A 67,084-nucleotide genomic window follows, 5' to 3' on the forward strand; every position below is an offset into this window, starting at 1 on the left:
AATTTTCTGCTGAAGGGAGTAATATCTTCAATTGCGGATCCTTTATCTCATATATTCAATTTATCTCTTTTTTATGGTATTGTTCCTGAAAGTATGAAAATAGCAAAAGTTATTCCTTTGTTTAAAAAAGGTGACAAATTAGATGTTAATAATTATAGACCAATTTCTTTGTTATGTACACTGTCCAAAATTCTTGAAAAAATTGTTTACAAAAGAACTCTTACTTTTTTGAAATTCAATAATATACTCTCAAATACTCAGTTTGGTTTTAGAGAAAAACATAGCACCTCACATGCATTATTGAGTTTTGTAGAAAAAGTAGCACATGCTATGGACAAATCCTCACATCTCATAGGTTTGTTCCTGGACTTCTCCAAGGCCTTCGACACCATTAATCATGATATTTTACTTAATAAATTGCAACATTACGGAGTCCGTGGGAAGGCCTTGGAGTGGTTCAGGAGCTACCTCTTGAACAGGAAGCAATATGTCTCTTTAAATGGTTGCAATTCACAAATGTTAAATGTTAAATGTGGGGTCCCACAGGGAAGTTTATTAGGTCCGCTTCTGTTTCTTATTTATATAAATGATTTCTGTAAATCATCAGATATTCTTTCTTTCATTCTCTTTGCGGATGATTCAAATTTGTTTTTTTCGCATAATAATCCTTTTACCCTAATAAAGACATTAAATTTTGAATTAGAAAAAGTTGCTCAATGGATAAAAGCTAATAAATTATCTCTCAATCTTCAAAAAACAAAATATATGCTTTTCAGCAACTCCATTGAGGCACTACCTGCTGATATTATTTTTGATGGCACACCGCTGGAAAATGTTTCTTATATCAAATTTCTGGGAATAACAGTTGATAATAAGCTCTCATGGAAATTTCATATTGATAGTATATGTAAGATTATTTCTCGAAACATCGGTATAATCAACAAGATTAAATTTTGTCTTCCTTTGTCGTCCCTGCTTACATTATATTCATCCCTCATATTGCCTTATTTAAATTACGGTATTCTTGTATGGGGAAATACATATCAAACTCTTTTGGATAAATTACTTCTGCTACAAAAGAAGTCACTGCGCATTATATGTCACACTGCATATTTGTCTCATACTGATCCGTTATTTTTTGAAAATAAAATATTTAAAATTAAAGATTTGTATTTGTTTAATTTAGGACAATTTATGTATAATTACAATAAAAATAATCTTCCATATATATTTGAATCAATGTTTTCAAAAAATCAATCTGTTCATAATTATCCTACAAGGCAATCGAACGAATTTCATTTACCATTTTTTAGGACCTTGCTGGCTCAGCAAACCTTCATCTACGAGGGACCTAAGTATTGGAACTCACTTCCCAACGACATAATAACAGCACAAACTTTGAATTCTTTTAAAAACAAATTAAAATTTTTTCTGTTGAAATCTTATGATATACAACCAAATTAGGTTCGGTTTCATTCTCTCAATCAAGTCGTTTGTTTGTTTGTTTGTTTGTTTTTACAAGTATTAAGTTATCACACAGAAATCATCTTTTAAGGAAAACAATCTGTCTAACATAAGTTTACCTCAGATATTTCTTTTAGTGTACCAGTAACAGTGAGTCTATTCTCTTTCTCTTTTTTTATATCCGTTCCTATGCATTCATACCGGCATATGCACCCAATCAATCGCAATTTCAAACCATGGAGCGTTGTATTGTTTTGTTATTGCATTTTCATAATATAGTACAGTATGCTTGTGTCCACGATGGCGCGTGTTGTACCATAGTCTCATTTCCCCCTTTTTTTTTTGTTCTTTTTTTTTCTTCTTCTTCTTTTTTCCCCTTCCCAAGTTAATTTCATGTCAGTTGACATTGGTTTCTTTGACTTTGTGTACGTATTTTTAGAGGGTCCCATACCCTACAAGCTTTGCTTTTTAAGTGGGACCCTCCATTTCCATTCTAATCTTTGTATTAGGTATATACCTTAGAAACGAAATTCTGTTGTTACTCGTCACCACTTGTACGTTTTCTTTGAAATTGTTATAAATTTGTTCTGTAAATGTATATATTTTTTCTGTTTATTCAATGGAAATGGAAATAAATTGAATTGAATTGAATTGAATTGAATTGAATTGAACACACACACACACGCACACACACACACACACACACACACACACATACACACATACCACACACATACACAAACTTAGGTGCAATCACGCACACAATTATCTGATTAATGTACAAACATACAAACACACGCATGCATACAAACATAATTATAATATTTTGGCCTATTAGATACTCACATACAAGCATAGGCCTACAATAAAATAGGCCTAAAAACTACATTATTATTATTGTACACGTTACGTACCTGGACATACATGCTTTACGTATGTAAACAGTTTACCAATGTTTCTATATTTTTATGGATATTTTTTCCTTGAGGGCCCTCCAGTGAAAAGACATTCCGTACACCTGCACATACATATTTCATTTCAATACTTGGAGTGCACTTTGCATGTATAAATTGTTGCTATGTCGGGCACATTTCTCGGGCAAACTTTTTGGTGTCAGGAAACCTTTGTCGGAAAGATATGCATAAAATTTGAATACATCAGTAAATTGGTCTATTCAGACGAAATTGCTAGTGTACACACTCAACAACAATTAAGAGTTCCTCATAACGGTTGCTCGCAACCCTCAATGCATCCTGCCTATGTCTTTCCTCACAGAACAGTTAATCATGCGTACATGAAAATGCACAGGGGGGGGGGGGGGGGGGGGGAGGTCGAAGAGAACCAAGGCCTGAAGCGATCTGTCCGAAGGAGACAATTTGATGAATAATGATAAGAATCGATTTATTGTTGTCACCTGTAGTATGCTGAACCACTTCGGATTAGAGTGTGTACATAACAATGGCCGTCATGAACAAATTTATGATAAGCCACTTCGGAGTTACATCATGTGCACATTGGTACAAATTACCTTTCTTTTTTCTCAGTTGGTTAGGCACTTCACTTGTTTTCAAACTGACAAAATGCCTAACCTTGCCCGACATGACAATTTTTGGTAATAGCCAACCATGCTCAAACAAAAAGTGAACATGCGTATAAACAAGGTGACCACAATGGCCTGTCATTTAACTCTTAGGAAACATCCATTTTATCAATTTGCATTGGTTGTATCAACATCTATCAGCAAATCTTTTCTATTTATGCTATCAAATACCAGGCTTGCTGTCAGTTGCATGTGATGGCGAGCACCATTTTATAAGGATCATACGTGAATAAATTATACTACGGGTGTTTTTCTCGGTGAATAAAAAAAAATCCCTGTTGGTGCAAAATGACATCTAACTAGTTTGTGTGACATTTGTCATTTGTCTTCCCAAGGAAATAAAAATTAACAAAAAAATTATCAGCATGTCCGTACTAAAGACTGTCCTTTACAAACGACAAGTGAGTACTGCGTATGTATTGTTGATGCTGTTTTCTATGGAGTATATATTTTTTTTAATTCTATTTTGTTTTGTTTTGTTTATTCTTTTACTCAAGTTGTGGAAATAAGTGAATGAAACGAAAGGAAGAGAAATGAACTGCCATATTGCTGCTTGTAGAAATTTCCGTTGTCTGAAAATGAATCGCGCATCGCACACAAAGCCGCAATGCCCCCCCCCCCCCCATTCAGTTAAAAAATGCAAACTCATCGCTCATTCAGATATGATAATAGTCTAAAATTTCATACCCTGCTTGGTGCATTCATGCATACATAACACCTTCGTGCTATTGAAGTGTTATACCTTTTATGATTAATCTTCAATCAATGCTATAAACAACCATCGTGTTGCCATTGATTTTATTTCAATATCACACATCTATAGATCACCTACACGTGAATTTATTGTGCACAAATATATAATTACCCCTTGGGCAATATGATCATAGACTATTTGTGGGACAAATTGCTGATAACAATGTATTGACCTTCGAAGTACCAGTTTTGCTAGGAGGGCTTGAGCAAATATCACTCCTGGCAAATATACACGGGCAATGCCACTTCCCTCAAATCCATTCCGTCGTTTGGTGTTGAAAGTAGCTCAGCTTTAGCTCGGCAGGTGAAAACCCAAGCCCACGCAGACTTTACATATTACTGCTTGATATCTCCTTGGTTTTCTTCCAGCACCTGAATTACCGGTAAACGTGCAAAATGCCTACCTACAAGCTGTTGTATTTCAACGCCCGAGGTCGGGCGGAGAACGCCAGGATGATGTTCACGCTGGCCGGGGTGGAGTTCGAGGATTACCGCTTCAAGGAAGGGGAATGGCCTACCATTAAGGCTGACACTGCACGTAAGAAACACTTGGGATATTGGTAATATCATTATATAACTTTACAAAATGATAAATCTACTTCCGGATATGATAATGTCGAAGTCTTTTATCATGATAATGACCTTATTTACTCAGGGCAGTCTCTTTACTTTAGTAGAACATTGTTTTCACAAATTACCTTGTTTGTTAGTAATGTCAGACGTCATAGTATACTTTCTCCAAGGACAGGGACGACCTGGAATTCGAACCCTGGACCTTACGCTTAGAAAGTTCAGACACCCATTCTCTTGAAGACAGTAAATACACGTATGTCCTGTTTTGGAGTGTTTTTTTTTTTTTTTTTTTCGGGCGGAGGGGAGGAAGGGGGAGTCGAGAAGATGTCTCTGAGTTCTCTCTCTCTCTCTCTCTCTCTCTCTCTCTCTCTTCGAAGACAATCATTAATTAAATTTGCGTGATGTGAATGTCACGAGTCGAGTTATCATGGGAATAATTGACTCTCACAACATTTGTTAGTCGTACACAACACAGATTTTTACACTGTTTAGGCATGTCGTCGTTCTGTTATGGAGGAATGTTTAGATGGTGAACATGCATATATATTGCATTTACGTGCATGGTGTTTCTGTTATATGTAATTATTAGAAGAAGAGAAGAAGAATGAGGAGGATGAGAGATACAAAATATAGAAAAGAGGATGGAAAACTCGGTTTCATGCCAGATAGATTCTAAACGTAGGTATAGATTCTGAAACAAAAATAGCAATACCGTACCTGGCGAGCGTCGTTGTGCGTGTTCTTTGAATCAGATCAGATGTATTCTTACCGAACAATTAGACACTTTGTCATTAGTGATATCCCGTGTGTAAGTAGTGGATAATATTGCAACGTCTTCAGCCAGCTGAGATTGTGCTACAGGTTTTGAAGAGACAAGACACGCGATAGTTTAACAGAGAGCCAAAAATGTGTGAGACGGCAAGCCAAATAGGCTACAAGAATGCCTGCACGAGTAAAAGTGTACAACTACATGGATATTTATTTTGTGTTTCTACCAATTAAATAGGCCTATAACTGTAGGGAACTTTAATAAGATAGCTTGTTAATATACGTGAATGACCTATCTGACCAGGTTGATCTGGTAGTGCGGAACTGTCTGTATAGTTTGTCCAATTTCTTGGCATGAATGAGATGGTGTAGGTGGGCGTTGTCCGACCACTGGTGAAACCAGCTGAGCCATTATTATGCTGTCCCCTCAGATTCCAGTCCATTTCTTTCACTTGCTCTCGCTGACGCCCCTGGATTCATAATAATGATATTGCCGTGTCATCGGGTGACGTCACATCCGGAGGTTGACCTTCGTACCATAAGGCCCACACAAAATAAACCAAATTGACATTGAGCGAGCGGTTGGAGTTATCTTGACAGTACAGCGGCTGAAATTGTTCATTATGTAAACGCTGTATTATGGAAGTGCTGTGGAAGCTTTTTAAGTAGCACCGACGGTATAATTTCTCGTCTTTTCAACATTTTGAATTAAAGAATTAGAGAAATGAAAGAAAAGCCCACATAACTTTGTTAATTCAAAATGTAACGCTTCATTTGATATAAGCACAAAATACAGATTTAGTTTGACATTGCCATGAAAAATTCGCAAACCAACAATAGCAACATTTATTGTCAACGTGCCAGGCGACACAGGTGTTTATACATCACAGTGGCGACGCACTGCGCTTCTTGCGTGTCAATACAACACCCTCACTGAAACCATGAAGCTGTAGCTCTAAGCTATAACAAATGCGACTCTCTATTAAGGCTATCGAATCCATGACAACAATATTTTACATATTTTAGCACAAATACATAGTTATTCGTAGAGAGGTGCTTTGAAGTAAAGATGCAGGCATTGTTCAAAACGTACATGTGCCATGTTTAAATGGCATGGTTTTATGTACAAGCCAGGTCTTCTGGAGGCTTGTTCACACTCTCCCAACGTAAGCACTGAATATATCTCCCACACTCCGATGTTTGACTGTCTTGTGGCATTCGTAATAGATATGGATGTGAAGTGGAAACGGTGTGTATCTTGCTAAAGGCACTAGTGCCCTTTAGTCAAACAATGCTCTCGACCCAGTGAAGTCCGGAGGCATTCTTCGTGTCACAGCACATAGATAATACTATTATTTATTTTCTCTCTAAATTGTTCGTGACAACTCCCTCTTCTCTTTCTGCAAATAAAAGAATAAATGATATTATTTCGCCAGCGTTGTCGTTTCTATGTCTCCACTGTTCTTCCCAGAGAACTCTGTTTTCACAGCACTGTCACGTATAACCTGCTCCGATTGAGAGCGACAACGGGGGCAAAACATCTTGTCCAGGAATGTATGTACGTATCCGGGTACCATTCCCGCGGGGAAAAAGCATAGCATTATCCAGTCTATCACAAATAATGATATGCAATATATTTGAAGGTGGGATTTTGAATAGCTCTTTTCTAGTGATATTTGTAATTTGTAGCTCTGTGATACGAAAGATTCACCACTGAATTGTTTTCATGTTTGTTTCTTCCCCAGGGTTCCCCCTCGGCCAATCCCCTTCGCTGATCGTCGATGGGAAACCGATTATCCAGAGTCGCGCCATAAATCGGTTTGTCGCCAGGGAATTAGGTAAGCTACAAAAGAATCATGTGAACATCATCACTTTAGGCTTGATTTTTTTTTTTTTTTTACTTTACCAGGAATGTAAATGATTTGAAATTTCTTTACTTTTTTCCCGTTTTTTTTTTTAACTGATGGCTTATAATTCAGGATGCATGGTGCATGAGAGAAGCGTGCAAGAGACATTATTTATGGAAAGCTGTATAGATTTGGCTATGAAGCTATAGCTGACAGCAGTCTGGAAGGCGAACTCGAATTGATCACATTGATTCCTTAATAAACGGCGCCTTGTGGAAAGTAATGTTATGAGCATAAACAAAACAAAACGAAACGAAAACGGATACTTGTAATATCCTATGATTTGCAACGGCTGCTGTCGATTAAAAGAACATAATTACAGAATCGCTTTGAAACATTACTATACCTGAATCAGATCTTTTTTCTTATTAGTGAGGAGCAATGCTTTAAGAATTCTGAATAATAATTGCTTGAAAGGTATCGATTGGTTCCAATCTCATCAAGATAACAATTCAAACAGTTGTGCAAGGAATCAAAAATAGATGTATTTGACTCTCGTCTGGTGTACAATATACCGGGATTGTTGGGTCTTTTGTGTGTGCGTGTGTCAATCACAGGTTTCTACGGGGCGAACAACCAAGAAGCCACCAAGATTGATATGGTTTGTGAAACTCTCGATGACATATCCAACAAGATGATCCCAATCCACTACGAGAAGGATGAGGAGAAGAAGGTCGGTGTCTTACAATTTAATTAGACTCAAGTGTGATATGGTAGATGACCGTAATAACAATGACTTATTTGCCCAAGATATTCACCTAGGGCCAGTTGAAGTCCCTTTCCCGTTTATTCTTTTGCTTCTCTTTTCTTTCATGATTTCTCTCTTTCTCTTATTTCATCACAATCTTTTACCTCTATTTGTCCTTTCTTCTATTTTTCTCTTCCCCGTCCTAGTCCCTTTCTTCAGTGTACCTCTTCTTCTTCGTCGTCTTTTTTCTCTGCTATTGTTTCATTTTTCCCTATTAAACGATGTATCAAGAGTATAGTTTGATATTACTTCAGGAATGAACCATGCAGTGGTTAACTCTTTAAATTTTGGACTTCGATCATTCTGTTGAACGGATGTGGTAATTAACCATTGTGTGGGTTTGTTTTTTCCTACCACAAGAGAGTATCTAATAGATGACATGGAATTTTAGTGTGGCGTACCTTCCTTTATCTGTTCCTTCTTTTTCCTTTATCTGTTCCTTCTTTTTCCTTTCTTTTTTTAAGGTATATTTAATTACCTGTGATCATAATATTATACTGAATCCTTCTTCGACTAGAGGACAGCGCTCTATTTTGTCACTTTCCATTTCTATGGTTAACCGATTGTGTACCAGTATATATGCAGATTTGGAGCCCCTTGGTCCAGGTTGACATTTTGACTGTATAGTATTCGTCTCGTCGATAATGCGTCTGCATTCTCACTTTCCACCAGGCCAAGGACAAGGAGAACTTACGGGACAACGTGTTGAAGCAGATGTTGGCCTTCCTCAACAAGATCATCAAGAACTCGGGAGGATCTTTCTTTGTCGGATCGAAGGTCAGTCGAGAAATATAGTCTATGTCCAGCCCAGATACGAGTGGAACATCCAGCGTACAGGGTATAAGTTGCACTTCCACGCTCATTGATGTCTGTAACTTGTCGTGTTAGTCAATGCATATTTAAACATGACTTGGCAGATCGATAAGGATTGCATGGTACCTCTCTATTTGAAGGTATAAACTCTGGACTTACTGAAGGTTAAAATTATCGTAAACGTATCAGAGAAAACGGATACTAAGAAATCATTACCTCTCGTAAGGAGCCGATGTCCGGTCGTATTTTCGGACATGCTATCGCTTTGCTGTGACAATTTTACGAGAATCGATAAGGTTTTACCAGCTTAGAGATTGCGATAGAGTTGCTTGCCCTTCTTACATATGAAGGAAGACTGTAAGGGATTTATGTTTCTCAATACATAATCGTTGTATTCATTACGTTGTAAAGACGCAAAGTGGCATGGTTTGGGGAAAAAAAGTAAAACACATAAAAATCCCGCCGGGAGAATCAGGTAATGAAGTGGCATCATTTTGATTTAGCCAATACTCCATCTGGACAGATCGAACAATGAGAAGAGATGATTCTCGACATATTACAATAAATCGTTTTCAAGTGATTGATTTTTTTTCTTGCTTTTCACCTTGTCTTGTTCCTTTAGACGAGTCTGGCAGACATCTCACTGTACAACTCGATGGAATACGTGAAGGACATGTTTCCAGACATGCCCTTAGCCGACGTCTGTCCCGACATCGCCTATTTCCTCACGAGCTTTGAAAATATTCCCGCCGTGGCCCAGTACCTCAAGTCGCGCCCTCAAACGCCGTTCTAGATCACAAGTCTCGTTCTTCCCACTAAACGTTGGACGGGAGGACCGTTTTCCTTCTTCAGACAGATCTCAGCCTTTAGGTCTACGTTTGTTCATTAGTGTTGCTTTACAAACTGAAACTGGAAAGAAATAGAACTGTCGAGGTAACGCTATTTTCAGGCTGATTTTATCACCTCTTATAAACACCTGTGAGTTAAGACCTTCAATTTTTGAAGGCTCACGTACGCTGCAGCAAAGGAATCAAAATAATGTGCACACACTCCTCTGATCACAATAAGTGTTACTTCCGCCAGGATGCAAGCTTTTGTTTTTATGTTTGAGCAGTCATACGTAGTTACCTTTATCTATGAAATAGATCAAAGTGATTACAAACATAGTTCTGATTATGTTTCAGTTAATTCGAAAGAAAATGCTTCAATATCAATCTTACAGCTTGAAATGTCAGTGATGCACATAATAAACTAAAGTACATGTATTTGTATCTCACATAACTAGTCTTACTCTGTCATCTCAAACGGATGTCGACGTATGTTGCATAATTCGTTGTTCAATGAGATATTAGCATGGTATTTCTTCCACGCATGCGCAATGTGTAATTCGAGCCAAAAGAGTTCATGATGACAAAATACCGGTGTACCGTCAAGTTCTTTCATAATGTGTACCGGTAAATCACAAACATTGAAATAGAATGGAACGGAAAATATGATAACATATCACCAGGCCAGTTTTTCAAGGAATGGACATACGCATGTGCAATGTGATAATAGTTTTCTATATCCATTAAACACTTGTTTGACGAAATCAAGCCTCAATGTATTTTCTTCAAGATTTAATTCTATGTTTAGTCATCATGGATCTCATTCGTCTTTATTTTGCTCACATTTCCAACCAAGCATATCCAGGACTTCTTCTTTGTTTTTGTTTTTGGTTTTTTTTTTTCAATTTGAACACTGAAGCAGAATCGACATATTTTGTGTTGGGCTTTTAGAATACATTGTGAACATATTGACATTACTGTATTCCTTCCCTGGGATGGTGAAGTACAAGGAATAAAGCATGCCCGCTTTTATTGTGAAAAAAAAAAACAACAACCCATAATCCTGGTATGGTGAAGACTACTTCGTTATTTTCTCTCAAGAAGGGAACAAGAAAAAAAAATCTTTCCATCACTGAACATGGATTGCATTGGGTCAGTATACGCACACACACACACACACACACACACACACACACGTACACACACACACATATATATATATATATATATATATATATATATATATATATATATATATATATATATATAATGTGTGTGTGGTGGTGGTGGTGGTGGTGTGGGTGTGTGTGTGTGTGCGTGTGTGTGTCAGTGTGTGTGATGTTCAGGTAATTTTTTTTTCCTAGAATAATGAGAAGTTTTTAAGCACTTTGTTATTTGTATCCGTGGACTTCATTTTCTTAACGTAGAACACATGATTCTGAATGAATTTTGATATGTGATGATTACATTACGATTTGAATGAAAAGTTGGTAAATATTACGGGGGATGAGGGTGGTTGCTATCTGGAAGAGAAAGATCACTCCCCATTATTCAGTCGTGATTGTCACAATCGACTATAAGGCAATCGGTATAAGCCATTTCATAGTTTTAGTTTGCGCATGAGCAGAAAAAAGGTCATTTGCTATGAATACAGGAATGTTGATTTTTTTTTATACTTTTATTGAGATAAACATCTGCAATGTATTAATTATTCATGTAATCCTCATAAATGGTGCTTTTCACATCAAAATGATCATTAACATAAATTTCATCCAATAAATAATCATACAAGAAATAGCCGACATTATATTAGCATTCAAAATCAATCTTCAAATCGCTCATAAAGACGGCGGCATCGAACCCCAATCATCAAAGGCACCAATGCACCTGTGAAATTCTTTTACGTATCAATAGAAAACCGACAGTTGTTTGAATAATTACAGCCAGTTTGAAACTCCATCTCTTAAACCTCGTTTGGCTAACCAACTGAGAAAAGCAAGGTAATTTTTCTAAATGTGCACATGAGCTAATTACGAAGTCGCTTATTAGAGTGGTCTTTAATATTCATTAGTGTAGTATACAACAAAACAAGCTGGACACCTTTCACATTGACATAAGGTCAATTCTAAGAGAGGACTTTGTGTGTATGTTCTGACACAAAAGTTTCAATGTGAATCATCTAAAACACATTAATTTTCTCGTGGATTTGGAAAAGTCCTTGCCCACATTGCCTGTATATTGCAACATAAAAAAACGGCGAGCAACTGAAACGAATTTCTCTGACTCACTATCGAGCATCACAGATTCAGTGCCATCAATGATACCACGATATGCAAATTAGAAGGATTCATGGAGTAGAAAATAGTAATCATGGATAGAGCAGAGACGCCACGCTCTTTTGCATGGGCCAAACGGTACGTAGAGGGAGACATATAACTTGTTGTCAGTTGACGCATTAGAGTATATCTATGGTTGTCGCCCTCAAAACGTTTTATGAGTGGATCATAGGTCAGTTGGTTAAAGGGAATCAAGTATAATTATTATCATCTTTAGGGTTTTGTCTTAGATACTGTGAATGATTGGTTTAATACATCACATTATCTAACCATAGCATTAAATTCATTCCTTGGTCACTCACGTAATCTGCACTAGTCACAACCGTCGTCAACCAATCACTTTGGCGCCCTCTTACGTTTTGCTTGTCACACCATAAGCTCGCTTTAAAAAAAAAAAGAATTGAAAAAATTGAAAGTATAGAAAAAATGAACCATCGAGAAACCTGCTACTTTGAGGGATAGAAACATAACGAACTAAAATAACATTTCTATCGTTTGCAGAGCTTCAGACAACCAAGTCTTTTATGTGGATTTTATGATACAGTAGACAGAGACAGACAGACACAGAGAGAGACAGACAGACAGACAGACAGACAGACAGACAGAGACGGACCGACACCAGTGCCAGCTTGCCGCTGCCCGGGACCAATTAACCCTTTCCGTGCCAACAAGTCAGAGATGCACAAATTTCATACAAATACCTACGGAAGGAAATAAATGTGGCACACAGTGGGTTAAAATGTAAAATGGGGAAAATTGATATCCCTCAAAGAGCGACTTTAAGTCAAATATAAGTAAAATTCGTTCTATTAAAGGGTCACTAATGTCCACAAATACGAAAAAGTGCAAGAAGCAAAAAGCACACCGTCGAGATTTGAATCTCATTATAGTCTTTTAGATGTTTAGATATGATCTATTGACACACACACACACAAAAAAAAACCTTGCTAAACAGTCATTAAAACTTCGTCATCAATGTCATGGAGATCAAAACCGTGACTCCTCCTCTTCAATATATTTCGTCTTTAAAAATCAAAAGAAATTAATCTAATATACAGCATAATTATAAATGTTCTGCGACGTTTATAACAATAATTATATTGTCATAATGCCTATTCATCGGTATTGTTCAACTTTGTTGCGAAAATATCCAAATTCAAAATAAATTACAGCTCTTGCAGCCCCGGATTCAAGATAACAAATTTTCAAATGCCATAAAAAGGCCTGAGCAGTTGAGAGTAATGACGAATTGATATCTTCAATGTTTGTTTCTCAATATTATTTCGGGTCCCCGATTACTTGTCCCCCCCCCCCCCAAAAAAAAAAAAAGGGGGGGGGGTAAAAAATACGATTATTCAAAGATCGATATAAAAGATGTGGTATAAGACATACACTTTAGTTACTATCACTTCTCTTGCCTTTGCATCTGGGGCCAGCAAGCAATGTATTCCTAAAAGGCATAAAAGAGATATATGTATAGAAGTTCTTGCTGGCACTTTAATCAACTTCATTGATCCTCATGCACAATAAAAAAAAGAAGAAAAATGCATAAAACCGCAGTAAAGCAAAATGAAGCTGCTCAAAAGCACACACACACACACACACACACACACACAAATTGGATTGGAGAGAAACCTTTGTAGGAAAAACTCTTTTCAGTCCTTTTTCAGTAGTACTTTAATAGCATTTTATGAATTTCCGATGCAATATGCCAATGAAAAAAATACTGAAGTAACGAAAGGCACATCTAGCTCCAATATACTCACATCTCTTCAATGTATCTAGGAAAAAATTACGTATATTGTTCACAAGGCCGTTCATTGATCTTCCCCTATAGATTGTGTTTATGTGATGCTCCGTCTAGGTGGCTGGGCTCCATCATTTTTTTTTTTTCTATCAAAGGCACTGTACGAGAGAAATCTCTTTTAGACAGCCAATGCTCATCCTGATTGAGAGTTTCTATGAAAGATATCATAAAGTGAATATTGATTTGAATTTTGAACATTGAAAGGTCATCTTACTGAAAATCTTTTCTGATTCTCTTTTAGTCTCGACACTTGTTTACAGTGTCATGGGCGTCAGTCATATATATATATATATATATATATATATATATATATATATATATATATATAAATCTCTCTCTTTTGGTAGGCAGTTCAGACTTAAAAAAAGACATGAAACAGCATTATGTGGTTGCTCGCAAAAGAGTAAACAGAGATAATGAAATGTAGTCATTATTTTGGCAGGTTTCACAAAATCATACGTCAAATGCCATGTAATGTGTCTACAAGAAGTACGAAAGCTAAACTTGAAATCATATCATTTCAGATTATTTCATAACAACATTAAGATGATTATAAACCTTGATGACTCAAAGAAAGCAAGTTTGTTTGTTTGTTTGTTTGTTTGTTCGTTTTCCATCTGAGAAGATGGCTGGATAGCCCATATTCAGCTACGTTAAGCTGGTCTTCCATGGGGTCCAGTTGGATTATGTTTAGATGTTTAAATGTTTAAAAGTTCACTCAGTCTGACTTATTTAATATCTAAATTGAGGCATAAACATGATTTTTCATGACACAACATATTCATGAAATTATCACATTTACATAATTATTATATATCTATGTATGTGTGTGCGTGTGTATGTGTGTGTGTGTGCGTGTGTATGTGTGGGTGTGTGCGTGTGTATGTGTGTGTGTGTGCGTGTGTATGTGTGTGTGTGTGTGTGTGTGTGTGTGCGTGTGTGTGTGTGTGTGTGTGTGTGTTTGTAATTCCATGTGTTGGTGAAACATTATAGCAGGAGAACTGAAAGAATCATTCGGAGACATTTCATGCTGTACAAGAAACTCTTTATTTCCAATACACATATTTTCGAGCACCTTGCCCTTCAAGGATGTTGAATGTTTCAAAACTCTATAAATGTCCTAATGTTTTATCATCTCCATTTTGTGACATTCTTGGTCTAAATGAACAATGTTACAGACAAACCGACTCGGCTAAGTTTTGGCCGATAAATCCACACAGATCCATTCTTCTAACTACCTACTATCTAGCGTTCATCAATGCAGCAACCATGAATTTGTGAGGCCTTATTAAAAGATCTGTTGCTACACTGTCTCTCAAGACTCAGATACAAAATTTGGGAACATAGAAAAATTCGTTGTCCCGTATGATGGTTACTTCTCATAGATACAAGACACAGTGTATCAGGTTCTCGTTGGGAAAATTATGACTGACGATAATCTTTCACAATATACACATACATGTACAGCTTGTACCTCATCAACACGAACCCAAAGCCCCTGTTTCACTATGCCGCTCTTGTCACGATTTGGCAATTTTCTCAGATCAGGATGCATAACATGAGCCGATCTGGACACTAGAATGCTCTAACACGAGTCTGGGACAGCGTAGGAAAAGCGTAGCTAAAGCGAAGACATCGTAATTAAAGCGGGGACGCAGAGTACTATGAGCGTTATATGAACAGGCCTTAATTTTATACGAGAGTTGAGAATGTAGCGAGAGTGGCGTTGAAGCGGGAAAATCGTGCTTTTATTACGGAAGAGCGGCGCAGCAGCAGGGCCACGTCGGTGTCTAGTTTACTTCCAGATCTTTTACCAATGTTACTGCGAACGACTTTATTACGCTCATCCCGCGGCGTTTACCAAATTTGTCATTACGTTCTCCCCGCTTGTCTTGCTATTCAAATCTGACAATTTTGATCAAGGAGATCGGGAAGAAATTTTGAACATAATCAAAATTTCTTCCTGATCAGAAAAAAAGGGTCCGCTCCCACCTGTCCTCCAAACTTTGCTGCTACGATGCTTCCGATTTAAACCATTTCCCTGTACGCTTTTGCCGCTCTCCGCCGATCTCATAGATGATAGTGATCGTGATAGTGGGACGGGGGCTTTGCTTTGATCAAAACAATGGAAATGCTATCGGTTAATACTCGTCGTGTTAAGCAGCGTTCAAATCTGAATCGAATGCTTTTTGTTAAATGTTCTACTGCATTTATTTTGTTTTGTATGAAAAAAAAAAATGTGAAGAAAACGCGGCATTAAGCTACCTGAATGATGTATGAAGAGGTACAGCTTATCAAATGTTTATTGTCAGTTATTATGGATGATTACCGAGGGGCTTTTTTTTTCAGCTCATTAACACTTCCAGTTTACGTTAAAGAAAAAAAAAAACACGTACACATAAAAATAAAAAAATCCTTGTGATCCCAAACAAGAACACACGGGAACGCATTAATTCATTTCAATTAACCATCAGTGATAAATCAATGGTAAAAACGCGCAGTACTTTTTACGATTTAAAGGGCCTTACGATCGAATGGCTTTACCCCGGGACACACTATGTTAGATCACAGCAAACTATGACAGAAAGATTGCTGAATTCAATGTTACATGATATACAAAGAAACATAACTGCTGTAATGTATATCCATACGTTTCTCGTCAACGATCTGTGTATAAATGTCTGGCTGTGAAATTCCACGAGCAATTCTTAGTATTTCGTGCCTGAAAACACTAACATATTTGTGCGGAAACTTTTGTGTGAAACCATTAATCATAGAGTAACAAGAACACACTCATAACAGCCCTGCTTACCTCGTTTTCTATTGCGATCATTATGTGAAATGATAAGTGCGTTTATATCAATTTAATTGTTTTCATCCTGTTTCATTCTGTATTCTAAAATCCTTCAGACAAAAACAAGAGCATATAGCTACATTACGAAAGATCCGACAATAACAACGTAGCGACGTTTCGTTACGTGACGATCGTTGTGACAGGGTTCGAAACTCGGTGCCTACCGACTTGCTACCTGATATTTAAAAGTCAAAGAATAGCCATAGTTGAAGCATGAAGTGCCGTGCTGAAATAGGATAAATGAATTAATAAATTGATGGAACCTTTATGAAATGTAGAGTTTTGTTTTTACTTTCATATGTGTGCATGCTACCTTGAGAGAGATTGTCGAAGTCATCACTGAAAAAAAAAATTTAAAAAAAAGAAACAAGTACAAGGTTAGAATCATAAGGCTATTTGTTCTCTCTGAATTATTATTTTTATTCAGGATAGATCTATTTCCAGCTCGTCGTTCCCTGTCGACTTATACACTTTTCTTTTTCAAGTGAGCGCAAAAAACAACAAAAAAACACCGACGTTACTAAACTTTACATAGACATTAAAGGAAACTAAATTACAGCAGGGAGGGATTTCGTCTCACCTCCCTGATTACACACTGCCCATTGTACACTGTGTGACTTTGGTATCATTCGGAGGTTCGACCGCTTTCTCAAACAGCGGAATGTCCTTGGGTGAAGTGCAGGTAAACATGTCCCGGAGAGCGGCCCGGAACTCAGGGTAACGTGCAGCATAGATGACAGGGTTGGCGCAAGAATTTAAAAAACCCAACACTGTCAAAACTTGTTGGAGTGGACTGTTGAGGTAGGACACTGGGACCCAACCGAGATTGTATCCAAGGTATGCCGTCTGGTTTGGACTCCAACAGATGATGTAGATGAGAATGACAATAAACATCATCTTGATGACACGATTTCTGGCTACGATATGAAAACTTGGCGTCTGTTTCCTCGCTTCTACTGCATGGGTGTTGGCCGCGTCATTAAAGAAGGCAGAATGCTTGTTGAGCTGGCGAGCAATGAGGAGCTGGGTGATAATCATGGTAAAACATGGAATCACGAGCCGGAGACAGAACCAGTAAATCGCGATCACAGTTCGAGCGTTTTGGGACAAGTAGATTTCCACGCAATTGTGAGTCAACTCGCTAACTCCATGAACGAGAAAGACATGAACGCTGGATAGAAAGGATAACAACCAGACCACAGCGATGAATATTGAGACGCGACGTCTTGTGACGTAACGGTTAAACTGGAACGGAAACACCACTGCCAGATAACGTTCCACAGAGATAGCCATGAGCAGGTAAGAAGATGCTGTGATGCAGTTCCAGAGCATGATGAAAGTGGCTACAAAACGGCAATAGACCTCGCCTCGCAAGGTCTTCGGCACAAAGGATGCCCTGGGGATGGGAATGATGAAGACGGACGTCAAGAAATCTGCCACGGCTAAGCCACCAATCAGTGTGTCCATTGATCGGCTCTTGGCGCGTCTCTGGAACAGGACAGCGATGACCAGAAGATTCCCTACGATCCCCGCGATGGCAGATATCAACTGGACGACGAGGTTCCATGTCCAGCTGATTGGGATCCATTGCCAAGTGACCACTTCGGTTGTTATATCCTCACCAGTCGACAGCATTGCAGTAGAGAAGATTCCTGGGGATATGGATATATTTTCATGTTGTCCTTTTACTCTTGATTGGGCAGTTATGGGTCCTTGATTGCTGTCCGCGGTTAGAGTTCCCGTTTTGGCTTCTTCGGGCCCAGAAGTAACATTGTAAGATAGATCTTCGTCGTGATTCTCATTCGCCAAAGTGCTAGTGAAATCAGAACAGGCGTGCTCCTGGCAAAGAGCAAGAATTATCATCATAGTTACATCCGTCTTCATCATCGTGATTGGATGTATCGACAGACCTGTTTGAAGAAACATTAAAACAAAAATTTCGTTACAAAGATTTAATGAAGACTAAGTATAAATGCATTGATTCTGTAGAAATAAAAAAAGAACAAATTCTTATCGAATTCTATAATATCTTGATAAAGAAAAACACGATGTTTCATACGATGAATCATCAGAATTTCATCAGTTATACCAAGAAGGTACCAAGGAGATAGACACAAAAGAAACAGTTTACAGAGAAACTGAACATTGTATCCCTTCATAGCGAATTTATTTCCGAGCGCCATTGACAAAGAAAAAAAAATGTGCTCCGTTTTAACGAAATGCGGATCGCTTGCAAAAATCACAGCAAAACATTTACAGAGTGTCTTTGCATAGGAAAACGCTTCACAATTCAGTGTCTTTGAAATAGAATAGCTCTGCTCTTGCTCGCTGTGTCATGCAACATTTCCGAGGAGAACTTTCGTTGACGTATCATATTAATAGGAATAAGGTTCGTTAATACGAAACACACAAATTCTGATAAACGTAGGTTTTTTATTTGAAAATGAAGGAGAACTCGTTATCACGAACATTTGTGGCGCTTTTTCGAAGGTTCTCACTACGAAAATGAATAAGGTTCTCATAAACGAAAATTTGGTAATCTAAAAATGATGAGTTTCGTAAATCTAAAAGTGAAAATAAGAAAGGGAGGTGAGTAGACCCTTTACTATCAAAACTTCCCAATTAAAGACTTTATATTGTCTTCGGATAAACGAACCATCGTAATTACGAACCTTTTCATTATCGGATTAACTAACCTCTGGAATGACAAATCTTATATTTCATATTCGGATTAACGAACCTTCGGAACAACGAACCTTATCTCACTTCCGGAATTAAGAACTTCGGAATAACAAACCTCGGAATAACGAATCCTTGGAATCGCCAATCTTTGGAGTAACAGTCTTTCGTAATAACGAGCCTCCGGAATAACGATTCTTCCATGTAACAAAATTTTCGAATAGCGAACTGTACACGAATACTAGGTCATCAAGTTTTATACATTGTGATTTCAAAGTAAGCATGAAAGTACAAACTAACATGCTCTCTACTAGATGTAGGCCTATAATTTAGACGAAATGAGTGAGATAGCATCCCATTAGATATGGCTTTTTAGCGTATGATGGGTATTCAATGAATAGCATTCGATATATTATTGTGCGTGTTGTCATCATAATGCTGTATTGGATGAACTGATTATGACGAAATTATAATAATGATATCAGCATTCTTAAAATTGTGTTTAAAATCAATTTCAAATACACCTCGACACTGCAGCGTTCTAACACACCATTTCAACAAGTCAACGTAGCACAAAATACTATCTAATTCTGTGTAACGATATTCCGACATTATAAGTTTGCTCTTCAGTAAAGAACCAAGTGATTTACAATGATCATGGTGCAATGCATGTTTCAACGAAAGATTTTTCTTTCTTTTTTTGCGGCAATGACAAAAATGATAGTGATAACGATTAACAGCATTGATAATCATATGCCTAATTATGGAGACGTTAATAAGAGTAAATACATTTTATGTAGTGCTTGCCCATCATGCCATGTCGATCAGAGTTGTCTATAGCAATTTATCAATTCGCTAAGCTGCGATGCGTAATCAATCAACTATTAAAAATGTGATTTCACTCAAAAATGTGATTCCATTCAATTAGGCCTACCTTAAGACAAACATCTGCCAGTCTGTAGACAAGTCAGAGGTCCGATGAGTTTCTCTGATAGGTTCGAATCCTCGGTGTCTTAGCCTAGTACCAAAGGCGAATGAGACTACAAACAGATCCATCCCTCACTTATAGCAAGAGGTAAGCTATAGGCAAGGTGGCGCGCATGCGCAAAATTGAATGGCAGTGCGTTTGTAGTAGTCACATGATATACATGTAAAAGATTGACCTGAGTTTTCGATCCTCGAGAATCTTCGTTAGAGGCAATATCATTATTTTTTTTTGGGGGGGGGGAGGGGGCTACCTATTAAAAAGAAAAAGGCAGAGATAACGGTGGAAGGAGAAGTAGAGAGAAAGAGATAGAGAGACAGAGCGATAGAGCGAGAGGAACAGTTACTTCCGATTTAGCGATTCTTGCAGTTGGCTGCATTCTGTTGAATAACACCTCAGAAACCTTTCATTTTATGGATGTCATTGTTAGGGCAGAAACGTTCAGGGGTTGCACCTATGGTCAATGGGGCTGGAAAGGCATTATAACTATCTTGCCATTCTTCTTCTTCTTCTTCGCAGGTGAAGTACTGACCTCTGGGAAGAGTATTTTCGTACTTTGTGCGGTGCTGAAACTATAGTGTGCCATATGCTGCATTGTTTGATGCTGTTTCGTTAAAATTAATGTATGCACACTAAAAGTAAAAAGTTCTCCTTGTGCAAGTGAAATTAGCTCCTCTTCCGACTAGATTTGACGCAGTGTCATCCCAACCACTGCCTCCTACTGTTCTAGGGAGGAAGCATTCTAAGCTGGGCACGCTGCTACGGTAAGATATGTGTCATTGCGTATTGCTATGCTTATTTCCGCTGACTTTTTCTGTCGAATTTAGATGATATCGAGATATCAAAAGCAAGAAGGATATAAGGCAGAAAGATTTATAAGGTGGAGCTGAGTTGTTGTAGAAAAAGAAATAAATGAAGGAAAAATGATAAAAATCCTTGACACACATGTTTTCCAGAGTCAGCGTAAATTCAGTGGTCTCCCTGCTTCTGATAGATCTACTTTCTAAACAGAACCAAGCCCTTTTGATATGAGATACTTGTTGGTGTATTTTTGTATAAACGGATAGACTCCTGAGTTGTAACCATAACTGTTGCTCGTCATTTACATAACGTGATGCCAGAATGACTCTGTGTTTTTTCTTATCGTTTGTTTCAATAAGTATACATGATGTATCTTTGCCCATTTTATTTTCCCCCTCTCTCTTTCAAGGCAGCCGTATCTTCAATCTATATGCTGATTTGACGACAGTCTCCTGCATTCACACTCCCAATACATGTTCCATAATTCAGTCAGATCATTTAATTTTGATTCACTATATCCCGAGTGGTTCCCAACTGACGTGTTCTCTTATTCCTTTCTTCAATCTCTATATGTATATCTATGTTCGGATGTACACACTGTATGTTTTAATGTCTTGAAAATGAAAAAAGAAAGTATATACTACTTTATTTATATATTACTACTATATTACTTATATTCAATGCAGAAAATTCCTCATAAATTCATTCAATTTTGAAGAAAAAAAAAGTAGTATACATATTGGCGTAATACGACTTATTATAGTTTATAGTTTCTTCTCACACTACTGACAAATCTGATAATGTATTCCCTTTAAAAAAGAAACAAAAACAAAACAACAACACAAATCGTCACGAAAGTTGAAACCACGCAGATAAAGAGAATGGACATGAACTTCATTCTGTTCATGACATAATGATACCGTTCGTCAAACAGCGCATTAGGTCATGGAATATAAATCATGTAGATAAACTTAGATTTTCTTAATTACAAATTAATTCAGATTTGGATAGTTACATGGTGAAGAGAGGACTGAGCCTGTTCATAACTTGGTTGATGTGAGGTTATTCTCTGTGTCATGTGAAATGTTGTTGTTAATCAGGTCCACGTCAATCGGCAACCGTTCGTATTCTGAACGTTCTTCTCTTCATTACCAAAGTTTTCTAATCGAAAGTGCTAAAAAAAAAATCGATATTCCGAAGACTCGTTTATCCGAAAATGAAACGAGGTTCTTTTTTTTTTCCAAGGCAAGAAAACTTATCTGTTTACACAACCTTAATTCTGTTGTTGTTGTTGTTGTTGTTGCTGTCGTTGTATCATAATATGTATATTGTATGTACATGCATAATGCTGTATTTTACTTTTATGCTATACTTTCTTCTTTTCTTTTTCCGGATTGATGCGCTTAGAAACATCAGTATTAAGCGCTATATAAATGTTATTCATTATCATTATCATTATCATATATTTCTTTGGTATGATGACAAAGCATAAACTGTGGGCTAATGTATAACATATACCACAAAAAAAAAAATGCCCCCCCCCCCCCCCACATTTCGGCCTCCTACTGTGTTACTTTCACTTTTGACGGACACTCCGAGACAGTCCCCCGAAGCTCTAGGTGCCACGGTCAGATTTATTCGGGATAACCTTGTTTTACTGCACTGTAAATGCGAATCTTTTAGCCTATTTCGAGGGTGCTGAATCCGTATCTGGATCATGATGCAATTACTGCTTGCAGCCTTGAGAATTTTGAGGTATTCACGATTCGGTCATCCCACGAGTGCGACACCTACTTGTCATACCGCCCATGAGTTCGAAAATGAATAAATGTCCATGAGTCATGCAACCCACGAGTCATATTAGCCTATGAAGTCGACTATGGGCAAATAAGGCCCATGAATCCGACACTAAGCAAAAAATGGCCTTCGAGTTCCACACTCGACACTCGCTCAGGTGATCACGTCGCTCTTTTATGTTTAATATATATATATATATATATATATATATACTTATACATTCCACATTTCACAATTTCGATTTTTTTTTTTCAGTTTCACGTAAGAATGTAAGAATATTCACTTTAAATCAGCTTCTGGAAATCTATGCTCTACAAGCAATGCTTCTATGCAGATTCCTAATATTGCACATGTATTATTTCTCTCATTTCTTGTATTCGACAATTCCACTTTTTTTTTTCTCAGATAAGAATATGGAAAATAATACCCCCTCCCCCCCCCCCCCAAAAAAAAAAAAAAAGGTAGAGTAAAAATTTGGGTTTTTTTTTCTGTGTTTGCATTCTTCATCGTGGTCAAGTAAATATTGAGTTATACAATTGGTTTAGTGATAAGTCACATGACAAAATTCTCAAATTATTCACGATGATCGAGACTCTACAGATCTTTAAAGAACTGTAGAAAAAAAGAACTGTAGAAAAAAAATTGTGGTAACTGAAATTCAAACACCATTAGATATTGACGATATAGATCCATTGCTCACTATTCATAAGCGATTAAAATTCAAAATAATCATGATTCTATAAAGCACTAAAGCATATCCATATCACAAGAAGGTGAATTGGTATAGAAGAAATACGAATGCTGCTCAGGCAAATCAACTATTCATTGGTATATTGGGGACAATCACAATGTGGTTGAAATTTCGTAGCTGTAACGTATTGTATCATTGTTTTTATGTATGAATGCTACTTCAAATTCAGTCTTTTGATTTCTAGTAAAATTAATTACTATCAATTACATTTCCAATGAAGAATAATTAATGAATGTGATCATTCCAGAGCACTCATTCTCTTGGATAAGTTAAAGGATTATGTAATGCAAATGAATGTTGACCTGTATTGATTCAAGATACCTTCAATATATTGTGGCGAAACGAATATCTCGGATACACCAACAGAAACCTTCCACAACAAGATTCTGCTCCTGACCTCATCTGTCAATCATTGCTAAAGTACTAATATGTTTAGCAAAAGATGAATTTCCCCTGAACAAAAGACATTGCACGGAACGTACACTGTATAATATTGGATATTCGTTTCGCCATAAAAGTGACGTTGAGGGTATCATGACTGGACATAAATCAACATGTGTTTGCACTGCATAGGTCATTTAAGTTTAGCTGACACAGTACTTTTACACGGACTCATGTTTTTCTGCTGAAGGCTCATTAACAGTGTGACAGCCAGAAATCTTTAAAAGCGTAGGTAATATGCGAATTTTGGTACAAGCGCTAAGTGAAAGTTTCGAGGAACGGGACTTTCTCATATGACATGAAAACGACAAACAAAGGTGTTTTCTTTCTTCTGACGAAGGCTTACGATTCATTATTAAGTTTCATAAATGAATCTACATTTTTTTTTTCTTGGCATGATGGCGGCGGGTTCTATAACGTGTCTTGAACTCCAAAATACATACCCTGCAAGCATTTCATTTTAGAAGAATTTGAAAAAAAAATGAATACGGAAAACATGCCATGAAACCGAACATGATGACGACTTTAAAAGGTGTAAAAAATTTCTATCTTTTTTTTTCTTTTGATCATTCATTCTTTTTCTCTCTCTCGCTCTCTCTCTTGGAGAAAATGAAATGAATGAAAAAGTTTATTAGCAAACTGCCATTCACTGTAATATTCAATTTGATTTTGATGTTTTGTGATTAATCAAGAATGACGAGATGACGACGAAAAACTCTCTTTAAATGCTTTAAATGTTTATCCTCTCCAATTCGTGATACTCTTGGCCTACATAAACATGACGAACCCACTCTGCTGATAAATCCACACGGATCCATTACTCAAAATCCTGATTTTCTACTACACTTTACTTCCCTCGATCGTTCATTAATATAGCAACTATGCACATGCGAGGCAGTAAAAAAAAGAAGAAAAAAAAAAAAGATAAGAGCATTTTCTTTTTTTCTACGATGCCTGTCAGGAGTCCATTACAAACTTTGAAAAGGCGGAGATTGGTGTTCTCCACTTACCTTTCAATTTCCGCCCTGATTCCTGCCCATTAAGCGTAGTCTCCATGATGACGAGATATCCGCTGTTATAATCTACTGTTTGTATAGATCGTCAGTGTAATTTTAAAACCGTTGTTCTGTGAACGCGAAGAGGGAAGCGAGCATGATGTGTGTAGAAAGCAAAAACTGCATTGGACATCGGAGCAACCTGAAACCAGGAAAGTAGCATGTGTCAATCTGATACCAGATGAGTATCTCGATTGCACAAACGGCATTTATCAGTCACGTTGCATGACAATGCAATTAGCACGATCCGTCTGTAACAGTAAATATATATAATTTATATATATATATATATATATATATATATATATATATATATATATATATATATATATATATGCACGCAACGTACACAGGAATGAATACAGTTTTGATAAGGTTGAAAGGTGTGGCAGAACGAATAGTGTTGCCGAATCAATTGAAATATGCACATTACATAAAATCGGGACAAATGAATGGCTATCGGCGCTGATTATCATTTACTTATAAGATATAATTTCTTGAAAATATTCTACTGCGTATATGACTTTCTGCTCTCCTAATTGATGCCATATATGTTATTACAGAAATTTGTTGCTCCCCCAAGAGGTGCAGCTCTCGAAGATGATGACACAACGCAACAGGTTTCAGCTGGTGTGTTGTTGTTGTTGTTGTTGTTGTTGTTGTCTAAAATCAGTTTCAAACATCACTCACACAGATCTTTCTAAACATTGTGATTTAGTGTGACTGTGAATTATGATTAGGGGTGATTTGGTGCCATACAACATACTTCAAAAGTCTAACATTACTCACGTTAAGCTCAAATGAAATCATTGGAAATATTTTAGAAACAAAACACTCGTGGTTCCGCAGAGCGCTAAATTCTTTGTTAAATTGCATAACTTAAGTATTGTGTGTTTGATTAAAAGAAATAAGATGAAAAAAAAAGCATTAAGCTATTTGCATGATGTATCAACACGTGAGGGAGACTTGAATCTAGTCAATACGGTGAATGATTATTGAAGGTAATTTCTCAGCTTATGAAAACTTAACAAAAAACAAACAAACAAACGCAAACACTTACTTACGAACTACATGTATTGTGATGCCGAACATAGAACATACAGTTAAAGCGCATATAAGTCTGATTAAGGTTACCATCTGTTTTGAATAAGTTTAGAAACGACAGCACTTTTTATAAGAAAGTAGCACCAACGCACATACTGACATTTTGGTGCAGAAAATTGTTAACTGCGCAAATCATGTATCTATAGTATATAATAGTATAACGGAACAAGACCACAATTTTTGTCTTATTGTGTCTTAATCACATTTAATTAGCGTTAATCCCAATATGACAATTTCAGTTCTATTTCGTTCTATATCATAGAATCCAACAGACGAAGAAAAGAAAAACATACTGCTGTATATCACAAAAGATCGAACAGCATCAGTGACATTTCATTTGGTGACGATCGTTGTGACAGATTCAACACATGGTGCCTTCCAAGTCCAACTACTACCTGATATTTATACGTCAAGCCCTTATGAAGTTATTTGTACTTTGTACACTGTGTGGCATTGGTATCATTCGGACGTTTGAATGCTTCCTAAAAGAGCGGGGTGTCTTTTGGTGATGTGCACGTGAACATGTCCCGGAGAGCGGCCCGGAACTCAGGGTAACGTGCAGCATAGATGACAGGGTTGGCGCAGGAGTTAAAAAAGCCCAATACTGTCAAAACCTGTTGGAGTGGACTATACACGTAAGACACTGGGACCCAACCGAGATTGTATCCAAGGTATGCTATCTGGTTAGGACTCCAGCAGACGATGTAGATGAGAATGACAATAAACATCATCTTGAGGACACGATTTCTGGCTACGATATGAAAACTTGGCGTCTGTTTCCTCGCCTCTACTGCGTGGGTGTTGGCGGCATCGTTAAAGAAGGCAGCCTTCTTGTTGAGCTGGCGAGCAATGAGGAGCTGGGTGATGATCATGGTAAAGCATGGAATCACGAGTCGAAGACAAAACCAGTAGTAAGCGATCAAGATGCGAGCCCTTCGCGACAGGTATATCTCCACGCATGTGTGAGTCAACTCGCTAACTCCGTGAACGAGGAAAACATGCACGCCTGAGAGAAATGATAACAACCAAATGATAGCAATGGATGTTGAGACGCGATGTCTTGTGACGTAACGGTTAAACTGGAACGGGAACACTACCGCCAGGTAGCGTTCCACAGAGATAGACATGAGGAGGTAGGCAGATGCCGTGATGCTGATCCAAAGAAAGAAGAAAGTGTCTACGACCCGACAGTAGACCTCACCTTGCCAGGTGTTAGGCACAGTGGACGCTCTAGGGATTGGAATGATAAAGACGGACGTCAAGAAATCCGCCACGGCTAAGCCACCAATCAGTGTGTCCATTGATCGGCTCTTGGCGCGTCTCTGGAACAGAACAACGATGACCAGAAGATTCCCTACGATCCCTACGATGGCGGATATCAACTGGACGACGACATTCCACGTCCAGCTGATTGGGATCCATTGCCAAGAGACAATAGGAGGAAAGATTCCTGGTGACATGGATATATTTTCATTGTGTCCTTTTGCTCTTGATAGGCCAATTATGTGTCCTCGATTGCTGTCTGCGGTTTGAGGCTCCGTTTTGGCTTCTTCGGGCCCAGAAGTAACATTGTAAGATAGATCTTCATCGTGATTCTCATTCGCCAAAGTGCTAGTGAAATTGGAACAGGCGTGCTCCTGGCAAAGAGCAAGAATTATCATCATAGTTACAGCCGTCTTCATCATCATGATTGGATGTATCGACAGACCTGTTTGAAGAAACATTAAAAACAAAGCAATTTCATTAAGATGATTCAATGAAGACTTAGTACAAATGCACTGATTCTGGAGTAATATAATCAAGAAAATGTTTAGATACATTAATATCAAATTCGAATTGCACAAAAACTCGTCATAAGAGATACACTGCTGTACTGAGTGAGTCAGGAACTTCAATGAGAACCTGGGGGGCATTTCATGAAGGAACCTGTCGGATAAAATGTCCGACGAGTCAATTATATCCGACAAGTTCAGAGAAATCAGCCAATCAGACTAAAGAATTTCTCAAAACTTGTCGGATATAATTGACTTGTCAGATATTTTATCCGACAAGTTCCTTCATGAAATGCCCTCCTGATTCCACGTATTTACCTTAGCAAACATCTGCCAGTCTGTAGATAGGTCGAGGGTCTGATGTGCTCACTATTTAATAAGCTTGAATCGTCCGTATCCAATGTTATCTGAGTCAAGCACCAAATGCGAATGAGACTACTCAATAAACCATCACCCAATTGTGGCAATAAAGCATTCATCAAAAGTGGTGCGCATGCGCAAAACTGAATGGCAATGCGTTTTTAGCTAAAGCAGTCACCCAATGAAAACGAAATACGAAGAAATAACGAATGATGATGAAGAAGAAGAAGGACGATGGGTGGAGAGAGAGAGGCGGGGTATAACTTCCGCCATATCAATGCTTGCATGTGTCCTTACTCTGTAGCAAACGTGTGGAAAAACCCGTGTAACGCTGGAAAATGACATTATTCTCAGAGTTCTCATTAGGGAAACTTCATATCACTCTTGCCTCAGTTGACAATGACAATTCAGAACCTTCCATTTGATGATAGTCATTGCTGTTTAGAAACGTTCACGGATTGAAAATATGGCAAGAAAATGATTTATGAAAGGCATAAGCCCTACCTGACCATTGTAAGCTGGTCGCTGTGCTCATTTCAGCTGTCTTTTTAGTAGAATGTAGATGATATTGCGATTATGCAAGAAAGATTTCTATAGGACAGATCATTGGTGCTTGAAGGCATTACGTACCATTTGCAGATGAAACAGAAACAGCTTTTGTGCTTCAAAATAGTTCTAACATGTGAGTTACAGATAGAAACACCCAAATATGAAGTTAATCAGTGTTAACAATGTTAAGTATCGTTAGATATACAAAATGTAAACAATAGTTATGATAAAATTCTTTCTAGAATAATCTATCTACAGTTATGGCATATTTGAGAAAATAGTGATATCTCCTTATATTTTTACATGGTAGGATATTTTGTGATACAACTGGCCTACACATACATGACATATGCAACAAATGTGAAAACTGGCACATTTTTTAAATCACTGCTCCTTATCATTCTCACGGCAAACAATACCTTTAAAGAATAGATGCAGCAAAACTGATTGGAAGAATCCTTTGACCACAAGTTCCCCACAATCATTTGTAACAATTATTGTTAGTATATGTGTAGCTTAGATTTACAGCGGTCTCCTATTTTCTGAGAAGAACTTTCTGAGAAGAATCAAGCCCTTTCAATGTGAGACACTTATCAGTTTGTTTTGTCATAAAACAATTAAATGCTTGAGTTTAACCATGTTCTTCGTCACTCACAAAATCATGCTTGCTGATGCAATGCACTTACAAGATTTATGGTTTCTTATAACACTGTTGAATGTGATAACGTATTCTCTACTACACAAACAAACAAACAAAAAGCTCTGCACAGCAGCCAAAAAGAGGCAAGATTAACTTAACGAGCATAGAATTCATTCTTTATGACACGCAAAAATATTCGTCAACCATTTCAAAGAGTCATGGAATGTAAATATTTAGACAAACTTGCAATTTTCGATGTTACGAATTTGAAATAAAATATCGGATAGCGGAGAAATAGTTTGCTGAGAAATTGCGCAAGTGTCGGCGTAACAAATGTCACGGAACATTTGTCGCAATTTTTCGGAGCAATTGTAGGCGGAGCATAATATAAGCCATGGACCAATCTACATGAACCGGGATGAAAACATTACCAAGCCATGCCATTCCAGTCTGGATGATCCTCTTGATATGCATTTTGTGCATTAGAAACTGAAGAAACAATTTGCTCCATGTTGAGTGTTTCATTGATGAGAGGTATAACCTGTTATCAAGTAATAGGCCTACTGAAAGTCACCAGTTTGACATCTGACGTGTCAGAGATGACCATAATTGTTTTGGTGCCTTTTGTCAAACAAATTAATGATGAATATTTCCCACAATAATGACTTGTGACACTGAATAAAGAGGTGAGATATCACCTCATGTTAAAATTTTCTACATACAGTGCTGCTAAATATCTCTAAATTGACAACAGGCTCCCGGGAAACTGGAAATTCTCTTCATATTCCGACAATTGCCTACAAAAGTCCATGATTCTGGTTTCCTCCAGCCTACTGGGTCGCATGTGATACACAAAATTACTTCCTGTTTGCTCCGCGTTATCTTATGTTGGCAGCAATGTGCATATCTAAGCACAAAACATGCTTATAATCATAAGTGCTGTGTTACTTGTTTGTTTTTCCACTTTCTTTTCCTTCATTCTTTCTTGTTTCATTATAGGTTTGGGTAAATCAAGGGAATAGCAACTGACATCACACAGGCCAAGCTAGAAGTGGGGAAGCGGTATGCAAGGATTAGCAGCTCGCTGTCGATAGTCAGGACAAGTGCATACAAAAACAATAGCAAAAAACAATTTAGAACATATTCATTACACTAAGGTCGAAGTATATTGAAGGAAGCAAACAGTGAAAGAGGCTACACAATGGGCAGTAATACCCATAAAGACATAATCGACTACTAGCACCCAAGTGTGATACGCAATGGTAATTTACTAAGATTTCAAAGAGTCCTCTAGATATTTTCCTCCTGTAAAAGCTTTAAATCAGATGATTAGCCACATTAACATCGTCACTCAGTGGCCAAGCTAGCGGTCAACATGATCAAGCAGTGATGTGGAGTATCCGAAACCTTCCAGACAGAGGTTTGTAGAGCACATATTGCAGAGCCCTTTTTTTTTTTCCATTAAAAAAAAAAAAATACATTACTGACTCACTGGTGAACTATGATTGGTGTGTGTGGTTGTAAGAGATGTGAACCGCTGTTTGGTTTTTACAGAAGCTCAAAGACAATAATGACTTTTAGTGAATAATTTTGCTATGTAACTCATATCTTTGATCACAGTGGTTAATGATAAAGTCTTCTGACACACAAGCACTAACGCTGCTGGCGCAAAAAAAAAAAAGTGAGACATGTTTTTGAAAGAGCCATGATTGAAAAGAAAACTCTAGATTTGTTGGACTAAAAAAAAAAGAGAACCAGACTGACTAAAAGCTCTGTTGCCCCATGAACGCTGCTTGCGTGGAACTCGAAGGGTGTGAGAAGTAGATGAACGAAGAAATCTAGTCTGTTGTACTCAAAGAGTAGTTCCTAAAAAGGAAGCTTCGTGCTCTCTCATGTATAGAACGGAACAAAAGGATCGAGGTCTTGAAAAGAATTTGCTTCAAAAAAAAAAAGCCAGTGTATTCCAGTGAGGTCAGTAGAGGTGTGTGAAATTTGTTTATTTGTTCTTGTTGTTGTTGTTGTTATACTTTATTTATGTACTTATCTATTCATTTATTTGTTCATATACATTGTATTCATTATTCTTATTATCACTTCTTTCTTCTTCTTCTTCTTCTTTTTTGATGCCGCGAGATTTCTTCAGCTTAAAATATTTTTCCATTAGCCTATTGCATCTGTGCTTGGTGGTGTCAATGCATATATATACATATATATATATATATATATATATATATATATATATATATATATATCACAATATATGCGGTAAAACCTGTCTTAGCGACCACCTGTGTATAGCGGCCATCTGCCGTATACGACCAATAAAAACAATTCCCTCCGAGAAAAAAAAAACACTTTTAAGAACTAGTCCATAGCTACAACCTGTCTATAACGGTCACTTTATTCTCCCTTGGGTGGCCGCTATATACAGGTTTGACTGCATATATATATATATATATATATATATATATATATACATATATATATATATATATATATATATATATATATATATATATGTGTGTGTGTGTGTGTGTGTGTGTGTGTGTGTGTGTGTGTGTAATCTTGTGTGTATGATTTATTCCTATAAAGTGAACAAACACGACATGAAACCATGAACATTAAAATTCTTGAAGGCAGCGGTATGGCACTTTATATAATCAAATTTGTGTTGGCTGCTATAAGTATTTGTCACAAGACTAGGGGTTGTGACACAATTTCACCAGACTTGTCACTGATATAAGTTTATGGTTTCAATACCATAAAAAGTTAGCTTTGCATCCCCGTTACTAAGACAAAATAAATGTGTGTCAATCATGTGATTAATCCACTTATTTATGTTATAAGAGGAGGCGTTATGAAGTTCTAGCTAACACTAATTATGTTTATGCATTGTCAAGTTGATATTGTAAGGACTTACAACATTACAAACCAGAATTTTATATCACTCCACAACATTTTTTTAAAGTGACTGAGCTGCACTTGTTTTCATTTTGTTCAGCTGATCTGCTAATTCATACAATACACCATCAGAAGAATTACAACGTATAGTATATCTTGTACAATGTGTGTGTGTGTGTGTGTGTGTGTGTGTGTATGTATGTATAGCACCACTGAGTAACACGTTGATACTTTTATTTTCAAAAGAGAAAAAAAAGTTTAATTTCCAGGTAATAACTGTAGCAACTCCCCCAACTCGATAAATCATCCCATCCCTTGTCTAACATTTCAGGGCCTACAACTGAAAAGTTGGGTAAATTACTTAATAACACAACTCATAATCATGTTTACAACCCAATTATAATGGACATAATGTTTACCCAAATATTAGTGGTTGTCTTTTTTCTCAACCTTTTTTATCTGTTTAATGAAATATCGCTCCTTTTTTTCACAGTGTAAAAGCGCATGGCCAAATCTCAAAAAGATGAACATACTTTCAAGATGAATAACATCGCTTTAATCAAAACAAGAAACGACCAGACAAAACTTAGAAACCACCCACAATCCTATTTACAATTACATGTACATGTATCTAATTTTCAGCAAAATATTATGTGACCTTTGAAATCATTGAGAGTCATCAATATCTTACATGGCACTCTGTAGTGCCTCTCTCTGTGCCACATTCCCGCGATGACAAAAAAAAAAACTAAGAAATATAAGACTATTTTGAAGACATTTCAGAAGTAACGAAAGTCATATAGTTGCTATATACTCACTTATATTCATTGCATCTAGAAGCATCTAATGCATCTGTATTGTTCACTAGACAATTTATCGATCTTCTCCAACAAATTGTGTCGTATTTAATGCTCTTTCTTTTTCTGTGATTTCCATCATTTTCTAAAGGCATTGTACAACGGAACTCTCTTTTACAAAACCAATATGATATACTCATCCCACGAGTTGAGAGTTCCCAACAAAGAGTACAAAAAGTGAATAATGATTTTATGTCTGAAAGGTCTTGCTAGTGAAAAACTTTTCTTACCCTATATATTTCCATGTCTATACCTGCAGTGTCATGGGTATATATATAATATTGATTGTAAGTCTGAAAGGCCATGCTAGTAAAAAACTTTTCTTACCCTATATATTTCGGTGTCGAAACTTGCATGTGGTGTCATGGATAAGATATATATATATATATATATATATATATATATATATATATATTAGATTTAGCAATTTGTAAGATTTGCCTGATGTAACGAAATTGATGCTCATTGATTGTAGTCTACTTTTGTCTATTAATTCCCGTGAGGGTTATCACAAAACCGGAATTCTTAACAAATTCAAACATTGCTGTAATGAAATCACAGGCGCTTGATTATCATAAGCATCTACCTATGACAATTTTTTTTTTTGTCGTAACATCAACAACAAGCAAATATACTGTACAAACATTTTGGTTTTACAGTCGCTAAGTAGTTTTCAGAGAGTATAAAAGGCAACAATCAGACTTAATCTTAAAAAAAAAAAAATCAGAAAGAGACAAATGACAGGTAATTCTTTGACGTAGGGTTCGAATTTTATCTCATAAAGGTGGGGATGATGGTTTTATATATGTATATATATATATATATATATATATATATATATATATATAATTCATATATATATATATATAAGTCCATTTTTGAAGATTTTGAAGTACGATCTCTGTCATAAAGTACAAAATAAAACCTTTTAAATGATATATTGGTCACTACATATAAAGGTATATTTTTAAGTTACGGTCAAAAGAAGCAAAATTTTCTTATTATTCTCTTTATTTTTCTTGACTTTTAATCGCAAATATCTCCATTTGGCAAATATGGACTTATCGGTTTTTGCAAACAAACTCTTCATATATATATATATATATATATACATCCCCTTCCCTCCCTCTTCTTCTTAGTTCCGAAGGCTAATTAGAACGCACCTTTGTTTTTAATTTCCGGATAAACGAACCATCGGAATAACGAACATCATCCTAATCTGATTCGGGGCGACCTCAAACCAAGCAGTGAGCATGTGTCAATAAGATAGCTGATGAATATCTCGATTGCACAAGCAGCATTCATCAGTCACAATTGGATAAAATAAAAGCGTTGAAAGGTTTGAAAAAGCAAACGGGTTGGCCATCTCAACGGAAATGTCATGTGGATAAAACAAATATCCACGACATGAATAATGAATGATTGAAGTGAAATAAAATGAAATGTAATGAAATGAAATACACGGAATTATAACACCGAGAAAAATTAAGTGCTGTCCGAGTCGGTTACGATTTGTTTGTGCGTTATGCCATGGAAATTACCACTGCGTGTGATTTTTCTGTTCTCTTAAAAGGGTGCAGGTTTCACCGAAAGAGAAATCCCTTGCTTTCGTACGATGGTAAGTTCTCATAAAACATATCCGATCACGTTGGTGATGAGGTAAATGTTTCTAAAATTAGTATCTAATGATTACTGACACTAATCTTTAACAATATTGTGATCGACTGTGAGTGGGAATTACGATTAAAAATTACGATTGTGTCAGAGACTTAATTTCTCTCCACTCCTCCACTTCAACCTGATCTCTACTCTGCAATTATCATTATTTATGGTCCTCGTACCTGTACCCATTACGGTGATTTTCTGTCATCTCTCCATCTCCATCTCTTTGGAAAAAACTCCCTTCTTACATTCAAAACGCTGTAAATGTAGATAAGTTCAAACCATTGCCTAAAACTTATCTATTCAATCAAATGTAATTTTATTGGTTATAGTGATATTGGTAATTACATGTTATATTTTAACAATTTTTTCTTCATATTAATGCGCCTATGGAAACGCCAGTATTGAGCACTATAAATGTTATCTATTATCATCATCATTATTTCTATTATCATCATTATGACTATTATCATCATCATCATCTTCATCATTAAGGGTGATTTCGGCACCATAAAACATAAATACAGACTTAAAGGTCCAGTTTACCTTTGGGAGCAGTGATTTAAAAAATGTTCAAGATATCACATTTGATGCGTATGTATAGGTCTGTTGCATCACAAAACATCCTACCATAATTAATTTATACAATTTTTGCAATAAAGCCTAAAATATAAGGAGATATCAGTATTTTTCTCAATAAACCGTAACTGTAGACGGTTTAGTCTGGAAGCATTCTTATTATAACTATTGTTCACATTTTGTGTATTTAACAATACTTAACATCAATTATACGGATTCAAATTTTTACAGTGGTTGTTTCTGTCCCTAATTCACATTTTAGAATTATTTCAAAGCACTAATGCTGGGTTTTTATTTCATCTGCAAATGGTAAATTATGCCTTTAAGAAGTGTAGAATTGCTCACGATAAGCTCTCAAAATACAGCGATATGCTATATTCTGGTAAGGAACAAATATTACCGTCATCTTATGGAACGCTCAAATCTGATATCGACTGGTGTTAGAAGTTCTATTGATTTATTTTGTTTTAAGAAAAATGAAAAGGAAAAGCAGCATTAAGCTATCAGCATGTTGTATGAAGAGGTACAGAGACTTCAGTTTTTAGTCTATCATGGTAAATGATTATCAAGGGGACCTATTTCACCTAATAAACACTTCAAATCTACGTAAAAAAAAAACACTCACAAACAAACAAGCAAAACAAACAAAATCCTTTTGACCCAAACAAAAACACACGCGAACACAATAATCTATTTTAGATAACCATCAGCAATATCAGCGCTAAACTGGTTTGAAAATTAGCAGTGCTTTAAATTATTTGATGTTGATATTGGAAGTACCTTACCCCTTCTTAAACCATTTTAACATAACAGCAAATGTGTATGAAAATAAGATTGTTGAAACTAATGCTATTTAATAGACAAAGAAACACCAAGGCTGTATCCTCAATACACATCTATACGTCTGTTCTCAATGACCTGTATTTGGTTGTCGGCGACGAAATCGACCATCAATAATTAGTACTTGGAATAATTATATTTTGATGCAATAAATTTTATGTGCAAAACCACGACTAATAACAATAGTACAAGAACACAAACTTTGTCAGCTCCGCCGTGTTTGTCTCAATATTACAATATGATTTATAATTCAACTTATTCTAGAACCCTTCAGAAAAAAGAGCATTTCGCTGTGTAACAGAAGATCTAACGTTATCAGTGATATTTTATACGTGACCTTTGTTGTGATAGATCAATTCAAACATTTAAATCGTTATTAAGCATTATGGGAAACTGAATTCACATTGTCCATTGTACACTATGTGACATTGGTATGACTGGGAGGTTCGACTGCTTTTTCAAACAGCGGGGTGTCTTTGGGTGATGTGCAGGTGAACATGTCCCGGAGAGCGGCCCGGAACTCAGGATAACGTGCAGCATAGATGACAGGGTTGGCGCAAGAGTTGAAAAAGCCCAAAACTGTCAAAACTTGTTGGAGTGGACTATTTAGGAAAGATAATGGGACCCAACCAAGGTTGTATCCAAGGTATGCTATCTGGTTAGGACTCCAACAGATGATGTAGATGAGAATGACAATAAACATCATCTTGATGACACGATTTCTGGCTACGATATGAAAACTCGGCGTCTGTTTTCTCCCGTCCATTGCATGGGTGTTGGCCGCATCATTAAAAAAGGCAGCCTGCTTGTTGAGCTGGCGAGCAATGAGGAGCTGGGTGATGATCATGGTAAAACATGGAATCACGAGTCGAAGACAAAACCAGTAGTAAGCGATCAAGATGCGAGCCCTTCGCGACAGGTATATCTCCACGCAATTGTGAGTCAACTCGCTAACTCCGTAAACAATGAAGGCATGGACGCCGGAGAGAAAGGATAACAACCAAATGACAGCGATGAATATTGAGACGCGACGTCTTGTGACGTAACTGTAAAACTGGAACGGAAACACCACCGCAAGATAGCGTTCCACAGAGATAGACATGAGGAGGTAAGAAGATGCTGTGATGCAGCTCCAGAGGAGGAGGAAAGTGGCTACGACCCGACAGTAGACCTCGCCTTGCCAGGTCTTAGGGACATAGGACGCTCTAGGGATGGGAATGATGAAGACGGACGTCAAGAAATCCGCCACGGCTAAGCCACCAATCAGTGTGTCCATTGATCGGCTCTTGGCGCGTCTCTGGAACAGGACAACGATGACCAGAAGATTCCCTACGATCCCCACGATGGCGGATATCAACTGCACGACGACATTCCACGTCCAGCTGATTGGGATCCATTGCCAAGAGACTATTCCGGTTGTTATCTCCTCACCAGTCGGCATCATTGCAGTAGAGAAGATTCCTGGGGACATGGATACGTTTACATGGCGTGTTTTTGGTGCCGATATTGAATTGATATCTCCTTGATTGCTGTCCGTGTTTTGAGGTTCCGTTTCGGCTTCTTCGTCTGGCCACGTTGTAACTCTGTTATATAAATCTTTGTCGTAATACTCATTCGCCAATGTGCTAATGACATCGGTACACGCGTATTCATGCCAAAGAGCAAGAATCATTACCATTGTTACTGCTATCTTCTTCATTGTGATTGGATTATCGACAGACCTGTTTGAAGAAATATAAAAAGACAGCACATGTCGTTACAAGCATTTAACGAAGACTAAGTACATAAAATTCACTGATTCAAAATAGAAATAAAGACATGAACAATTTGTTTTTCATCAGAGACATTTATCAAACAGTTACCGCAAAAAAAAAAAAAAAAAAATGTTTGTCCAGCGAATTACAGGATTATATTATCAGAATTTCAAACAATCAAGCAAATTGTAGCAAGGAAACAGATAGACAGAAGAGACTGAATGTTGTTGAGTATGTAAAAATGTGATGTGGTATACCTCCTTATCTTTCGTTCACTTTTACAGCTACATCCATACAATGTCTCTATTCACCATTGCTATCATAGGCTCATTATAAGAGCATGAAGTAGGTTCATGATAAGAGATACCACTACCCTAAGTACTATTGGCAGGGCGAAGGAAATTATCAATGATATCGGTACCCTTAAAATTTCAGTGTGAAAATAACAAATCAATACACCTCGGCATTAGGCTAGTTATGTTCCAACACACAATTCCAACTAGCAAACGTGAGCTTGACACATTTATTAAGGTTCTGGTGAAGGATGTTCTGACATTTTCAGTTTTACTCTTTAGGAATTAATTGACAGAAAGTAATTTTGAAGTGATGTTCGCATTTTATGGTACAGTCCAAGTATTTATAATGACAGTGGCAAAAGAAAAGTGATAATCATAGGTCTAATCATTGTGATCATGATGACAAACATTATCAAAATATTTCAATAAAAACCATTTTAATTCAGTATGTCCATTTGCGAAAGCTCAGCTGAACTGCGTGAGTCATGAACTCCAAGGAAAACTTGATTCCGCGTATTTACCTGTACAACAAACATCTGCCAGTCTGTAGACAAGTAAGAGGTCCGATGAGCTGACTCTGGTTCAAATCGTCGGTGTCTAATCCTAGCACCAACGGAGAATGACACTACTCGATGAACCATCATCTACTTATTGGCAATCAGTAAGGCGGCGCGCATGCGCAAAACAAATTTCGATACGTCTGTAGCAGTCACTTAATGAAAAGAGAAATACAGAGAGAAGAAGAAGCAGAAGAGTGGGGGGGGGGGGGGGCACAACTCTTTCAGGTAAAGCGATGCTTGCCTGTCTGTACTCTGTAGCTTACCAGCCCTGCCGCAACACGCGTAACTTGATGAACTCATTCTAGGAATGTTCGATGTTAAATGGAAACGCACTTCTCAGAATGTTACACTTGCCCGTGACATGACATCTCAAAACCTTTAACTTGATAATTGCCATCGTTATGTCAGAAAAAGTTGAGCGATAGAACATATGGCAAGAAAAGCTAACTATTGTGTAGAATGGAGATAATAATTCTTGCGGAAAGGTAAGATATACTTTTTTTTTTTAGGTTGGATCGGAGTTTGTGAAAAAAAAAATGAAGCCAATTGATGTCACTTGCTAAAGAATTTGATCACGTATTACCTGAATCATATGAAGATCCAACTGAAACAACAGGGGCCCGTTGCATAAAACTTACCATTGATTTTCAATGGTAACTACCGCCAAAATTAGGCATCACAGCCAATCAGCATCAAGGATCATAAAATTTACCGCTAATTTGAAGACTTACCGCTAAAAAGGAGCGGTAAGTCCAGCGGTAAGGGTTTTATGCAACAGGGCCCAGAAGTCAAAATGTACTTGGATTTCATGGAAACTTCAGTCATTCAAATCAAGTTCGAGTTGAAATTTATTTTTTTCTTCAATCTCAACATAATCAACATCAATGACACATGCGCACAATGTAAATGAGAGGAACGAGGTGTCAACAATCGAAATTTTGATAAGGATTAAAGAAGTGAAACAATAAGAAATTCTTCCCAGGTCAATTGCTGTCAAGGAAATATGCTAATGCACCAGCTCTCTTCCTTTAAATTACAAAGGACATAAACCCACTTTTTCTGCTTAAATGTCAACCATGTTCCTTCGTAAATCCTGTTCCGAGCAAACATAGTCTTCTGTTGTTGTTGTTGTTATTTTAAAGATCGAAAGAAGAGAGAGAGAGAGTCTTCTGTTCTGTAGTTGAGTCCCACAATCATTCGTATCATTGCTGGTGCCTGTTGCAGGGACGGATCCGGGAATTCCGTAAAGGGAAGGCGCCTTTACAAAATTAAAGGGGCGCACCCCCCCCCCCATTTTTTTCTTTTTATTTCTTTTGTCTAAACAACAAAAAAAAAATAATGCGGGAGGCGCACCCTGTGCGACACGCCCGTCCGCCATTATATTGGCGTACATTTTCATTGGTCTCTATATTTCTGTTAGTCCCACCTTCTACCCTTTATTACGAGACATAATCCATTTTACTTCAATCAGCTGTACACTTGAGTTTTAACCATGTTCCTTGTCACTCACCCAAGTCACACATACTGATCTAATGCCACTTACAAAGTTACGATTTCTTATAACACCTCTGACCAATCTAATGATGTCTTCTCACCAGAACAAACAAAAACCTTTGACACGACAGTCAAAAAGACACAAGATTAACATTATGACATTATAAAAAGTTTATCAATCAGCGGAATGAGCATGCACAGAGTTTCTCCTTCATATCATGACCATTATTTGCCAACCATTACATCAAGTCATGGAATGTAAATATTTAAACAAACTTGCATTCTCCTATATTTCAAATAGGAAATTTGACAGCTACATGATAATGTAAGTATTTTGTAGGCAAACAGTCCAAATGATAGTAGTACACCCGTTCATGAATTGGGTTGTGTGCGGGTATTCCTTTGTTACGTCAGATGAAAACTTAATATCCATCAAGGTCTGGGCACTCTAGCAACTAACAACGTGTATTGCTTTACCACATGTTAATGAGCCCCTTTCTCTCATTTTCCTTCTTTCTCATTGGACATCTCCATGAATGGAATGATAGTTGTCAATGCGCATGGGCTGAGTATCTGCATCATTCGACAATTAGCTATAAGGGACTGTACTGTCGGGAAAGTTACTATTCGTCGTGACTGCTCGGATCAGACGTGGAGGAAACCATACAAAACAAACGCTTCAAACGTTTGACATATCTACACCCGGCCAGATATTTATATGAAGGTAAATGAGCAGAAATCTCTATATCTTCCAAAATTTCAAGAATCATACACCATGGCCCAGCTTCCGTATGGAGACACAATCAAGTTTGAGGTTGGATTGATTTAACGTGACCCCTAAGAATGTGACTGAATGCCTTTAAGCAGATAGCCTTTCCACGGGCAGCCATACGTCCCTTGCGCACGACAAGGCAATGGATGTAGGCTGTAATCATGCTATCTCTGTTGCCAGGAGACTCGAATCTTATGTCTCCATTGTTTTTCAAATCGTACTTTTCAGTGAAAATTTGCATGGTCGGAGAAGTGCATTATATTCAGATTGGTTTCTTTGGACCAGTAGCATTATTGGACAATGTTTGACCACTCGCTTAAAATCTAATCGCGAATTATTTGGACAGGTTTCATATTCGCAAGTTTGAGGTTTTATGTGAAGATTCACTGTCAAAAGTGACTATATGTCCCAGGGCATTATTTCATATACTTTTTTTTTTTTACACAACGTCGAAAGTGCCAACAAATTCGTAGATGAAAGATGAGCGATTTGGGTATATGAACAGGGGCTTATTATTGAATTGTCTGTTGAGGAAGTTTGGAATAGTGGAAGTGGTAATAGAAGTTTTTTTGTTTGTTTGGTTTTTTTTTTAAATAAGTAGCAGGGCGAGGAAAAGTACATTTTTTTTTCTTTTGAGACTGTAATAAAAATATCATATTTGAAGATATTTTGATGTCATAACTTGATTTATTTTAGACATGGTTATCTTACATATAGATAATTCATACATGTCAATTTTGTTCTAGTTACATTTGTTCAAAATCATACAGTAATTTTACATTCTTGTTTGTTTGTATTTCTTCAAACAGGTCTCTTTATACATCCGATCACAATGATGAAGATGGCAGTAAGTGTGACAATGATTCTTGCTCTTTGGCAGGAATACGCGTGTTCCGATTTCTCCAGCACTTTGGCGAGTGAGGAATACGACGTTAACCAACCCTCTAATCTCACCTTCGAGCCTGGAGAAGCTCAAACTGAGTTTCAAACTGCAGACAGTGGTCAAGGGGAAATGACTGTCAAGTCAACACCGGGGATACGCCATGGATTCATCTCAATGTCACCAGGAAACTTTCCTACTGCCTCAATACTGACTGAGGCAGAGAAAGCAGGACAAGTACCTTGGAGATGGATCCCAATCAGCTGGACGTGGAACGTCGTCGTCCAGTTGATATCCGCCATCGTGGGGATCGTAGGGAATCTTCTGGTCATCGTTGTCCTGTTCCAGAGACGCACCAAGAGCCGATCAATGGACACACTGATTGGTGGCTTAGCCGTGGCGGATTTCTTGACGTCCGTCTTCATCATTCCAATCCCCAGGGCGTCCTCAGTGCCAAAGATTTGGCAAGGTGAGATCTACTGCCGCCTGGTTTCCACTCAACTGCTGCTCTGGAGCTGCATCACAGCATCTTCCTACCTCCTCATGTCTATCTCTGTGGAACGCTATCTGGCGGTAGTGTTTCCGTTCCAGTTTAACCGTTACGTCACAAGACGCCGCGTCTCAATTTTTATTGCTGTGGTCTGGTTGTTATCTCTTCTCTCCGGCGTCCATGCCTTTATTGTTTACGGAGTGAATGACCTTACTCAAAGATGTGGGGAGAGGTATCTGTCCGAGAGGTCCAGAGTTATCATCGCGATTTACTGGTTCTGTCTTCGACTCGTGATTCCATGTTTTACCATGATTATCACCCAGCTCCTCATTGCTCGCCAGCTCAACAAGCAGGCTGCCTTCTTTAATGATGCGACCAACACCCGTGCAGTAGAGACGAGGAAACAGGCTCCGAGTTTTCATATCGTAGCCAGAAATCGTGTCATCAAGATGATGTTTATTGTCATTCTCATCTACATCATCTGCTGGAGTCCGAACCAGATCGCATTCCTCGGTTACAACCTTGGTTGGGTCCCATTGTCTTTCCTAAATAGTCCACTCCAACAGGTTTTGACAGTATTGGGCTTTTTCAACTCCTGCGCCAACCCTGTCATCTATGCTGCACGTTACCCTGAGTTCCGGGCCGCTCTCCGGGACATGTTCACCTGCACATCACCCACAGACACCCCGCTGTTTGAGAAAGCAGTCGAACCTAAGAATGACACTACAATTACACAGTGTACCGCGGACAATGTACAGCTCTCTTTACCATGAAAACCCGTTTCAGGCAATCGTTCACCCCTATCGCCATACATCTCTATAATGCGCAAGTCCGAAGGTCTGTGTCACACCCGTCATGAATACCTTACCCAGATATCAATTGATTGTAATAATTATGGATAATCTCAATTTTCTTTTAGTGTATCAGATGTAACATTGATGTAACATTACATTGATGACGTAACTCTGAAATATTTGTGTGTAAGAAGAATTTACTCACACAGACACAGACACACACACACACGCGCACCCATACACACACTCACACATACAAAATACATACCACCCTTACTCACACTATATCTCATATTACTCTCAAATGCTATTGCACACACATACATCTCACCATATATATATATATATATATATATATATATATATATATATATGTATACATTGGGCAAGCAGAATTATATGTTATGCAATATGTACCTTTGAACTATGATGAATTTGTCAATTTGTAATATGTAATTGAAATTTTTTTTGTCTTGTTCATTATGTGGACTACATGTAAAAAAAAACCAGTGAAAAGAGAATCTCCTTTATGGACAATAAAGCAATTCATTCATTCATTCATAACTGTATTTATATTATGTAAAGTTAAGGCCTATCAAAATGTAAGTGTTCATTTCACTTCGTATGACAACGTGCAACTCTTTTTATCATAACGATATCTAAATTGTGTAAAGATAAGTGTAAGATCAAAGTGTAAGTTTTCATTTTCACTTCGTATGACAACATACGACTCCCTTTATCATAACCGTATTTTTATTATGTATAGCATGTATATCAAAAGGTATCTTTTTATTTTCACTTCGTATGCAATCACAAAGAGAAAGAAATTTCTAGTAACGGTAACTGTCCGAATGTAGACAAGCAGTTTGTGAATTAAACTTAAATTTGCAGATTCCACGCTGAAAGTTTAGTCATTCTCAACATCATTTTCCGTGTATCGAATATTCAAGTTAACACTGTTTCAACAAAAGTGTTAAAACGTAGATTCAAGAGGACACTTTTTATGCTCGAATCTTTTGGTATAAAGATCTAAAGTCTTGCACTTGAAAAGAAAGTCTTTGCCAACAGTAATGACAAAATAGTTAAATACCTCGATCTTTTGGGCCACCTCCCTGGGTGCACATATTCCCGATAATGGAAGTTAATTATTTTCTTTCAAGCATCAACAATTTTTGGAGCAAGCTATTCCCAGTGTTAATTCGTGTCGATTTTACGCACTGCAAGATCACAGACAGAGCATTATGACATGTTCATAGTGTGAAAGGCAAGAAACCGTGTGTATGTATGAATCGACTTCATGTAGTTGCAAAATGCCGTGGCTCTTTTTTTTTTTTTTTTTTTTTTTTTTTTTAATTCATTCCTTCTTTCTTAAGATGCTGGGTGGAATTGTTTTGAATATTTTCATGATTTTTCAGGTGAGAGGTATACACGTTATGCTTTCATCGACAAGGTTAAATCAGTATAAGTAGTAAACCAGACTTGTCGAAACGTCTGTCTATAATGATATTTTAATGACCTTGATAGCTTTACGAACATGGTTCCCATTCTTTGGAGTTCTCTTCTCCGTGTTGTTGGAATTGCCATGTAATCAATTATTAGAGTAACTATGAGTGCAGTCTCTGTACCTCATGAAAGTATCCCTTGTGTTTTGTGTTTAAACTGTTTATTAGCCAAGAATTGATATTGGAAATTATACGATTCGTTTAGCATGCCTTTAATGATTCGTAACGTGTCAGGATTTTCAACTATTCACCATCTTAGGATTCCAAATGTTTCAAAAGATATAATGAAAAATGAAGGATGTCTGTGGTAACAAGATATATTCCAACTTATGTTGAAGTATTTGAGATCCATTAATCATTGTAACAGAAATTAAAGTTCAAGATAATCATGATTCTAAACAACATAGCATATGTCTATCACGTTGAGGTAAAGTGATAGAGGAAATCAACGTGCTAGTGTTGCAAATCATCTTTTCATTGGTATCTTGGAGAAAATCAAAGCCAACTTCACACCTACCTTTACTGTGAATGTAAGCCTATAAATTGATATTTAGATTCGGTTCTTACTGTCTGCAACATTGGACTTATCGTCATGTATATATACATACAAAATGTGACGGAGTGGAAGGGGGAAAATCCCGCTGTAACCATGGAAGCCTTCTAATATTCAAAAGATCAGTCGGGGTAAAGGTCTATGTGCATTAAACGCTAAAGAGTTAGATATATTAAAGTTTCGTCATAAATTGGAAGATTTCAATATCCTTCCAAGAGGGCAGGATAAAGCACCATGAAAAGTTACAAGCCTTGCTTCATCGGCTTACATATCTACCTCAATTAAGAAAAATTCTGCAACAACGTGATAATGCTATGCTCCTTCATCCCTTCATGTAAAATCTGTCACTATGGGAATCTTTCCCCTCTCCCTCGAATTTCATGACATATGCGGCTTGGTTTACCCACCCACTTGAGGTTCCTTGTAATTTGAGTGTAGAAATTAGCTTTATTACACAGCCTGATAATATAATACCTAAAGACTGCACAGGACAGACTTCATTGAACGATCAATGGTGATTTGAAAAACAATGACATGAAAAACACGAGACAGTAAGAATCAATATTCAGGTGTTTATTCGCTCTCATATTAAATACTCAACATTATTTTTGATAGACTTTTGTTTGTATTGTGGAAATGTCAATAAAAGGTGTGTTTAAAGTAAAACTTTGGTTTAACTATGTCAGCAGGTATATCTTCTTAGAGCCCACGTATTATCAACATCAAATGCTTGTTTGCAATGTATTGTATAAAGGCGTCACTTGAATTTTACATCTGCTTGTAGCAAAGAGAAGATATCTCTCATTCCCGTTCTCTTGATCAATAGTGTTTCTAATTCACTTAGTTCAAATCAAATTATCACAACCGTTTTGAGTAGTCATGGATTTTGGCATTGTGTAGTGTTTTTATGGTCTGTGTCGTGTGAGAGATGCGAAGTATGCTGCAAAATGAAAGCGACTTGTAAAGCATCTGTTAACCATTGTTAAAGGAGTGGGTTTCATGGTAAAATTCGAGTTCTTGTTGCGAGACGTTAGTTGGTATCACATGAATGCAGCTACACTGTTAGTAGTGATTGAAGATGACGCTTGGACTCTTGGTCATCTTTTAATGCAATGATTAAACTGTATGGACCTCTCATGGTGATGGTGGAGTTGGTGGCCCTTACGTCACAATGGAAGGTAGAGAATGCACAGAAGTAATGACAGGTGTTTACAGAGTATCTCAAATAAATTGATAACACTTCTCACACCTACTTTGTAACCAACAGTTCATGAAATTATTTTAACATAAGCATTACACACATTACTTTCATAATCCAAATCAAGCTTCAATACAGTAGGTTGATTAACAGACACCTTCTAATCTTTATTAAGAGATTTGTACCTCTAAAACACCACATCACACTATATTTCTTCATGTTCTATGTACACAAAGCTATGAATCATACATTCAAAGTAGTTATATGACTTTTATAACGCATACATATATGTCGTCACATTGTTCATCATTTCTTATTCTGGTCATTCTGCAGTCTGCATGTATAAAAACAATATTACATCACTATTCAAAACGACCAAGCTGCCTCCCTGGATTGTACAGGAGAGAATGCGGTAACCCCCCCCCCCAAAAAAAAAAGTAATAATATGCTAATATTAATATTATATATATATATATATATATATATATATATATATATATATATATATGTAGTGAAAACTTTGAGCAAAGAAAATGTTTCGCTGTGACAAGGCTATACGCTATACGCTGCAGCATTTTGTCCTTTCGTCGATATAGCACTACATAGTATCGTTTATGTTGTCAAAGATTCCATTACAATGTCAAAAATGAAAATGGCAAGATGTAGGATCAACCTGTGAAACAGTTGGCATGAAAACTACACTAACGCTTCAAACACATAGCAAACTCGTGTTACTCTATTCATTATGCTGAGAAAAATATCGACAGGTGCGAGTTACACGTGAACAAATTATACAAATTATTGATATCATTGGTTTAAAAAAAATGCAGTTGGTGCCATTGAGATAAAATTCGTCTATGCAAATTGTCTAAACTGCTCCGTGCACTGTGTACGAAGGGGTTTGATTTCACTTTGACGTCAAGTTCAGTCTCTTCCTTTCATTTCATTTCACTTCATTTCATCGATTTTATATCCAACAAAATTGCAATTACAGCCAAATGTTTACATATGCAGAGTCATACAAAATCAATACAGCATTGAAATCAATGTGTGGAATTCTTTCCAAATGATACTCAATCTTTATCATCAGTGTCACTAATGAAAAGAAGGAAATAATTTTATCACTAACATCGACTAGCGCTGGAGGAAATGCTTGCAAGATAGGATTTGGATGAATGCCTCTTTAAAGGCTTTATCCGCCAAGGCGTAGCAGAGTGGATTCGTCATGCTGTTCATGTAGCCCCAGAATATCACGAGCTGCGAAGAAAGAAAAACCGAAGACATTGTAAGATATGATACTCATAAGTATACATGTATACATCCCAGCCTAAAGTTAAATTTCATTTCTTCAATATCAATTTAAAAAAAGAAAGAAAATGGTGCAAATCTGTAGGAAAAAACATGTATGTATGTTTATTATCTTATTCAACAAATCACAGTAAGAAGTACAAATTAAATACAATTGCTACGCTATGTTATCATAGGCCAGCAATTGTTAGCACTGTGTACGTCCTGTTCTTATTGCAAGATTCAAACGGATCTGGCTATAACTTACTTTTCTCGTCCATCGATCATTTCACGTTTCACAAGACAATTTCGTTCACCTTCTTGAAGCCAAAATGACTAAGATTAGATCGTGAAGTGATATTATTCTTAAGAAATTAACTACAAATCTCAGATTCATTTCACAGTCTTATTAGCAAGATCTCCCATATGGTTAAAGGATGATTTGATATTATGTTGCTATTTTACGACTAGGAAAATTACTAGTAATAATCCAAACGTCAAAATGGCATGCAACGTCATTCCAAACGTCAAACAGACTCGCGAACAATCTTTCCCTCTCTCAATCAATATACACGTATATATATCTATTTCTGATTCTTAAGAATTCATCAATTCCATGAATTCAATTGACGGCACAAAATATTAATCAAAGGTGCATGAAAATGTTCATATCTGTTCGCCTTGTTGTATCTGAAACATGTCCATGATGTAAACAAGTTTGAAGAGTGCAGAAGAGTCGACCAAGATTTCGCTGGAGTAACCTTTTGTCCCATCTTTCGACTTAATATCGATTGTGCACTTATCACTCAATTGGATCTCCTCTTCTTTGAATTAAGGCAATCTTCCGCTCTCAGAGAGTTTTCTTCAGTGTAATGGTATTGATTTTTTTTTTTATCCAGAAAATATGAGAATCCCTGAGAAAGCAGGTAAGATTAGATACGAAAACATATGTAAGAGGAGATCGATAAAACCACTCTCCTGTCCAATTCACATCCTCTCTCGGTAATGCATTGTGAAAATATGAGTTTAATGGTGAATTGAAATATGCCTTTACATTACTTTTGCTCAGTCGCATCGTTACTTTTGATTGACAGATGCTCCAGATATGAATCAGGCATAGTCGTAAAATGCTGCTATTTAGTTAAAAGGAATTAAAATACTTTAAAACTTTTTTTTAGCTATACCAAAGAAGATTGCTGTCTTTTTTTCGTCGTATACGAACAGCATTCATAAAACAGTACTATATGGAATTCTACAGCTAGGTTTGAAGCTTTTTCCTTTTCACTACCTAAAATAAGATGCAACAAGAAAGTGTAATGAATCGTAAAGCCACATCTAAAAGAAAAATAATGACCGCGAGTCCCCCGATCTAACAAACTATATACATCAAAGGAAATTGAGTAGATGTGCAGTTTGCATAAATTTCGGTGTTGACACAGATAAATCAGACTTTGTTGATCTGTTGCAGGAGTTAAAGGTCAAAATATTTAGTTCCTGAAATTACATAAAGCATTACAGTGTAAAATACCTCAGGAGAATTTTTTTTGATATATATATATATATATATATATATATACATATATATATATATATATATATATATATATATATACATATATATATATATATATATATATATATATATATATATACACACAGATGTGTGTAAAAGAGAGAAGGTTCCTATAGGCGACGGAAGAGGACAGGGTAATGTCAATGACCCGCACTCACCCTTCCCATTCTAAAATGAAAATGCGACTTAGACATTGGCAAAAACAACAAACAAAACAAATACAAAAGCAAAGAATCACATGTTTCAACGAGGCATTGAGGGTAAGTTAATTCATCACAAAGATTGTAAAAGAAAAAAAAAGAAACGCCCGCGAAGTAAACACCTCGAGACTTTACTGTCCCTGCTTAGGATTGTTCGATTGTTGAGGATCAATTTATCATAATGAAACACGATTATCAACATTTCGTTTGATGTTTGCTGGTTAACATTAAGAGTGAATAAAGATCAGTCCTCTTCCGATCATTAAATATCGATTTAATTCTTTCTTTATTTCCCTTATTTTACGAATATCGATTGGTTTATGAACGAGCTGATGAAAGTTGCGTAAGTGTGTTTAAAGAAGATTTTCTTTCTAGGTAATTACTTTCTTTTTATTTGGCTCGTATAATATATAGGTGGGAAATGTTAATCGTTTTGATTCTCGAATCTTGTGTTAACATCCTACACCAATTTCAACAAAGAAAAAAGTCATGACTTTACGTTAACATTGGATCGTGGACCTTAGACTGATGTTTATTCGGCGTCAATTGGATCTGTAAGTTCGTAGGATGATTTCCTCTAAGCCTTTCAGTGCCAGGGACTTTGGGCAGTGTGTAAAACGCTATGATGTTTCTATGTTGATTGACACTCAAAGCACATAAAGAGTTAAGGAAGATGCTTCTTCTGGTCAGAGGGAGTCTTTGGAATTACCTTGTAATTCATCTGACCTCTAAATGCTGCTATCATAAGTCTCGAATTCTCGGATGTATAATTTTCTCTTTGTTTGAAATCACTAACTTTATTACCAAAATCAACTAGAACAAGGATGCGAATCCCTATCTGCATGTCAGGAGCACAGTGACCAACTGTCACTGCAGTATTGGGTGTAGGATCTCATAAAAGTGGGGAACGAAGGAATGAAATATTTCAACATATAAAGGGGCGCGACTGAGGAAGAACACCCGTGTTGGCTTGATCATGTGCTGAACCGAAATAAATAAAATGAAATGAAATGAAATGAAATGAAATGAAATGAAATGAAATGAAATGAAATGAAATGAAATGAAATGAAATGAAATGAAATGAAATGAAATGAAATGAAATGAAATAAAATAAAATAAAATAAAATAGAATAGAATGAAATAAAATAAAATAAAATAAAATAAAATAAAATAAAAATGAAATGAAATGAAATAAAAATGAAAGGGCCACATGTTTGCATATTAGTGTTACCGTGTAAACGAATCCTGGCAGACACGTGGCGCAGAAAGTTGAGGTAATCACCGTCACGACGGAAGGCACCCAGGCTATAGCCATAGCACCTATGATGAAGGCTAGAGTTCGCAGCCCTATGAACGGATCCGGGGGGAAAGAACAGACACAAAAGAACGAAAAGCATGAAGACAAAAGCCTTATCTACTCATGAGTAATGATTTTCAGCGAATAAAATGGTGCGACCATTTTTTTTTTCTTTCTTTCTTTAGACGGTACCAGTGAAAGGCGTTGCTATAGCAATCAACTTTACAAGGATAGTGAAAGCTTTAGACACCGCAGAACACGATTCTATTGGTGAAGAGAAGTCATTGGTTTAATTATCTTCACAGTGAATGTTAGTCCCACAATCTCTCAATTTAGTTATTCTCCCTTTGTTCGACATAGGGTGACCGATCGGGATTATTGTTCTCCAACAAATTAATATTTGAGACTGGTGTGCATTCGTGTGTTCTCTCTCTCTCTCTCTCTCTCTAAAGGCCTTCGATACCTGCTGATTGATTATTTTTAGTTAACCCATTGCGTCATCTCAGCCCTGGGTAAAGCAACGACTCATCAAATTCATGAATACCATCTATATTTTATGATGGAAATCTTTACCTCACTTTGTGGTTAAGCACATTTTCCTGTGATTAAGCTGATGAAACCTGCAGGTTTATAATACTCTAAGCTTATGGCATTATCAAAGATTCCAAGAGATGTTATCGAGGTAAAATATTTCCCAACAGATATCTACAGACGAAAACACTAAAAAACTCAAGAATTCACCTGTATGTATCACGCGTTGCAATTGTGCATGTAAAATTTCGCGGTACAATGAAATTAAATTACGTTCATGATTAAACCGGGTTGACATGCCAAATTCAAATTGAGAAACTTGTCAAACACAAGACTTTTGTTGATTCATGTTCTTTACAATGAAATTTGACCGCACATGTATTTGCTGGTTTAATTATGATTGAAAATGTGATTTTTTTTTTTTTTTTTTAGTCCATGCAAAGGGGAGAACTAAGTGTAGGTTAACAAAGTGACTGTGTTCACAGCCATATACCAAAGAACTGGAAAGGGAGAGTGTATGTGAGATATAGGAAGAAAAAGTGAAACTCATCACAGAATAAGGAAAAGAAAGACACAATGATAATGCTGCTTTGCTGAATCAAGGAATTATTTAAGAGGGAGAGACTGCTCACCGAAGTGTAATCCAATTATTTTGACAGGAGGAAGAGGAGAAGGAAAGAAAAAGACCAAAGCAAAGTAGGAGGAAGGAAAAATGCGCCACTAAAGGCTTCAGAAGGAAACACATCTATGTGACGTCCAAACTGATAAATTGCATTTTGTTGTTTCAGCAGAAAGATTTGATTGAATTTCATTACAACATACAGGTCCACATTCGTGACAAAACACCTACCAGTCATGTGCTCATATTTGTTATAAGTTATGCTTGTCTGAGCAAAACACTGTTTGCGGAATCGGAGAAGATACTGAAGACTTACATGTGCATTTGAGTTACCAAAATTATCCAGAATTATATTTCTTCTAGGGATGACGCAAAATTCTTTCAACAGACAATCATTTTAAAACACAAAATCATCAGATGTGCGTACACATAATCATCATAATCATATCGCGCATAACAAGGGTAGTAGTCTTTGCAAAGGTTTCTATATACAAATAGTATCATCACACAAATTGTACCATCGCGAGGCCGTTGCAAAGTGAGCCGTTGATCAACAAAAACAAACAATAAGTAATATCAATTAAAAGTTTATTATACCTACTGATTAAAGTTTCATCATATACATATGTGTATAATATCTAGCCAAACAAAACTCACTCTGTAAAGTGAATATGAATGGATCTGAGCTAAGTATGAGATAAAGTCAGTCCATTTTAAATCGGATACAGTATACTTTCCTTGCCTTTTTGTACTTCGTGTACAACGGCATTATATATGGCAATTTATTTACAGCTTATTCTGGGCCGACCAAAACAAAACAAAACAAAGAAACCAACAAGGCAAACAAACACACAAATTCTCCAACAACAGCAACAACAAAACCAACAACTGTTGGTTCCAGTTCATGTTAAAAATTTAATATTTCTGGAGCGTAGTAGTTTAAATAGGTTTGTGGAATTTCCTACCCACAAGCCTACAGGATGTTGGCAACTTGGAATGGTATAGTTCTGGTTGAGACTGGGATTCAGGTTTCAACTTTTTATGACATAATTAGAAACTTCTTACAGTGTATATAAGATATTAAAGAACATTCAATTCTAAGCGTAATTAATTGCTAAGCGCAATTGGGTTTAAAATGACTGAGATATCCACGGATAAAGATGTCCTAATAAAAAGTGGGTCCCCCTTTCATTAGTACCTCTTTGTTTTCCTTTTTTTTATATCTCAGCCATTTCAAAACCGATCTTCATGAAATAAACTTTGAATTCATCTTAGAATTGTATGCGTTTTTATATTTCATATAGGTGGTGTCTAATTATGATGTTAAAAAAAGTTAAAACCTGAATCCCCATCTCTTCAAAAAGTACGCCATCCCTTTAAAAACTCGATTGCATGAAGCGCCTGAAATAGAGTACTCAGTCACTTACCGTTCTCAGTGTAAACATTGTGTGAATTGTAATTATGTTTACTAACGTGTTTTCATTTTATGATTGACGAGCGTAGACAGTGTATGGCGTTACAGCTATTGAAAACGAAGAGATTATCGTTATCATAACAGTAGTAGTATTCTCATTATAATTATCCATAGCCCAGTAGATTGTAAAATCGAAACAAGTTGCTAGACTAGACATACCTTTCATTCCATTTTTGTCCATCTGCCGCTTGTCGATGTTTTCATCCCCCTCGGCTTTCAATCCATTCTTACGGACAACCATCGAGCCTGTCCTCGTCGCCTTCTCGGTAACGGAGTCATCTACTTCTGTGGGCTTGTTGAATCTCATCGTCCGTCGTACTTTTCTTTCGTGAAAGCTTCTGATGATGACGACGATCCTCAAGCTGAAGATGGTTGTCATGACAAAGGGAATAAAGAGGAAAAGAAATGGTGCCATGAAACTGAAGACGATGCTGTGCAGGTACCGAGGCTCGCACGTGTCGATGGAAGCTGAGGGGAGGTCGCTACCGTAGACGTACTGCCAGAGGGCTGTCGATGGCAGCCATATCACGACTGGGATGAAGTAGCCGATGGCGATGAGAAAGAGAGCTCGAGAACGACGTCGCCAGTATTTAAGATGTCGGAAGGGAAATGATAGGGCAACACAGCGGTCCATGCTGATGATGGTGACGAGAACGACGCTGACGTGGGAGAGGGCGTGATCGAGGAAGGTGAAGATGTCGCAGAAGACCTGTCCCATTGACCATCTCCCCGTCACGAGTGCTATGGCGAAGAGCGGCATGTTCACCGCTCCGACAGCCAGGTCGGACAAGGCCAGACTCAGAATGAAGTAATTATTGTAAGTTTGTAAATTCTTCGAGACGAAAAACGACAAGATGACGAGAAAGTTTCCGATGACAGTCAGGAAGATGATCACACTGATGGCGATGGATAAAATGATGACAAGTTCATTGGAATAAGGATTGGAATCTTGGGGTCCTGTTGTCTCGTTGTCAAATACGACTTGATCATCAGGAAACCTGTCTGCACAGAAATTTTTAGAGGAAATACTTTCTTCCTCAGCTACTGTCGTCGCCTCCTCGACAAAGTTCACGTCCAACTGGAATACAGTTGTCACTATCCTAAATATTGAAGAAGAAAAAATAATTAGATATTTCTTGTATTTGTTGGTAAGTATGAATTCCTCATTTTTCTTTTCATCACGATAACTAAATTAGCTATTTTTGCACATGAGCATGTATCTTGCTCTTTTCTTGATCTACATTTGCGGTTTTTTACTAAAAAATAATGATGCGTAGTTCACAAGATTGATATCAGATTCCGAGACAAGTTTCGACTTCTTGCACTGCTTTTATTCTTACTTTCATTTACCTTGCAATTATCTTGATAATGATGATGTCCCTCGCTCTTCCGAGATATGTTACGATGTAGTATGATACTCAACATCAACCAACCTGAATCGTGTCCCAATACTGGTATAGTGGTAACAATCTTTTTCTGCTGCTCAAGCATTATCATTTCTTTTCTCTTTTTTTGTTCTGGTTTACAGTTATGAAAACCTGCGAAGAATATGTCGCATCACATGCTAGAATCTGCTTCTCTAAAAATTTGATAAGGAATGTAACTCAGGATCAGAGAATCATAAAGAAAACTAGAAAAGCACTCTGAGAGTGCAGACCTCCGCCAAGCAGCTATATACTTTCCACCAATGATCTTGCTCTTCCCAAAAAGATTTGTCTCCTCTCCACCACTGGGGAAAAGCTCTTTGGGCTCTTCCATAGAGATCAGTGATTTCCACCAATAGTCATCCTGAAAAATCGCCCGATTTCCCAATATGAATCGAAGCCTTTGTTACGTCATAAACCCTCAGCTGCGCGGCGCGCCTCGATCGCCCTAGCAGAAACTAGAGCACGCACTTTAGTGCGCGCATGAAAACCTAAAAAAATGCGCAGCTTGAACTCCCTGCCAAAATATCAAAAATCCTTCATAAATTCCCAAAAATTCTCTGATCACTACGAAAATTTGATTACATGTATCAGTTACTTTTGTCATTCTCAACCTTTGCTGCAAGTTTCATCCAAATCCGTGCACAACTTTTTGAGTTATTTTGCACAGGGACAAACAAACAAACTGTAACGAAATCATAACCTATACCCCTCTGGCGGAGGTAACTATGACATGTACTCACCTTTCCATTTTGATATGTTTTGGGGGAAAATACAAATCTGACTTGTATCAAGGCACGGTTTCGATGAGACGCTGAAAAGAACCTGCGGAAACTTTCTCAACGAAAAGATAAGTCCAAGAGGGGCAAGAATTCACGAGGTATGACCACATCACTTGGTAGGTAGCATCATTTATAGCAGCAATGTGATGTTTTGCGCATGAGCAACAAATAGTCGTTTTACAACCACAATCCATCAGTCTGTATTTCACATCACGTGACAGTCATCGCGTGACTGACATGATATGCATTTGAGTATCATAAATGGCCGAATGAGAACATCCTAATGAATCAGTTTGAAACTCAATCTCAGCTCAACACTTCAAGTCTAAACACATGATTACGGAGACAACAATGTCATTGATAGTTAATATACAGTTATTATTATTATTATTATTATTATTATTATTATTATTATTATTATTATTATCATCATTATTATTATTATTATTATCATCATCATCATCATCATCATCATCATCATCATTGTTATCATTTTATTATCATTTCTTAACTTTATTTAAGGTTATGGTAAATTACGCATTGAATAGCCTGTCCCGTTTCATCATGATGAGCATTGGTGGAACCCCTTTCGTGTATTGGAGTGGCCTAGGCAGGTGGACAGCCAATCATGGCCTCAGCCTTGCGGAAAAGCCTTCTCAAGCTGACCAGAAAATACAAAATTGCCAACTGTCGACTGGAGCTGAGGCTAATGAAGGGACTGTTGATGTAGAGATTGTGTTTCTTAATTATCTATTATAATAATGATAATAATGATAATAATAACAATAATAGAAATAAAAATAATAATAGAAGAAGAAGAATAACCATAACAATAATATAAATAATGTATGAAATTGATTTCTTGTACATGTAAAATAATTTTGTTTAAAAAAAAGATGTGGCTTGAACATTCCTGTTATAATGATAAACGGTAAATAAAATCATAAGCTCAGATCCATATGTTCAGATCCTTATGTTGCTCAGCGACGTGATATGCTCGACCTTGTTACTCCCGAGCCATTCACCACCTTGAGAGTCTAATCGTTGATACTTCTGAAGAGCATTTCACTTCCAAAATAGATTTCACAATAATTTATTCAAGAAATATGAACCGTTGTGACGATGATGATTATACTGTTATCACAATGATAATGGCAACGTAAACCAGTAGTGTACACATGACAGGAATACTGATCGTACGAATAAATGTATACCTAAAGGATTTTATAAACAAAATCAGCCAAATCGTGATATACTCTTCACTAATGCAGAATATAATACATTCATACTCTACTGCAAACTAAACTCGCCCGTTTCTTATTAATTCTGGTTTACTCCTGCAGGAATGATTGCCATTTTTAGCTAATTATTTGGTATTTTTTTATCATAATATGAATCTATTATATATATATATATATATATATATATATATATATATAGACGATGAAGACAAACAAGTTGACATAATGCATTAGAATCCAACTTCATTTATTTGTAAACCAAATTTGGTTTACAAATAAATGAAGTTGGATTCTAATGCATTATGTCAACTTGTTTGTCTTCATCGTCTTCATGCTCTTATTCCAACACGCGGATAATAATACCATTATATATATATATATATATATATATATATATATATATATATATATATATATATATATATATATATAGTGACAACAATGGACTAAACCAGAACGTGGCAGGGCGGTGCAAGGACAGTTAAATATATTGCTAGCAAAACTTGTACGAGAGACGTGGCTGTGATGTTGAGTTGCAACTCTTTTAATTGAGCTTTCGGGCTAATTGCCCTTCTTTCGAATCTACAATGACAACGTATAATGTAAAATCATACTGAACTCGACTAACCTTCAATGTATTAACAATATGCATTCAAAAATATACTTAAGCATCAATAACTACAATAATGTATATAATAATACAGCATGTTTTTAACAAGTGCAAAATAACAAACATGTAAACATATAAATACAAACATATATATAATATACATAAGATATCTGGTAGAGAAAGAGAGAGAGAGAGAGACTTCCAGTTGAGAATGCTTGATGGACATGCACTTCCGAGAAAGGAAATATGATGAAGAGCAAATATATTAATCAGGGTATTTTTGTTGTTGTTGAAAACTTCAGATCTTGAGAATCAAATAAGATATCGTCAAAAAAATCTTCAAATTCTATAAGAGGTCATTGTTAAGGCCCGATTGTGGTGATTATGTAGTCCATTAAACGTTCTTTTATGATTTTAAGTTTTTTATTTTTATTTTTTTTTTTGTGGTTTAGAGGTTGATCAAACAGTCCTGAAGAATCTGAAACTCTAGTGCAATTGGATGGCCTGTTATTACATCCATCGTTCGAGTTTATGTTTATGATAATGCGGGGGTTTTAAAACGTATTAATGCTTTTTGAGTGCAGTCGACAAAGAAAGTCGAAATAATACCGCTGATATTACAAAGAGTGGTATCAACCTCGACTACTCTAAAACCTTTTTACATGACTGTCAGCGGAGAGAACATAAATCAAACACGAAATTAGCTCTTGTCAAGTGCACGAATACCGCTTGACATGTCTCGGTCACGTTCTTCACGTTCTACGTTCTTCTCAAGCTCTCTCCAAGGTGATGACGCTAATAGAGCGCAGGCGGTGGTATATATTGCAGAGTAATGACAAATGACATGCATGCAATCTGTGACAATGTAATGATCTATGATTAAGCTGGCTGTGACACCCTGGATATTACCACGACTTTTCAGGCGTGTGTTTGTGTTGGCTATTGTCCTGTCACCGTGTTCAGGTACGTGAATTTTGACAGAAACACCTCTAGTTGCATTGCTGGACGTTCATCAGAGGTTCATACAGGTCGTGTACTAGTATATCCGTATGTCCTACAAGGACATACTTTACATACAAATGTAGCTTAGAAGACCTATACAGTGCGTATCAAAAAAAAATGCAACAAGATTTAATTTCGAATTTTGTGGAGATTGTGTTAACTTTACACCAAAGTGAGTAGCAACATCTTAAAGCCACATATCTCTTCTTTCCAATGATATATTATTTATTCTTACACGGTCATGGATGGTTGAGTAATCATTCTTTTTGGACAATGGGTCAAATTGGACTTGGGACCAAGTGTCAATTTCTGCATTTTCGTAGAGAAAAGCTGAATGTCTGGGCTGGACTTTGTGGAAACGGTTTGCTCCTAGGGCCCTTCTTCTTTGAAAACAACATGAACGGAAATGGATACCAACAAATCTTAAACGAACATGTGATTCTTGAATTAATGGAAAATTTTCCTGTGCAACAAAGGGATGTGTTCAGATGCCTATGGTGGGCACAGGATGGCGCACCAGCCCATCGACTAGTTGCAGTAAGAAGCAGATTGGCTGAGGTATTTGGAAATCGCGTGGTTCCCTTGTATCATGATGTGGAGTGGCCACCACGATCTCCGGATCTGACTCTTTTCTTTGGGGTTATCTTAAGAGCAAAGTGTTCATTACCCCTCCACCTGACATTGCAACTCTGAGACAAAGAATCACTGATGAGTTTGAAGCTCCACGCCACCACAAGCCCCTATGATTCGCAGGGCTGTGCGTGAGATGGAGAAAAGAGCTAATCTCTGTGTGGAAAGGAATGGTGGCCATGTTGAGGGGCATGGGATGTAATGTTAAAAAGAGATATCCGAAAGAAGACAATGGTAAGTTGCGATTATTTATTTCATTATTCCATTTGTTAAGTTAATTTCTAATTAGGTGCATCGATTCTTGCAGTGTCTAAACTTGGTCCCAAGCCCAATTTGACCCATTGTCCAAAAAGAAAGATTACTCAGCCATCCATGACCGTGTATGAATAAATAAGATATCATTGGAAAGAGGAGAAGATGTTGCTACTCACTTTGGTGTAGAATTAACACAATCTTCACAAATTTGAAATCAAATCTTGTTGCGTTTTTCTTGATACGCACTGTATATGATTATGAGTTTCCTTCTATGTCCTATATAACGCTGACAGCAGCCACATTATTTTTTTTTAAACACAACCGTCATCATATCCGAGTCCAGTACACTGACAGGCAACTAATGTTAAGAGTCACTTAATCATTAAATCTACCTCTCTGGCTCACTAAATAAGGTCATATCTGTTATGCCATAATTGTAAAGCGTCAGAGCAGTGAAATTTGGCGAAGTCAGATAAAAGAAAAAAAAAGCAGAGGAAATGATACGGTGTGCTCTCTTGCCATGCCCGCCGTACGTTGATATCGCGCACCGTCATGGATATCTGTCTCTTGTTCTTCCAAAAAAAAATCCGCAGATGATAATTCTGTCAGATAATGTAGTAGATCTAAAAATGTTGGTTACTATAACACTTAAAAATTCAATGAAACCTCAGGATCGATTGGAGTTTGGAAGTTCGAATGAAATCAATCAGATTCCGTTCGACCATTTTGTTTATAGCATTTGCAGCGATATACTTGTCATATATAACTTTCTCAGGCAAATAACGTTTTCTTTTGAATATTTGTTGATCATAAAGACTTTCTAATACATGACAACAACACGCATTTTTGTAGTGGCTGGTTTTCTACTGGTTATCACCTTCCACGGGACATTTTTGACGCAAATTGGAGGGAGCCTCACATTACTTTCATCGTATATTATTCAAATTTCTCTGCCATAGATCTCGTGTTGACTTCAATGCGTCGCCATGGTTTAAGGCTTGCCGGGCATACAACAACTGATGTTCTTGACAGCTACATTCCACGAACTGCGTCATTGTCTTTAGTGTGACGTCACACTGTCCGGAAATTTAACTGACACTAGATGGCCATACGAATATGAAATTTCAAAATTTTCAGAAGTTAGCCCCGAATTTGGTTAAAAGCCTATCAAAAGTCAAAGCAATAGCAGCATGAGAAAGTCTACCGGCGATTATACGATGGCTTTAAGGTGCCCTTAATAACCAGATGTTTACATGATGAGAGCCGATTTTAAATACTTCCTTTCTCGTGTGTCCATCTTTGCTCAACTTCGGGACAGTGCGACGCCTGAAGATTGTAAGATTCTTAAGGGCCCTGTTTCATAAAGCTGTTCGTAAAGTTACGAACAACTTATAACGAGCGACTGGTGATCAGTTCTGATATGCTATACTTATAGAATTTCCATAGTTCAGCACAAGAACTGATTACCAGTCTCTCGTAAGACGTTCGTAACTTTACGAACAGCTTTATGAAACGCACCCCAACACAGGAATGTGACTGAAACACACGTGGATGTGAATGCCGGTGACTTGTTGCTTATCTAATCTTAAGGCACTTCAGTGTTATGATGCTCATAAAAGATTGCTTGAAGATCTGATCCGCTAGGGCATAACACACTGGGTTCAGCATGCTGTTCATGTATCCCCAGAAGACGGTGACCTGAGAGATGAAGTAAACCAGTTTAAACGAAACAAAGTTCAGTTAGCAATGAGGACATCACCTACTTAGAGCAAGTATCATTTTCATTCCCTTAAGTTTATTAGATTTTTTGATATGCAGGAATAAAATGATCTGACAAAGACATAAAATTGTGAAAAAAGACTGGTCACTGTGAAAGACAATGGCATTCACAAATGAAAAGAACAAACCATTTTGGGGGAAAACACACACACAAACTTAGAACAAGAAATGACGTTCGACGATTTTTTTTTTTTTTTTTTTTTTTTAGATAAAAGGATATTCCATTTCACTGTTCTTTTCTCAATGTTTTAACTTGTAACTTTCAACACATCTTGAATGTTTATTTTCACGTGCAGTAGAGGATGTGCACTGATCAGTTAGTCTTTCAATTCAATTCAATTCAATTCAATTCAATTATACTGTAGTATAAAAGTACCACCGAATTGAATTTGTATCTACCCTTTTCAAATAAAGCCCATGAGTTCGACACTATGGCCTGAATTCACGAAGGTGGTATAAATGAAACCATGGTTTAAACCATGGACAAAAACCATGGAGCGCCAAGTGCGGCATGGAATTTTTCGTTAAGAAATTGGTCATTTCGTCGACAAAATGACCGTTTCGTCAAAGAAATTATCATTTCGTGGACGAAATGTTCATTTAGTTACAAAATGTTTTCATTTCGTTACAAAGTGATAATTTCATCCACGAAATGACTGATTTTGTAACGAAATATTCCATGTGGCACTTGGCGCTCCATGATTTTTGTCCATGGTTTAAACCATGGTTTCATTGTACCACCTTCGTGAATTCGGGCCTATAGGTAAAAACATGCCTCATTAGCCCACGAGTTCGACAGATACGGCATGGGGCTTAATGTGTCGGTCTCGTGGGTCTTGTTTGCTTCGTGTCGAACTTATGGGCAGTATGACTCGTGAGCTGTATGACTCATGGGTTGCATGACTCATGGGCTGTATGACTCGTGGGTGTCGGTCTCGTGACGTGCACCCTTTACTATACAGCCTTTGGCGTTACTCGGTATGTCATGTCGCCATTGGACGGTGGTTACAGGTTGAAGATGTTCAGGTGAGAAAATTCTCTCTAATCGTAGACTGATAAAACATTTTCTCACCGAGTACATGAATCCAGGCAGGCAGTCTGCACAGAAAGAGAAGATGATGATAGTCACAGCCGACGGGCCCCAAGAGATGACCATCGCACACACGATGAAGGACAGTGTTCTCAGACCTGGGAATTAAAGGGTCACAGCATTTTATGGTAATGTAATACTAATGATGATGATGGTGGTTGTGATAATAATAATAATAATAATAATAATAATAATAATAATAATAATAATGACAATAATAATAATAATAATAATAATAGTTATTATTATTATTATTATTATTATTATTATTATCATCATCATTATTATTATCATTAGCATTATATCATACGGCTTATATTGCACCAAATTCACTCTGGGTGTAGAATGTTCAAGGCGCATACATATTACTATGGTAAGGCTGTTATTCTTGGGTGTGCATTAAACACACACACAGTAAGGCCGGTGTTTTCAAAATTAAGAAGAATTTTAAAAAAAGAACAACTAAGCGAGGTATTGTCGGAACGTGGATTTAAGAAAACACAGCAGCTGAGGCTTGTATTCTTAAATTGTCTGAAATAAGGTTGATAAAAAACACAGTGTTACTTTATTTCCTGTTGCAAAGTACCTCGGTCCACCTTCCTAGTCAAGTTGTGCTTATGAAGATTGTCCTCTGCGTTCCAATTATTTAAAAGTTTATTCTTTAAATGCTTCCTCTCGACTCAGCATAACTTGCATGTTTCTGTGATATTAATGTGACTAACAAAAGACATGGCGAGGGAACATGCAAGTTATGCTGAGTAGAGGGGAAGGTGCATTCCAATGTCTTTTGTTAAACATTCAGTACTTTAGCAATTATTGACAGATGAGGTCATCTCAAGAATATTGGTTTGGAGGGATTTTTTGTGGGCGTTCCCAAGTAATCTGAAGAAAAATAGAAGACAAAATAGTTAAAAATATATGGAATGTTTTAGATATTCGTTTCACCGCAAAAGTGATGTTGAGGGAATCATAAATCAACACAAATCAACATGCATTTGGATTTCAGAGCCCCTTTAAATATCCCTTTTTGACTTACCATGTCTTCATCTTGCCTCATCTTGATTACTGCAATCTTATATGATCTGGAGCCAGCTTATCTAATTTCATTATTTGTATCTTCCACCAAAAAAAAAAAAAAAATATATATATATATATATATATATATATATATATATATATATGAATACAACTTTTCCTAACATATTCGACGGTTGTTTGATGATGAATGAATTGCACAATCGTAATATTGTTTTGCCTTTTTGTGACCTGAGCATAAGATAGAAGAATTCTATTTTACACAAAAGTGCTAAGTTCTGGAATAATTTTGACTTGATTATTTAGAATGTATCTACACAAAGTGCTTTAAAGATTAGATATAAAAGACATCTTAGTATAGTGCCTATCAAGTGTACCAAATGCATTCGTCCATCTTTGTAACCTTTGTTTTGTTCTGTCTGTTTGTATTATATGTTTAGTCTTGAAGCATATATGTTTCTTACGTTTCATTATGATTGTGTATCTAATCTGTTACTTTAATGAAATATTCTATATTCGACTCACTGAATCTATATTTGTGTACAATCATGTAACTCTACAAAGGAGAACACATTTGACTTGTGCCTCTGGCTTTCTCCGTGAACTCCCCGTCACATTTCATTCTGGAAATATTCTTTTACTAGTATCATGATTATCAATAAAGTGAGTTGATTTGAAAAAAAAAAATATGAAAATTGTCATGTTTGAATTTTTTGTTATATGTTATGCTGAGTGCAAGGCGATGTTATATATTCCCGAACACATTTAATTCCCAACAGCAAAATGTCCGTTAATCCGAAAATGGTTGAAAAGGTTCCATCATCCGAACATTATTGGGGCGTTATTTCGAAGAATGTTATTCCGAATGTCGTGGTTCCGAAAATAGAATAAGGTTCGTATGTTGTTGTTTTTTTTTTATTTACCCATACAGTGTATTAATATCCATTTCATCATGATTCATTCATTTTCATTTTCACCAAAGAATATAAGTGTACAAAACATATCCTGCAAGTAAGAAATAAGGTCCTCGATCCAAAAATGAAATAAGGTTAGTTACTCCGAAAGAGGGGGGGGGGGGCGTGCCTACTTACTAACCTTCAGAAAACCAACCTTCATTGATTTTCTGAATTACGAACATTCGGAATAACGAACTGTAACCCATCATTAATTTCACGGCCTTGCTGATAAACAGTAACTATGGTCCACTGAATAAACTCAACTCCACTCCACTCAACTCAACACCCTGCCAAAACTTCTGACCAATTAACTGTGAGAAATAGCGGTGTGACATTTATTAATTTTGTTACATGAACACCAGCGGAGATTAGACGAATTCATCTAGCGTTGCTATATTGTCTTAACTGACATAGATCGTTGAGCAATCAAGGCTCAGGTTAGATAGGCCCTATCCGATTGTTTTACTACATTATACATATCCAACAAAGATCTTACGACCTTTAAGTCATAGGCCTTATGTCCAAGCCAATCATCCAGTAACCATGATAACACCAAATCAGCAGATGAGAGGAAGTAGACGTTATCTGCAAAAGATTACGAGTCAAAATATTTTTTCCCTTATACATATATATGTTTCTCTGGACTCCTTCACAAAAGCCATGAAGAAACACATTTCCCTACTCATAGTATGTAATTTGATTTGATTTTGTATTATTCAGTATGTATAAACGCATCATAAAACTCTTAGTTGAGATTCAGCAGTTATGTACTTTCATCATGATTTGTAATATATGCCCTGAGCCTTTTTGGAGGGACCACTTAAATACTAAGCAATCATTATGTGCTGATGCACATAGGTATGTATTAATGTTGGTATGGTTAGTATGTATACATTCGTACCTTTAAAGTTGTCCTTTCTCGTTTTCTGTTTGTTTTCCTGTTCATCGTCGATGTTATCTGGAGAGCCTGTCTCGTTCGGTCCATGTGACTCATCGGTTCCGACGTCAGATTCGATTACCTGCAAAGACGGAGTATTCGATGTCGAAGGAGCAGCCTTTCGATACTGCCGATCAGTCTTTCTTTGATCACTGATCCTCCATTGCGTCTCCGTCTTCTGTCCTTGGATTCGCCAGATGATGACGGAAATACGAGTGCAGAGGACAGCCGTGATGGCAAAGGGAATGAATAGGTACAGTATTGGTGACAAAAAGCTAAAAATCACACTCTCCAGGTACTGTGGCTCGCAGACGTCAGCCGGTATAGCTCGACGCTCGTTTCCCCGAAGGTATTGCCATAGCGCGGTCGACGGCAGCCAGATGAGCACGGGAATGGCGTACCCGATGGCTATGAGCAGCATGGCACGCGAGCGACGCCGCCAGTATCGACGATGGTGGAAGGGAAATGAGACCGCAACCCAGCGTTCCAGACTGATGATGGTTACGAGCACGATGCTGACATGGGCGAAAGTATGGTCGAGGAAAGAGAAGATGTCGCAGAAGACTTCCCCAAACGGCCATCGCCCGGTGATGAATACGATGGCGAAGAGGGGCATGTCGATGGCACCGACAACCAGGTCAGACACGGCCAGGCTTAGTATGAAGTAGTTGTTGTAGTTACGGAGCTTCTTTGTCGTGACGAAGGCTAGGACGACCAGTAAGTTTCCGATGACGGTGATGAACACGATGACAGCAACGATGACCGCCAAGGCGATGACTACTTCCCCGGAGAAGAGACCGGAAGATTCCGACCAGCTGGTGACCAGAGACTGGGTCGTGAGCTCAGTCATTGCTGAAAAGTTATCTTCTTCTGCCTCTTCAAATAATGTCACAGTTTTTTGTCCGCCCATTTGGCCGTCTGACATGTTAACTCTGTTTTCGAAATCTGAATCACTGGACAGTCTTGAATCTTGAGTTTCCTGCATTGAAATAAGAAAATGTTAGAATTGTAAAATAATTCTTTCATGATCTGTGGTATGTTCGAAATGAGATGTCATACTTATAAAATCCCCATAACGGAATAGTTTCTCGGTAAGCATTCAGTATAAAGAATTGAAATTTGATATATAAGCATATAATGGTAAAATGATCTCCCATCATTATTCCTAAAGTGTTAATACGTCTTTGCACTCAGGAAACCTCTCCTTCGCCTTCTCTATTTTACTTTCTCAATTTAGCATGGACCAGAAAATACGAGAGCAGAGATAAACACGCAATCAATAGTTGATTTCAGTGGTTCGTTATTACAAATATTCGCTTTTGTTTTCAAACAGATTCTGTTTTGGGATTTCAAGTTAAAACAAGCGTGAATTCACCATTCCTTTAGATGAGAAATGTCGTCAAAGATTTATGTTTACCTATCTTCTTGCCATCAAATTTGATTTGGCGTAATGAACATACAACTTCTAAAACTATTATGATATTGTTTGGATGCTTATATTCTACATTTGCTTATTTTATGCGTCAGTTATAATGATTCTGCTGTGAAGAGTAAATCACCGGAGACTCGCAAAAAAGAATTATTCTCTTTACTGTCTAAAGTATTCCCGTTAAACCAAACAAAACCTTCATTTTCAATAAGTCAGAATGCATAAAACAGAATAAAACGTAATGTGTGGATTTCTCACCTGAGTATATCAATCAACGGCAACACTACCCAGACTTTCCGATGATGGAATCTAATCGACTGGCTTGAGAATTTAACCATGCTTGCTTTTAAGTGTTTGAAACTGGGAAACTTTTCCTGAATCCTTCACTCTCTCTTTCACTTCCTGCCTTTCTCCTTT

The 67,084-nt window shown here is 37.0% G+C and overlaps 7 protein-coding genes across 7 annotated transcripts; 2 read left to right on the forward strand and 5 right to left on the reverse strand.

Moving 5' to 3' along the window:
• The first annotated feature begins 4,008 nt into the window (after positions 1 to 4,008).
• LOC140228352 (S-crystallin SL11-like) lies at positions 4,009 to 10,309 on the forward strand. The gene is made up of 5 exons (XM_072308579.1): positions 4,009 to 4,355; positions 6,904 to 6,996; positions 7,623 to 7,738; positions 8,486 to 8,590; positions 9,249 to 10,309. The coding sequence occupies exons 1-5, from the start codon at positions 4,214 to 4,216 to the stop codon at positions 9,417 to 9,419; spliced, it is 627 nt and encodes a 208-aa protein (XP_072164680.1). The 5' UTR covers positions 4,009 to 4,213; the 3' UTR covers positions 9,420 to 10,309.
• Positions 10,310 to 17,038: 6,729 nt separating this feature from the next.
• LOC140228941 (allatostatin-A receptor-like) lies at positions 17,039 to 18,085 on the reverse strand. Its single transcript, XM_072309205.1, has one exon. It carries the CDS (start codon positions 18,083 to 18,085, stop codon positions 17,039 to 17,041), a length of 1,047 nt encoding a protein of 348 aa, XP_072165306.1.
• An 8,460-nt stretch (positions 18,086 to 26,545) lies between these two features.
• On the reverse strand, positions 26,546 to 27,751 carry LOC140228942 (allatostatin-A receptor-like). The gene has a single exon (XM_072309206.1). The coding sequence runs from the start codon at positions 27,749 to 27,751 to the stop codon at positions 26,546 to 26,548; it is 1,206 nt and encodes a 401-aa protein (XP_072165307.1).
• Positions 27,752 to 36,641: 8,890 nt separating this feature from the next.
• On the reverse strand, positions 36,642 to 37,694 carry LOC140228944 (allatostatin-A receptor-like). Its single transcript, XM_072309207.1, has one exon. It carries the CDS (start codon positions 37,692 to 37,694, stop codon positions 36,642 to 36,644), a length of 1,053 nt encoding a protein of 350 aa, XP_072165308.1.
• A 3,408-nt stretch (positions 37,695 to 41,102) lies between these two features.
• On the forward strand, positions 41,103 to 43,242 carry LOC140228945 (allatostatin-A receptor-like). Its single transcript, XM_072309208.1, has 2 exons — positions 41,103 to 41,141; positions 41,980 to 43,242. Exons 1-2 carry the CDS (start codon positions 41,103 to 41,105, stop codon positions 43,240 to 43,242), a joined length of 1,302 nt encoding a protein of 433 aa, XP_072165309.1.
• A 9,574-nt stretch (positions 43,243 to 52,816) lies between these two features.
• On the reverse strand, positions 52,817 to 55,672 carry LOC140228946 (muscarinic acetylcholine receptor M3-like). The gene is made up of 3 exons (XM_072309209.1): positions 55,665 to 55,672; positions 53,657 to 54,597; positions 52,817 to 52,821 (listed from the first exon to the last, which is right to left on the reverse strand). Exons 1-3 carry the CDS (start codon positions 55,670 to 55,672, stop codon positions 52,817 to 52,819), a joined length of 954 nt encoding a protein of 317 aa, XP_072165310.1.
• A 5,344-nt stretch (positions 55,673 to 61,016) lies between these two features.
• Positions 61,017 to 66,163, reverse strand: LOC140228947 (muscarinic acetylcholine receptor M1-like). The gene is made up of 3 exons (XM_072309210.1): positions 65,203 to 66,163; positions 62,293 to 62,408; positions 61,017 to 61,139 (listed from the first exon to the last, which is right to left on the reverse strand). The coding sequence occupies exons 1-3, from the start codon at positions 66,161 to 66,163 to the stop codon at positions 61,017 to 61,019; spliced, it is 1,200 nt and encodes a 399-aa protein (XP_072165311.1).
• Between the last annotated feature and the right edge of the window lie 921 nt (positions 66,164 to 67,084).

Source organism: Diadema setosum, chromosome 5 (genome assembly GCF_964275005.1).
Source record: "Diadema setosum chromosome 5, eeDiaSeto1, whole genome shotgun sequence".
Taxonomy (NCBI): domain Eukaryota; kingdom Metazoa; phylum Echinodermata; class Echinoidea; order Diadematoida; family Diadematidae; genus Diadema; species Diadema setosum.

What these genes read in the sequence shown, in the direction of transcription:
- LOC140228944 (XM_072309207.1), bottom strand. Translation starts at nt 37,694, where the DNA reads ATGTCCCCAGGAATCTTCTCTACTGCAATGATGCCGACTGGTGAGGAG.
- LOC140228352 (XM_072308579.1), top strand. Translation starts at nt 4,214, where the DNA reads ATGCCTACCTACAAGCTGTTGTATTTCAACGCCCGAGGTCGGGCGGAG. An exon ending in GTTTGTCGCCAGGGAATTAG is followed by an intron (nt 6,997 to 7,622) that starts GTAAGCTACAAA and finishes TGTCAATCACAG; the next exon opens with GTTTCTACGGGGCGAACAAC. An exon ending in CTTTCTTTGTCGGATCGAAG is followed by an intron (nt 8,591 to 9,248) that starts GTCAGTCGAGAA and finishes TTGTTCCTTTAG; the next exon opens with ACGAGTCTGGCAGACATCTC.
- LOC140228942 (XM_072309206.1), bottom strand. Translation starts at nt 27,751, where the DNA reads ATGATGATGAAGACGGCTGTAACTATGATGATAATTCTTGCTCTTTGC.
- LOC140228941 (XM_072309205.1), bottom strand. Translation starts at nt 18,085, where the DNA reads ATGCTGTCGACTGGTGAGGATATAACAACCGAAGTGGTCACTTGGCAA.
- LOC140228947 (XM_072309210.1), bottom strand. Translation starts at nt 66,163, where the DNA reads ATGTCAGACGGCCAAATGGGCGGACAAAAAACTGTGACATTATTTGAA. An exon ending in GAGAAAGGACAACTTTAAAG is followed by an intron (nt 62,409 to 65,202) that starts GTACGAATGTAT and finishes TTTAATTCCCAG; the next exon opens with GTCTGAGAACACTGTCCTTC. An exon ending in TGCCTGGATTCATGTACTCG is followed by an intron (nt 61,140 to 62,292) that starts GTGAGAAAATGT and finishes TTCATCTCTCAG; the next exon opens with GTCACCGTCTTCTGGGGATA.
- LOC140228945 (XM_072309208.1), top strand. Translation starts at nt 41,103, where the DNA reads ATGGCCCAGCTTCCGTATGGAGACACAATCAAGTTTGAG. An exon ending in GAGACACAATCAAGTTTGAG is followed by an intron (nt 41,142 to 41,979) that starts GTTGGATTGATT and finishes GCTCTTTGGCAG; the next exon opens with GAATACGCGTGTTCCGATTT.